This window comes from Elephas maximus, chromosome 7, assembly GCF_024166365.1.
Source record: "Elephas maximus indicus isolate mEleMax1 chromosome 7, mEleMax1 primary haplotype, whole genome shotgun sequence".
NCBI classification, from domain to species: domain Eukaryota; kingdom Metazoa; phylum Chordata; class Mammalia; order Proboscidea; family Elephantidae; genus Elephas; species Elephas maximus.
The window spans coordinates 109,376,798-109,448,886 of record NC_064825.1 but is presented as its reverse complement, the minus strand read 5'-3'; the positions used below and the strand labels follow the sequence as shown (position 1 = coordinate 109,448,886).

General features: G+C 36.7%; 3 protein-coding genes across 3 annotated transcripts; all 3 read left to right on the top strand.

Annotated features, from left to right (window-relative positions):
* The first annotated feature begins 16,431 nt into the window (after window positions 1-16,431).
* On the top strand, window positions 16,432-17,379 carry LOC126080312 (olfactory receptor 8K3-like). The gene has a single exon (XM_049891564.1). It carries the CDS (start codon window positions 16,432-16,434, stop codon window positions 17,377-17,379), a length of 948 nt encoding a protein of 315 aa, XP_049747521.1.
* A 26,765-nt stretch (window positions 17,380-44,144) lies between these two features.
* Window positions 44,145-45,098, top strand: LOC126080311 (olfactory receptor 8K3-like). The gene has a single exon (XM_049891563.1). The coding sequence runs from the start codon at window positions 44,145-44,147 to the stop codon at window positions 45,096-45,098; it is 954 nt and encodes a 317-aa protein (XP_049747520.1).
* A 5,929-nt stretch (window positions 45,099-51,027) lies between these two features.
* LOC126080310 (olfactory receptor 8K3-like) lies at window positions 51,028-51,981 on the top strand. The gene has a single exon (XM_049891562.1). The coding sequence runs from the start codon at window positions 51,028-51,030 to the stop codon at window positions 51,979-51,981; it is 954 nt and encodes a 317-aa protein (XP_049747519.1).
* Window positions 51,982-72,089: the final 20,108 nt, after the last annotated feature.

Below are 72,089 nucleotides of genomic sequence, written 5' to 3'. Positions count from 1 at the left end.
GGATAAGCTGAGTGGTAGTGGGAAAAGGTGCTAGGTACAAGAGTGTAGTTAGTGATTCTGGTGTTTATTTCAACTATTAGAATAAACTTTGCAGTGTCAGTACTTGTGTTTGTGTATGTGTGTGTTTGTGTAAGCCCTTGCCTTCTGTTTTGGCCTTCATGGTTTCTGAGGGGGAGGGGTATTAGATTTGGCCAGGTTGCAGTGAGTCCCAGGGTAGTGTAATGATTTGAATTACTCACTACAGACCAATATCCCTCAAGAACATAGTTGCAAAACTCTCCAACTAAATTCTAGCCAATAGAATTCAACAACATATCAAAAAATTATTCACCATGACAAAGTGGGATTCGTATTAGGTATGCAGGGATGGTTCAACCTTAGAAAAACAATCAACGTAATCCAACACATACAGAACACAAACAGTAAGAACCAAATGACCTTATCAATTGATGCAGAAAATACATTTGAATAAGTCCTACATCCATTCATGATAAAAGCTCTCAGCAAAATAGGAACAGAAGGGAAATTCTTCAAAATAATAAAGGACATTTATGCAAAAAAAAAAAAAATTTATATGCAAAGCCAACAACCAACATCATCCTAAATGAAGAGAGTCTGAAACCATTCCCTTTGAGAACAGGAACCAGACAAGGATGCATTTTATCACCATGCTTATTCAACATTGTGCTGGAGGTCCTAGCCAGAGCAATTAGGCAAGAAAAAGAAATAGAGGCCATCCAAACTGGTAAGGATGAATTAAAAGTAACTCAATTTGTAGCTGATATGATTTTATACACAGAAAAAACCCCAAGAATCCACAAAAATACTACTGGAACTAATAGAGGATTTCAGCAAGGCATCAAGATATGAGATAAACATACAAAAATCAGTTAGATTCCTGACACCAACAAAGAGGACTTTTTGAAGAGGAAGTCACCAAATCAATACCATTTACAATAGCCTGCAAGAAGATAAAATATTTTAGGAATAAATCTAACCATAGATGTAAAAGACCTATACAAAGAAAACTACAAGACACTATTGCAAGAAACAAAAAGAGATACACAGACGTGGAAAAACATACTTTGGTCACAGATAGGAAGACTCGACATTGTGAAATTATCAATTCTACCCAAAGTGATCTACAGATAAAATGTAATCCCAATTCAAATTCCAAAGCATTTTTTTAAAGAGATGGAGAAACAAATCACCTAATTCATATGGAAAAGGAAGAGGTCCCAAATAAGTAAAGCACTACTGGAGAAGAAGAGTGAAGTGGGAGGACTTATGCTAAGTGGTATTAAAACCTGTTATACCGCCACTATAGTCAAAGCAGCTTAGGACTGGTACAACAGATACATAGACCAGTGGAACAGAATTGAGAAACAAGATGTAAGTTTATTTACCTATGAGTAGCCAATATTTCACAAGGGCCCAAAGTCCAATAAATGGGGAAAAGACAGTCTCTTTAAAAAATGGTGCTGGCATAACTGGATATCCATCTGCAAAAAAATAAAACAAGATCAATACCTCACACCATGCACAAAAACTAACTTGAAATGAACCAAAGATCTAAATATAAAATCTAAATTGTTAAAGATTATGGAAGAAAAAATAGGGACAATGATAGCGGTCCTAATGCATGTATAAACAGTATAAAAAACATTACTATAAAAGCACAAAACCAGAAGAGAAATTAGAAAGCTGGGAGAACCTAAAAACGAAACACTTATGTTCAACCAAAGGCTTCATTAGAAGAGTAAAAAGATTACCTACAAACTGGGAAAGAAATTTTGGAGTATGACATATATGAACAGGGTCTAAACTCTAAAACCTAGAAGATACTGCAAAACTTCAACTACAAAAAAGCAAAAAACCCAATTTAAAAAAAGGGCAAAAGATATGAACAGGCATTTCACCAAAGAAAATATTCAGGTGGCTAACAGATAGAGGAGAAAATGCTCACAAGGATCAGACATTACATAAATGCAAATCAACACTACAATGAGATACCTTCTCACCTCAACAACGCTAGTATTAAAAAAAAAAAAAAATCAATGTTGGAGAGCTTGTGGAGAAACTGGAACATTACACACAGCTGGTGGGAATGTAAAATGGTAGAACCACTTTGGAAATCGATTTGGCACTTCCTTAAAAATCTAGAAATAGAAGTATCATACAATCCAGGATTTCAACTCTTTAAAATATATCCTGGAAAAATAAGAGCCAACGGAAAAATAGATAGGTTCACTGTAGCACTGTTCACTTTAGAAAAACATGGAAACAATCTATGTGCTCATCAAAGTATGAATGGATAAACAAATTATTTTATATTCACACAATGAAATGCTACACAACAATAAAGAACAATTATGAATCTTCAAAACATCGAATAACATGGATGAATCTGGAAGGCATTATGCTGAGTGAAACTAGTCAGTAGTAAAAGGACAAATATTGTATGAGACTACTTTTATAAAACTCAAGAAATGGTTTAAATACAGAAGAAAACATTCTTAGGTGGTTACAAGGGTGGGGAAGAAAGGACAGGTAAATTCGCTAACTAAATAGTAGACAAGAATTATCTTAGGTGAAGGAAGGGACAACACACAATACAGGAGAAGTCAGCACAAATGGACTAAACGAAAAGCTAAGATGTTTCCTGAACACAACCAAACACATCAAGGGACAGAATAGCAGGAGTGGCGGTCTGAGGACCATGGTTTCAGGGGACATCTAAGTCAACTGGCATAACAAAGATTATTAAGAAAATGTTCTAAATCCCACTTTGGTAAGTGGCATCTGGCATCTTAAAAACTTGCAAGCAGCCATCTAAGATGCATCAATTGGTCCCAATCCACCTGGAACAAAGGAGAATGAAGACACCAATGACACAAGGAAAGTATAAATTGGGCCACATAAACCACAGACTCCATGACCCCGAGACCAGAGGAACTAGATGGAGCCCACCTACCACCAATGACTGCCCAGACATGGAACACAGAAGAGAGTTCCTGATGGAGCAGGAGAAAAATGAGGTGTAGAACTCAAATTCATGAAAAAAGACTAGACTTAATGGCCTGACTGAGAGTAGAGGAGCCCCAGAAGACATGGCCCCCAGACTCTCTGTTAACCCAGAACTAAAACTATTCCGGAAGCCAACTCTTCAGACAAAGATTAGAGTGGGCTATAAACATAAAATAATACTTGTGAAAAATGTGTTTCTCAGTTCATGTAGATACCTGAGACTAAATGGGCAACTCCTGTTGAAGGTAAGATGAGGAGACAGAAAGGGATAAGAGCTGGTGGAATGGACACAGGAAATCCAGGGTGGAAAAAGGGAGTGTGCATTCACATTATATTTATAGCAACTAGGGTCACATAGCAATAAGTGTAAAAGTTTTGTATGAGGAAATAACTTTACCTTAATCTTTCACCTAAAGCTTAATAAAAAAAAAAAAAAAGTGAAAATATAGAAAAAACAAAGAAACGGTATATCAGAGTATAAAATTTACAAATTTTATTCTGTATGACAAGGTTATGGAAATGGGGGCATATTGAGTGGTCTGTCCTAAAGGTAAAGTATTTTAATCCAGACTCCTGGGTGGGACAGACTGAGAGCTAACTGAGACTAAATGAATGGATGAATCTAAAAGAAATAATCACTGGTGAATACAAATTGGTTAGACAATTGACAGACACACTAGATATGTTCTTAAGTTTTCAAGGGCTTCAGACAGAATTAACACATAGCTTGGTATCTCCTCAGGGAGAGCCGTAAACGCTGAGAGAAAGCTGTAAGTTGCTCCCACTGTGCCATGCTAAGAATCACATGGGGTGTAAAACAGATTCAATACAGGTAAAAGGTAAAAATTTATATGCAATACCATGTTTTACCAATTTTGAGAGTGTTTTAATGGTTTTTTTCAAGGCCCCATTTTTTTATTCAATTCTGTCTGTTTTCCATCATTATTCCTAATATGTTCTCTATGAGATAAATGTGGATTTCATGTATTCACTTTTATCATTAATGCTATGAAATTTAATTTCTGCATTCATTTGCTAATAGTTGACACAGAGACTGCTCCACTCATAGTGTTCAGGAATAGATATATGCCAGATAGATAGATAGATGATAGATAGATGGATAGATAGATAGACAGACATACAGATAGACAGATAGATAGACAGGTAGATAGACAGGTAGATGATAGATAGATAGATAGATAGATAGATAGATAGATAGATAGATAGATAGATAGATAGATAGATAGATAGATAGACAGATAGATAGATAGATAGATATAGATAGATAGATGATAGAGAAGGAGATAGATGATAGGTAGGTAGACAGATGATAGGTAGGTAGATAGATAGATAGATAGATAGATAGATAGATAGATAGATAGATAGATAGATAGATAGATAGATGATATAGATAGATGATAGAGAGAGAGATAGATGATAGATAGATGATAGGTAGGTAGATAGATAGATAGATAGATAGATAGATAGATAGATAGATAGATAGATAGATAGATAGATAGATAGATAGATAGATAGATAGATATACACATATACATACATAGGAAGCAGTGATCACAAAGATTTAAACCAACAGTTCTATTATCTTAACCTGTAGACCTATTGTATTTTTAAAATATCTGTGGTATATTCAGACGCCGTTTTTTAAAACTATACTTAAATTGATATGTGTTATCTCCTGGCAAATAGGAGTTTCATTGTTTAATGGAAAATGCATCATGCTGAGGCAGATTTTAATAACTTCCATTAATTTATTTATATGTCATCATCACTATGTTTTGCTTTTCTCCTATGCTATGGTGTCATACAGTGATATTTTAAATTGTTGGTATTTCATAAAAAGTAGAGGATTTTTTTTTTTTTTTTTTTTTTTACAGTGGAGTGTTTATGAGATCAAGGTTTCACCATTGTTCAGATTTCCTCATACATCTTGGGTTTCTCTACAAGAAAAAAGTATGTATCTGATTGTTACAAAAAACTTAGCTGCGTCAGTTATAATACAAATGTCCAATTAGAGGAGAAAATATTTTAAGTAGACCAACAAAGTAATCTAAAGAATGGCACTTTTGGGCACTTTAGTCACAGAACTGATGTTACAGAATGTGGGGCTGGAGTCAGTTACAAGGATATTGTTATAATGAACCTATTCATCACAAAAATGGTGACAAAGAACTTAAGTCCCATTCTAGAAGAATTTACCTATAAATATCTTGAAGATCAAAACAATTAACAAGAACAAAAAAAAATCATTTTAAGTAACTACTGTCAATACCCAGAAAAAGATGATGATGATAGACAAATACATGATAGATAGATAAATGCACAGATAGAAGATAGATAGATAGATAGATAGATAGATAGATAGATAGTAGACAGATAGATGAGAGACAGACAGACAGACAGACAGGTAGGTAAGTAGGTACATAGACAAATAACACCAAGGAAATACTACCATTATTTTCATGCATCATAGACACATTCAAGCATTTAATTCTCATTTATGCTTCCTAACAATGCTGCCATAAAGTGTTGGAAATATGATTTTTCAGGTGGGGATAAACAGATTCATATAACATATGTTATTTCCCCAAAGTACCATTTTGTATACACTACGAATGGAGGTATAGCAGAGGCTATATCTATATAAAAATAGCTCTAGGGGTGTTTTCATATATAAAGACAAATAAACCTCCTTGTGATCAATTATTTGCCTATCTTTCTATCTATAAAAAATATATATGAAATTATATATCTGTCTTGGTCATCTAGTACTGCTATAACAGAAATACCACAGATGAATGGCTTTAACAAAGTTTATTCTCTCACAGTCCTATAGGCTAGAAATCCTTATTCGGGGTGCCGGCTCCAGGGCAACTCTTTCTCTCTCTGTCAGATCTGGAGCAAGGTCCTTGTTGTCAGCCCTCCCTTGGTCTGGGAGCGTCTCAGCTCAGGAACCTCAGGTCCAAAGACGCACTCTGCTCCTGGGGCTGCTTTCGTGTTGGTATGAGGTACCCATATCTCTCTGCTTGCTTCTCTCTTCTATATATTAAAAGAGATTGGCTTAGACACTGTCTAATCTTACAGATCTCATCAATATAACTGTTGCTAATCAATTTTATTATTTTTTTCTTTAATCCAACTTATTACATCATAGTGACAAGATTTACAACACAGGGAAATCACATCAGATGATAAAAAAACTAGACAATCATACGATACTGGGAATCATGACCTAGCCAAGTTGACAGATATATTTAGGGGACACCATTCAATTCATGACAATATCTATCCAAAATCTATCTAGTATGTTGACTGTTCCATCAATATGGCTGGGGAAGAGCTGATTCCTCAAAGCAGAGTCAACCTTAAGCACATGGATGGAGTCAAGCTATTGAGACCTTTATTTGCTGATGCGGCATGACTGAAAAAGAGAAGAAACAGCTGCAAGCGTCCATTAATAATACCCGGAAAACCCAGTGCCATCGAGTAGATTCCGACTCAAGTACCTGGAATTTATAAAGTATGAACCTAGGAAAATTGAAAATCATCAAAAATGAAATGGAATGCATAAACATTGATATCCTAGTCATTAGTGAGCTGAATTGTACTGGTACTGGTCATTTTGAACCAGACCATCATATGGTCTACTATGCTGGGAATGACAACTTGAAGAGCAATGGCACTGCATTCATCTCCAAACAGAACATTTCCAGATCTCTCCTGCAGTACAAAACTGTCAGTGAGAGGATACTATCCATCCGCCTTCAAGAAAGACCAGTTATATGACTATTATTCAGATTTTCAAAGCAACCTCTAAGGTCACAGCTGAAGAAATTGAAGATTTTTACCAACTTCTGCAGTCTGAAACTGAGGGAAAATGCAGTTAGGGTGCAATGATAATTCCTGGTGATTGGAATGCAAAAGTTGAAAATAAAGAAGGAACAATATTTGGAAGTATGGCCTTGGTGATAGAAACGATGCCAGAGATTACATGATAGAATTTTGCAAGACCAATGACTTCTTCATTGCAAATAACTTTTTGCACCAACACAAGCAGCAATTATACACATGGACCTCACCAGATGGAATATACAGGAACCAAATCTACTATGTCTGTGGAAAGAGATGATGGAAAAGCTCAATATCATCAGTCAAGACAAGGCCAAAGTATGAGCTTGAGTAGATCCCACCTGAATTTGGAGACCACTGCAAGAATAGATTTGACACCTTGAACACTAATAACCAAAGGCCAGATGAGTTATGGAATGACACCAATGGCATCACACAATAAAAAAAAAAAAGGTCATGAAAAAAGACAGGAGAGAAAGAAAAGACATAAAGTATGTCAGATGAGACTCTGAAATTTGCTCTTGAATGTTGAGTAGCTGAAGCAAAAAGAAGGAATATGAAGAAAAAGCTGAAAAGAAGACTTCTTAGGGCAGCTCAAGAAGACAAAGTATTTTGATAAGATGTGCAAAAACCGGAGATAGAAATCCAAAAGGAAAGAACACGCTCAGCGTTTCTCAGGCTGAAAGAACTGAAGAAAAAATACAATCCTTGAGTTGCAATTCTGAAGGATTCTAAGGGAAATATATGAAATGACCAAGAAGCATGAAAGGAGCACACACAGTTAGTACACCAAAATAATTGGCTGTTGTTCAACCATTTCAGGAGGTAACGTATGATCAGGAACTGATGGTACTGAAGGAAGGAGTCCAAGCTACACTGAAGGCACTGGCTAAAACAAGGCTCTGGGAATTAACAAAATACGAATTCAGATGTTTCAACAAACAGGTGCAGGACTGGAAGTGCTCACTCATCTATGCCAGGAAATTTGGAAGACAGCTACTTGTCCAAACAACTGGAAGAGATCATTATTTATGACTCTTCCCAAGAAAGGTGATCAAATCAAAAGTGGAAATTATTGAACAATATCATTAATATCACATGCAAGTAAAATTTTACTGACAATCATTCAAAAGCGGTTGCAGCAGTGTATTTACAGGGAACTGCCAGAAATTCAAGCCAGATTTAGAAGAGGACATGGAACCAGGGCTATCATGGCTGATGTCAGGTGGATTCTGGCTGAAAGCAGAGAATACCACAAAGATGTTTACCTGTGTTTTATTGTCTGTGCTAGAGCATTTGACTGTGTGGATCCCACCAAATTATGGATAACATTGTGGAGAACGGGAATTCCAGAATGTTTAGTTGTGCTCATGAGGAATCTGTGCATGGATCAAGAGGCACTAGTTTGAACAGAACAATGGAATACTGCATGGTTTAATGTCAGGAAAGGTGTGTCAGAGGTATATCATTTCACCATACCTATTCTATCTGTATGTTGAACAAATAATCTGAGAAGTTGGACTATATGAAAAAGAATAGGGCATCAGGATTGGAGGAAGACTCACTAACATCCTGTGTTATGCACATAACAAAACCTTTCTTCCTGAAAGGAAGAGGACTTGAAGCACTTACTAATGAAGATAAAAGACCACACCCTTCAGTACAGATTACACCTCGACATAAAGAAAACAAAAATCCTCACAACTGAACCAATAAGCAACATTTTGACAAATGGAGAAAAGATTGAGATTATCAAGGATTTCATTTTACTTGGATCCACAATCAACAGCCATGGAAACAACAGACAAGAAATCAAAAGATGCATTGCACTGGGCAAAATGACTGCAAAACGCCTCTTTAAAGTGTTGAAAAGCATGGCTGTCACCTTGAGGACTAATGTCTGTCTGACCCAAGTCATAGTGTTTTCAACTGTCCATGTGAGCACTGGGGAATGAATAAGGAAGATTGAAGAAGAATTGATGCCTTGGTATTATGGTTTTGGAGAAGGATATTGAATATGTCATGGACTGCCAGAAAAATGAGCAAATCTGTCTTGGAAGAAGAAAAACGAGAATGCTCCTTAGAAGCAAGAATAGAGACACTATGCCTCACATACTTTGGACATGTTATCAGGAGGGATCAGTCCCTGAAAGAGGGCATCAAACTTGTTAAAGCACAGGGTCAGTGGAAAAGAAGAAGCGAATCAACGTGACGGATTGGCAAGGTGGCTGCAACAATGGGCTCAAGTATAACAACGATTGTAATGATGCCGCAGGACTGGGCAGTGTTTTGTTCTTTAAAACAAAGGGTCACTGTGAGTAGGAACCAACTCGATGGCTCCTAACAAACACAACAAGAGAGTAGGGGGTCGGCGAATAAAATGAAGATCATCAATGAGATGGACGGACACAGTGGCTCCAAGGATGGGCTCAAGGACAACAAGGATTGTGAGAATAGTGCAGGACCGGGCAGTGTTTCATTCTGTTGTACAAAGGCTCACTCTGAATCGGAACTGACACAATGGGCACCTAACCACCACTAAGAACTATATAAACACGGAAATTTCTCAGACTTGTAGAGGGCACTCATGATCAACATACAGCTACCATCACGCATGCTATGAACCATTGAATACATTCTCAGGAAGATCAGGAACACAACATGTAAATCTACCCTTCCCAAATCTATCAGACATTTTAGTGGATGTTCTAGAAAACAGGATAAGGCAATAAAAAATAAATCAATAGAAAGCATTCAGATTGGAAAAGAAGAGGTGAAACTTTTTATTGATAGATGACATGATTTTTTTACTATAAAATCTAATAGAGTCTACAATAGAGTTATAGTATTAAAAAGTTAACTTAGCATTTCTTGGTGAATTTGCTTTCAGATTAGTGGCCGATCTAAAAAAAAAAAAAAAAGGCAGTCTGAATTTAAAGTGGGTTTGCATTTACTATATAGATACATTTGGGGATTTCATAGATATAACACTGGTAATGGATTGAATTGTGTCCCCCCAAAATATGTTTCGACTTGGCTAGGCCAGGATTCCCAGTAGAGTGTCCTTGTCCAACATTTTGTGATCTGATGTGATTTTTCTATGTGTTGTAAATCCTAACCTCTATGATGTTAACGAGACAGGATTAGAGCTAGCTATGCTAATGAGAAAGACTCAATCAACAGGATTAGGATGTATTTTGAGTGAATCTCTTTAGACATACAAAAAAGTGAAAGGAGCAGAAAGGAGCAGGATCTCATGCCACTGAGAAGGAATCTCTGCTAATGAAGCACATCCTTTGGACCCGGGGTCCAGGAGCTGAGAAGTTCTTAGATCAGGGGAAAGTCGATGACAAGGACATTCCTCCAGAGCCATCAGAGAAAGAAAAACTTCCCCTGGAGCTGGCATCCTGAATTCGAGTTTCTAGCTTCCTAAACTGTGAGATGACTCAGAATCCACTTGAAGCCAAAAGGTAAATGGTGAGAGAATAAACTTCTGTTTGTTAAAGCCATCCACTTGTGGCATTTCTGTTATACCAGCACAGACATCTAAGACAAACACGAAAAGCAAAATCCATAAAAAGCTTGTCCACATCCTATTTTAAAACTTCCGCTTCTAAAAGATACTTGTGTAAAAACAAGTTATATTTTGGGAGAAAATATTTTCTAATTATATATCTAATAAATGAGTTATTTCTATAATATATACCCACACCCAAAATCCAGTGCCATCAAGTCAATTTGCTTCCTTTTCTTTTTTTTTTTTTTTTTCATTTTTGAGAACTCTATATACAGAGTTCTCAAAACTGAAAAAGAAGGAAATGGTCTACAAAAATGGTCATAAAAATAAACAATAACTTATCCAAAGAAAATACGCAGCTTTCAATTTTAAGCATGTAAAAATGCTCAGCGTCATTCTTAATTAATAAATTTCAAGTTAAAACAATAATGATGTACCTCTTTACATCTATTAGACTATCAGGTAGTTGATAAATATGTGGAGGAACTGGAACATTCATGAACTGCTACTGAACAATTAAAATGGCATAAATACTTTAAAAAATAATTTAAACATTAGGGTCCACAAAGCCTAATCATAGTTTTGAAATGAAATTTAGCCATTCTATTCATATCTATCTAACCAAGGGACACGACACCACTTTTCCTTATAAAGACATGGGTACAAAAGTCCCTAGCAACTTTATTTGTAATAGTCAAAAAGTAGAATCAATCCAATTGTTCATCTACTTGAGAATGAATAAACAAATTGTGGTCTATCCAAGAAAATGAATGCCACTCAACCGTAAAATCTACTGAATTATTGTTACATGCAAATATACCCATGAAAAGTACAAACCAATACATTGGACTTTGTCAAAATGAAAACTACTCACCCTTAGACATTTATCCCAGAGAAATTTAGCCTATGGTCGTACAATAACCCTTACACAAATTAGTAGACAAGTGGTAACTTTGGTGAAGTGAAAGACAGTACACAAACAAGCAAAAATCCTAAGCAGACTGATGATGGCACTTGACCATGAAATGAGAAGCAAGGGTAACATTTCTGTTCCTGTGGTCAAAAACAAAACTAGCAAACAAACAAACAAAAAACCCTGAACAATAACAAAAACAGCAACAATAGCAACAGCAAATTGGAAATGATACCTCACATATGCGCAATGCATTGCTTTCATTCTATTTAAGACTGTTAAATAATACAATAAGAAAGTGCATAAGCACTTCTGCATTTTGTCATCCATTTGAAAAGGCCACTGTAGAAACGGGGAATACTGACAGTTTGTTTTATAGATACAATATTTTAACCCAGATCCCTGTGTGGTAAAAATGGAAAGTTAGCAAAGAGTAAAGTGTAAGAGCGTATGAAATAGATAAATACAGACATGTATACACACTATATAATTGAAAACTTGCTCACTGGTAAATACAAATTGTCCTGGACAATTAAAGACAACACCTAGATATTTTGTTAAGCTTTTAAGTGGTTCAGGAACAATCAACAAATTGCTTGGCATCTCCTCAGGGAGAATCTCCATGGGTGAAAAAAAATTCCATAAATTCGTCTCACTCTCCATGTTAAGAAACAATCAGGGAGTCAAGGGAAAGACTTCATTACAGGTAAAAAGAAAGACTATTTCTATATTTTAGTAATATCCAGAATGCTTCAGTGATACCTACAGGGTTCCACCTTTATGCAATGGCAAAGTCATTGTGAAATTTTAGGATTTCGGAGTCAGTTCTGTGTGCATTCTACATTTTAATTGTGCCTGAGACTAGGATCTCTCTCCCTTTTTCTGTCTTTTTTTTTTCAAATATTCACACTTTGTTTCAGAAATTAAATGCTCAAAAGCATCTATGAAACATTCTCATTATATGGCTAAATAACATTACTTTATATAAATAATTATATGAATAAAAAAGAAACAAAGAGAGGAAAAAAAAAAAAAGTCCTGTATTCAATTTTGCCTCCTAGCTACCCCATGTGTGTCAGAGAGCTGTGGTCCATTGGTTTTTCAGTGGCTGTGACTTTTTAGAAGTAGATCTTTCTTTCTTCCAAGGTGCATCTGAGTGGACTCGATTCCCCAAACTTTCAGTTTGTAGCTGAGTGCTTAACTGTTTGCGCCACCCAGGTAGGCTAACTATGTGAATAAAAGAGCTCAAATATGAAAGCGTAGGAAGCATACATAGTATTAAAAAAGTACTGCAGCAGAATCATGAAGCTGTTCAGGTGTTCAGCCTCCAATGTCGATGTCTTTCAAAATCCTTAGTCATTTTTTTTTATAGTGGCTCTAGGCTGTTCTTATGTCCCTCTCAAGTGCAATTTAAATATTTAATGCATATTTAAATAACTGTATAAATGTGCATTTTTGCTAAACTCTCGATGAGGAAACAAATAAATCCCCATCCCCCACCCCTTGTTGAGATAGGAAAAGCAACTTCTGGAGTTTAGGAAACTTTTAAGTAGCCGGATTGATGATGATAGTATAATTTATACCAAAAATACATAGCTTTATGAAATGAGGATGAGATATCCAACAAAGACAGTATACTATGGAAAATAGCTTGGCGCCCTCCATGGAACTCCAGAGCTGTGAGAGGAAGTCCGCTTTCTTTTCCTAGCCTTCTATGAAAAACAGTACTTACTAGTATAAGTCCTTTTTTTCTTCAGCCTTTCATCATTGCAACCAAACAAGATTTACATTGCTTTTATTGTATTAATTGAAGATAGTTGATTTCCCTACTGATACCCAACTCAGTACTTCTTAAAAAAAAAAAAAAATTGTTTTAAGTGAAAGTTTGCATCCAAATTAATTTTTCAATCAAAGATTCTTAAAAAAATGTGTCAGCACTCTTCTCATTTCCTTCCTGGCTTCCCTTTTTCCATTAGTCAGGTTTTCCTGTCCTCCTTGTCTTCTTGTTCTTGCTCTTTTGGCGACAGTATTTGATTGTTTTAAGAGGCACGTTCTTCACAGATTTTATTGTTTAATTTAACAGTCCCGACTGTTATTGGGCTGAAAGGTGGCCACTCAAACCAAAACCAAACCCACTGCCGTCGAATCGATTCCGACTCATAGCTACCCTATAGGTCAGAGTAGAACTGCCCCACAGAGTTTCCAAGGAGTGCCTGGAGGATTTGAACTGTCGACCTCTTGGTTGGCAGCTGTAGCACTTAACCACTACGCCACTAGGGTATCCTGGTGGCCACTGGGAGCGTGTATAGTTTCACATAGAATATTGTCTTAAGACAATTGTCTCAGGGGTTTCTCCAGCCTCTTTCAAACCAGTAAATTTGTTTTTTTTTTTGAATTTGGATTTTTTTTGGTATATATATTTTTTTCTCATTCTGCCCCAGACTTTCTATTGTGATCCTGGTCAGGTTTGTCTGTAGTCGTAGGCAGGCACCATCTAGTTCTTCTGGTCTCAGGTTAGAAAAGGCTGTGGTTTGTGTGGACCATACCTCCTTTGGATTAGTTGATTCCTTATGTCTTTGATTGTCTTCATTCTCCTTTGTTCTAGGTGGGAAGAGGCTAATAGTTTCTTTTCTGATATAAGCAATGTGTGTTTATAGGGTCACAACCTTTTAAGCAATGTTTTATATGAGATAGTGTATTTCCCCAGTACCCATTTTATTATTTAATATGATGCTATTGTTTTTTTCTGCTGCTTGATTATTCCTGACTCAGAAGCTGCTGGAACTGTTATTTTCATGTAAGTAGTATGTGCAAACCATTCATTATTTTACCTTAAAGTGCCATCTTCATTCTTCTCTGGCTTTTTTTTTTTTTGATCTGTGGTTTATTATGGATACATATATACATTTTAATATAAATATAGTTATATGCATTTTGTACTATATAATAGTTTAAACTGCAGAATTTCTTTATCCAAATGGAAATTTTTAACGAAATTTTTTAAAAATAATATCAATGACATGGACCTCACTTTCTCCCAATTTGTTCAAATTTCCTCGCACTATCTTAGATTCTTCCATGAGCAAATATATCTGATTTATTACAAACAACTTTGTATATTAGTTATAATGAAAATACTCCTAGGTTAGGGCATATTTTAAGTAAACTTATATTAAAACACACTGCTGTTAAAGTGATCCTGACTGAACAGTGACCCCCTAGGTTTTCCAAGGCTGTAAATAACATGGAAGCAGACTGCCACATCTTTCTCCCATGGAGCCACTGATGGTTAACTGCTGACCTTTAGGTTGGCAGTTCATCAACTTATATTAAAGTGTATTAAATAACCCTAGAGGATGTATAATCCAGAATATTGGCACACTGATGATCCCATTTTAGTCATGAAGTTGTGGATGGGAGAGGGAAGGCCAAGACTCAGTTACATGGATAAATAGCTACTCATCATCATAACCCTGACGTAGAAGCTAGGTCACACTAGAAGAATTTAGTATACATAAGTCCTTTCATGTAACTTACTGTCATCATTTTAAAAATAAGAACAACACTATATACTTGCTTTTGAGACTTATGTCCTGATACCTTAAATGCATTGAAATATTTAATCCTTGTTTATTTTTCCAACAACCCTGAAGGGAAGTGGTCATTTTGCATTTGTGAATAAAGAAATTCAGGTATCTTATTCTATAATCCACAAAACCAGAACCAAACCCATTGCCATCAAGTCGATTCCAACTCCTAGCGACCATATAAAATAAATAAATAAATAAACCCATAGCTGTCGAGTTGATTCTGATTCATAGCAACCATATAGGACAGAGTAAAACTGCTCCACAGAGTTTCCAAGAAGTACCTGGTAGATTTGAGCTGCCGAGCTTTTGGTTAGCAGTCCTAGCACTTAACCACTGAGCGCCAGGGCTTCTATAACCCAGAAGTGGAGGTATAACAGAGACTATTTTTTTTATATCTACATGGGTTTTGCACCTGGAATATATATCCCCATATAAAGACAGGTAATCCCCACCATGATCGATTAGATTTTCCTTGTTAATCATGTGTTCAATACCTGTCAAGTGTGTTGTTTCAGTCTGTACCACCCGTGGCACAAGGGCTTTTATAGGACTCTGTTTTAAAGTAAGGCATATTAAATGTTTCCCACATTTCGTGCATTTGAACTTTCAAGTTTTTAAATGAAATTAACATATTTATTAAAATTTTGTAAATGTCATGATGTAATTGTCATTACATAAATGAAAAAAGAAAGTTTAGTAATCATTCATATACCTATCACTTAAATTTTCTAACTTATTTTTATTTTTCTTCATATATCCATATGCATAAAAATCAATAAATGAATAAAACGACACCCATTGCCATCAAGTGGATTCCAACTCATAGAGACACTATAGGACAGGATAGAAGTGCCCCACATGTTTTGTAAGGAGAGGCTGGTAGATTCAAAAAGCCAATTTTTTGGCTATCAGCCAAGCTCTTAACCACTGCTCCACCAGGAACCCCATCTATGTACATGTATATGTGTGTGTGTAAGTATTGTGTATATGTGCATGTATGTGTATCTGTACATTTGCATCTACATGTGCATGTACATCTAGACCTACATCTTTATCTGTGTCTGTTTCTACCTCTGTATCAGGGTTTCTCATCTTCCGCCTTAGTGATATTTTAGACTGGAAATTTTTTCATTGTGGGGAGTTACTCTGTATTTTTTTTTTTAGTAACATCCCAGGCTTCCATTAGATACCAGTAGTGCCCTTCTCCTAGTTGTGACATCCAAAATGTCTCAGGCATTCACGAGTGTTCTTTGGGAAGCAAATTTTCCCTAACTGATAACAAAATAGATTTTTCTCTCTTTCTCTCTTTCCCTCTGTGCTTTTCTCAGTCTTCATGTACCTATGTTTTATTTGTGGGAGGTGGGTTTAATTTCAAATAACTATATTGGGTAATTTGGATTTATCTTAGTCATTTAGCATATTACCTTAGTATGCTGAAAACCTACCAGATGATGCTACATAAAACTTGTTCACTATGCTGATGTCTCTATCCACAACAGGTTTCCTGACAGACCTAGATGGGCAAACACAATCTAACAGCGCTTAATGAATTTGTTCTGTTGGGAATCACAGACCACCCAGAGCTGCAGGCTCCGTTGTTCGGGCTATTCCTCATCATCTACATGATCTCAGTGGTGGGCAACTTGGGCATCATCATCCTCACCATGATGGACTCCAGGCTACAAACTCCCATGTACTTTTTTCTCAGACACCTGGCTATCACTGATCTTGGTTACTCAACAACTGTGGGACCAAAAATGCTGGCAAATTTTGTTGTGGATGAAAATACAATCTCCTATTACTTTTGTGCTACACAACTAGCATTCTTTATTTTGTTCATAAATGTTGAACTTTTCATTTTGTCAGCAATGTCCTACGACCGCTATGTGGCCATCTGTAACCCTCTGCTCTACATAGTCACCGTGTCACGAAGGGAGTGTTCAGTGCTGGTGGCAATCCTCTATCTTTATTGTGCATTTGTTTCTCTTCTTATCACCATAAAGATTTTTAGTTTATCCTTCTGTGGCTACAATGTCATCAGGCATTTCTACTGTGACCCGAACCCTTTGTTATCTTTGCTCTGCTCAAACACACATGAAATTCAATTGATCATTCCCATCTTAGCATCTATTGATGTGATTACATCCCTTTTCATAGTGCTTATTTCCTACCTGCTTGTTTTTGTAGCCATTTTCAGGATGAACTCAGCTGTGGGCAGGCACAAGGCCTTCTCCACCTGTGGATCCCACCTGACAGCAGTGATAGTGTTCTATGGGACTTTAATCTTTATGTACATGCAGCCCAAGTCCAGTCATTCCTTTGATGGTGATAAAGTAGCTTCCATATTTTATACCCTGGTTATCCCCATGTTGAATCCCTTGATTTATAGCTTGAGGAACAAAGACGTAAAATATGCCCTACATAAGACACGGAAAAAAATATGGAACATCTTTTCTACAGTTTGATGTGTCATACGGTTCCTATAAATTACATGATGGGCTTCAGACCTTGTCTGTTTGCCTCCATAGGGTATAGCATGCACAAATATATTCCACATATATTTATAAATATCTTATGTGCCAGTCACTCTTCTAAATGCATTGATCAACAAAAGAGTAAAAACCTTTGCCTTCCTTGAACTGAAGGGATGGACCACAAATATAACAATTAAGTAAATTTTATAGTAAAGAAGAATGTGCTGGGGCCCTGCTGGCACAGTGATTAATGTGCTTGGCTGCTAACTGAAAGGTCAGTGGTTCAAACCCACCAGCCAATACCTGGGAGAAATATGTGGCAGTTGGTATCCATAGATTTACAGCCTTGGAAACCCTATGGGGCAATTCTAATCTGTCCTATAGAGTCACTATGAGTCAGGATCTCCTGAACAACAGTGCATTTGGGTTTTTTGAGAATGTGATAAAAAATAAAATCCTTTGCCATTGAGTTGATTCTGACTGATAGCGACCCTATAAGACAGAGTAGAACTGGTCCATAGATTTTCCAAGGAGTGGCTGGTGGACTTGGACTGCTGACCTTTTGGTTAGCAGCTAAGCTCTAACCCAATGAACCACAATGGCTCCAGGAGAGTATGTTGGGAACCATGAAATCAGGCAAGGAGTATGGATATGCTGAGTGGGAGTGGGAAAAAGTACCAGGTACAAAACTGGAGTTAGAGTGTCTCTGCTTTTCCCAACTATTAAAATAAAGTTTACAGTGTCAGTATTTGTGTTTGTGTATGTGTGTATCATAGTTTCTGTGGGGATATTAGATTCTTCCAGGTTTTAATGATTCTCAGTGTATTGTGATGATTTGAGTTACTCAGTGATGTCAATTTGCTCAAATGTCTCTATTCCAGACTTTAGGGTTACGTTCTTTTCTTATTAAGGCCTTTACTTTCCCATGTTAATCTGTTAACTTAGCTTACTCTTCAGCACTTCAAAGATTCGGCTCCGCATCTGACTTTATTTTAATCAGTGCATTTTTGCTGAGATAAGTACACACACCAATTAAGAAACGTTTCTTGAGGTCACCTATATTTGTTCCCAGGTTTGGAATCCTTTCCCCACTTGTCGTTCTTATTTAATAATTTCCTTTTATTGTTTCAAAAATTGTTATCTTTTATTATGTGTATGAAAAGCTCTTAAAAAACATTTGTTCGATTATTTCTTTGTGTATTTCCTTGAGTAACAGGATATGCTATGATGAGTTAAATTTGTTGCCTGTCTTTCATTGTTTTGGCTTTCCTAACATTTGCTCAGTATTTATCATGCACTATATTTCCATTAACTTTTTTTCCCTACTTGTGAGAGGCAAAATGTGATAATCCTATTATTTGCACCAAGATGTATTTCTAGTTGATGTGAGGTATGTTATGTGGCAAGGATGCAGTTTTCTTGCCTTATGGACATAGTTGCTCCATGTTATTCCTCAAGTTTTACCAGGTATTTTTCTTTATTATTATTTTTTCTTTGTAAAATTTCTAGGAGTTTACTGAAGCTACGAGAGTCTAAATTGTTGTCATGGCTCACTATCATGAAATAAAATCCCTCATGTAGCCAATGAAATTCAAATAAAAATAGTCCATTGGGATATAAGAGAAGGTGCATGTTATATTGTCATATGAGCATCAATATTTTTGAAAGGTTGAAGCAGCTAGAAGGAGAAGATGACAATGATAAGACAGAGTTCCCCAGGCTGGGGAAAATTCTACTGCCTGGAGCAGCTTGCTTGGCACCCCTCCCCCCCACCCCCTTAGCTTTACATTAGAATTCTGGTTTCTTTTCTTGATATTTCCCATAGCTTTACATTAAAATCTTGGTTTCCCTCTTTTCAATTGCTGCCCAAACTAGAGACAATTGGCAGATCTGGTTTAGATGCCATATTAACATGCAGAGTAACTTTTTAAGCATCATACATAGTAAATTCCCCATCTCTGGGTGGAGTTTAACCACCATATTCTAAAGACACTTTACACGAAGTTTATTTAAACCACATTGCACCGAAGTAGTTTGATTAATAATGTTGCTTTTGTAACTTGTAAGAGCTTCCTACTTACAAAACCCTTAAAAGTAACCTTTTGCCTCACTCTCACTGAGCAGTCTTGGCAACATCAGCCCCAACAGTTTCTTCCCTTGAACAATGAAATAAAGTTGTCTTTCTATTCTCCCACTTGAGTCTCTGGTTTATTGGATGAGACAAGTCAGTCCAAGTGGAACCAGGGATTTCCACAGCAACAATGAGCACAACCAGGCAATAATACCTTATACTTGTTGACTGGTTGTGTCATTGCCATTCTTCAATGTTTAGTTAATTTAGTTTTCACAACAGCTCTGTGAGGCAGATTCTATTAATATTTATGTAATTCAGATGAAAAAATGAAGGTACAAAGGGGGTAAATAAATTACCCAAGTTCAACTCACAAAGATTAAATAAATAAATAGTCCAAGTTCCCAGTAGTCTTAAGCATTAGAATCAAGTTCCAGGCATGGTCTAGCTCCAGGTTCCAGGTTCCAGGTTCATAGCAGCTAGCCTAAAATATTTCTTTATGCAAATTTTCTGCTTTAATGATGTCATCCCTGAGATGACAGAGAATATCCGATTAAAAGAAGAGAAATAGCAGTGGGGTTCATAAAATAGTGAATACCTAGGACAATGTCTGGAAGATAAAATAAGTTCAACACAGACAATGAATTAATATATTGACACAGCAATCTAATTGATTCATTTGAATGCATTATTTGTTCAAACTAATGGAAAACCATCACAATGTGGATGCAGGACATAGTCTGGGCAGGCTTATAATAAATGTTCAGAGGGGGATATAAGGAATTATCATAATGTATTAAGATACAGGAGCCTTGGTGACACAGTGGTTAGAGCTCAGGTGCTAAATAAAGGTCAGCAGTTCAAACTCACCAGCACCCCTTTTGAAACCCTAGGGGACAGTTCTAGTCTGTCCTGTGCAGGTAGGAGTTGGAATTGACTGCGTGGCATACGTTTAGTTTTTTGGTTTAGAAAGGAAGATGTTAAAAATCAATAAACAAGGAAGTTCCCATTTTAAGAAATGATTTTTGGACTTTTGCCTTGAGAAGTTCAGCCACTTTTTAAAAACAAAGATACTATTGATGTTACTTCTTTAAAAAAGGAGGTCCGTGAGAAGATTTATTCCCCATCATCTTCTTCTTCCTGGACTTTGTTGCTGTGTGAACTTCAACTTTGGGGGAAATTAATTTAAGAACAATGGATTACCAAATATATTAACTTTGATTTTGCTGAGCTACCGAACCAATGAGAGACTTCAGGCCCCATTACTGGACACTTTTTTTTCTTTTTCTTTTCCGGTTCCTTTTTTAAACTAAATTAAAACCTACTATTTGAGTGATTCATTTATTTATTGAGTGTTTCATTACATGTTGGGAAAAAGAATTTCTAGATGATACAATGAAGAGAGATAGAAGCACTACATGCAATTGTGAAGGTTGGGCACCGTGGAGTTCCATGTATAATTTGTCATTTATATACTCTAAGACTTGAAAGAACCATCCTTAAATGTGCAACATATTGGGTATTGCCATGATTAATGTAAACTTCCAAGAGCTTCCCACCACAGTAATCATACCTACCAAAAGGAAAACACACAACTCATTGATACCCATCAACTCAAAGAAAATATATTTGTTTAATCCACTCAAACAATTTTTCATTGAAGGAGCTCCTGAAAATAAGAGAAACAGAGAAAGAGGGAGAGACAGTGAATGATAAGAAAATACTAAGGAGCTTGATATACACATAAATATTATTACAGTTATAATAAGAAATAATCTATGATTCATTAAAATATTTAATAATTCCCAATAATCTTAATGCTTGTTGTTTTACAGTGCCAGGAGTTGATACTGATCACAGAAACCCCATGAACAACAGAACAAATGTGGGCCTGGTTCTGCTCTACCTCACAATCATTGCTATGTTTGAGCCCATTGTTGCAGACACTGTGTCAATCCATCTCACTGAGCTTCTTTCTATTTTTAACTGACCCTCTACTATACCAACCATGATGTCCTTCTCCCAGGACTGAACCCACACACCAAGTGTTAAATAGTACCTGCATATGATTTCTCTTTTAGAAAAAGTTACCCCCAAGCAGATGGGGCTGAGGGAATTGACAAATTGGAACTACATATATTGCTGGATTCCCTAGAGAAAGATAAACTGGTGGAGAGGTGAACACAAATGTTGAGGTAGGGAAGCCTCAGAAGTCAAGTTACAGGAAGAGTGATATTTTAATTTCCAGTATATGTGAATGGCATATTCTAGAACTGTGAAGGGCATGCCCTTTACTACAACATGAAATGTTTCTTCCAGTTTCCATTGTGTCATATTCTAGCAGAAGTTTTTCTTAAAATTATAGCCAGTCTTACCTATATACAATGGCAACTAACAACGATAACAAACCTGTATAGTCTCCTTGATGAGAAGAATAAAAATATTTAGTATGCAATTACATTAGTTAAATACCACCAAACATGCACAATACATGAAATAACAGTGAAGTACAAGATCAGATGTACCTGTCTATTTACATAATTATTAGCTCAAAATATTAGTTTACTACTTGGACCAACAGAAATTAGTCATCCCTAGAGTAGGCAAAATAAATATTCAACATTTATTCTGTCACAGAAAATGTTTTCATTTTTAAAACTCACTTTTTCATGGAACTTACCTATGGACATCACAACCCATTGATTCTATGGAATTTGTGAACTTATATACAATAATTGATACAGAAATAAAATATAAGAACTTTTTACAAGGCTTTATTTTCTAAAAAAAAATCATTAAATTTTCATGATCTTTCTAACCATAGAGACATTTAATACTTACCTGCTCAGGTAAGCATGGGTTCTACATCTTTTAAAGTGCTTCATACATGGATATAGCTTTTATTTCACATCTAGAAAGTCAGACAAATTGACTTTATTTCTTGTTACTTTTATTTTTTAAATCCTTTTTTTGAGATATAAATAACACAGCATAAAATTTTCTCATGTGTCTTGAATTTTTTTCTTCCATTCTTTCAGCTTGAGAAATGTCGAACATGTCATTCCTTTTTAGTTTGTAACTCTAGGTCTTAGCACATTTCATTATAATACTTTAAATTATCTTCTTGAGCCTCCCTTTGAAATCTTCTGTTCACCTCTTTGATTGTATTATTTCTTTTGTTTGCTTTAGCTACTGTACCTTCAAGAACAAATGTCAGAGTATCTTCTGACATGCATTTGGTTTTGTCTTTCTTGTCTTTTAACGATCTTTTGATTTCTTCAGGTGTGATGTACTTGATGACATCTAAACTTGACTAATCTGCAGCCATTAGTGTTCAATGTGTCAAATCAATTCTTGGGTTGATCTCTAAATTTTTGGTAGGATATATTTAAGGTCATATTTTGTTTTTCGTGGACTTGCTCTAGATCTCTTCAGCTTCAACTTGTACTTGCATATGAGCAATTGACTGTCAGTTCTGTGGTTGGCCCCTGATTTGTTCTAACTGATGATATTGAGCCTCTCCTCCATTGCGAAAATAGATTTGATGCCTTGAACACTAATTACCAAAGTCCAAACAAGTTGTGGAATGACACCAAGGACATCATAAATAAAGCAAGGGGTCACTAAAAAGACAGGAGAGAAAGAAAAGATGAAAATGCATGTCAGTTGAGACTCTGAGACTTCCTCTTGAAAGTCAAACAGCTAAAGTGAAAGGAATAAATGATGAAGCAAAAGAGCTGACCAGAAGACTTCCAAGGGCAACTAAGAAGACAAAATAAATTATTATTATGACAAGTGCAAAAACCTGAGCTGGAAGTACAAAAGGGAAGGACACGCTCAGCATTTCTCAAGCTGAAAGAAGTGAAGAAGAAATACAAGCCTTGAGTTGCAATACTGAAGGATTCTACAGGGAAAATATTAAATGACTAGAAAGCATCAAAAGAAGATGAAAGGAACACACAGAGTCAGCATACCAAAAGATCTGGCCGATGTTCAACTATTTTGGGAGGTAACACATAATCAGGAGCCAAAGGCACTGAAGGAATAAGTCCAAGCTGCACTGCAGGCACAGGCAAAAAACAAGGCTCTGGGAATTGAAAAAATACCAATGGAGATATTTCAACAAATGGATGCAGCACTGGAGGTGCTCACTCTTCTAGTCCAAGAAGTTTGAAAAACAGTTACCTGGCAAGCCAATTGGAAAAAAAAAAAAGAGAGAGAGATCCTTATTTATGCCTATTCCTAAGAAACGTGATCCAACCAAAAGCAGATATTATCGCACGATATCATTAATATCACATGCAAGTAAAAGTTTGCTAAAGATAATTCAAAAACAGCCACAGCAGGGTATCAACAGGGAACTGCCAGAAATTCTAGTCAGGTTTAGAAGAGGATGCGGAACCAGGGATATTGCTGATGTCAGATGGATCCTGGCTGAAAACAGAGAATACCAGAAAAATGTTTACCTGGGTTTTATTGACTACGCTAGAGCATTTGACTGTGTGGAGTATACCAAAATATGGATAACACTGTGGAGAACAGGAATTCTAGAGCACCTAATTGTGCTCATGAGGAATCTATGCATGGACCAAGAGGCAGTAGTTCGAACAGAACAATGGAATACTGCATGGTTTAAAATCAGGAAAGGTGTGTCAGGGTTATATCCCTTCACCATATCTATTCAATCTGTATGCTGAACAAATAATTCAAGAAGCTGAACTGTATGAAAAAGAACAGGGCAACAGGATTAGAGAAAGAGTCATTAACAACCTGCAATATGTAGATGACAAAACCTTGCTTGCTGAAAGTGAGGAGGCCTTGAAGCACTTACTGATGAAGGTCAAAGACCACAGCCTTCAGTATAGATTACATCTCAACATAAAGAAAACAAAAATCCTCACAACTGGGCCAATAAACAAAATCATGATAAATGGAGAAAAGATTAAAATTATTAAGGATTTAACTTTACTTGGATCCACAATTAACAGCCATGGAAAGAGCAGTCAAGAAATCAAAAGATGCATTGTGCTGGGCAAATTGGCTGCAAAGACCTTGTAAAAGTGTTGAAAAGCAAGGATGTCACCTTGAGGATTAAGGTCTATTTGATGCAAGTCATCTTGTTTTCAATTGCCTCATAAGCATGGGAAAGCTGGACAATGAATAAGGGAGATCAAAGAATTGATGCCTTTGCATTGTAGTTTTGAAAAAAAATATTGACTATATCATGGACTGCCAAAAGAACGAACAAATCTGTCTTGGAAGAAGTATAACCAGAATGCTCTTCCAAAGCAAGGATGGAGACACTATGTCTCACATACTTTGGACTTGTTATCAGAAGCATTCAGTCCCTGGAGAAGATATCATGCTTGGTAAAGTACGGGGTCAATGGAAAAGAGCAAGACCCTCATGAGATGTATTGACACAGTGGCTGCACCAATGGGCTCAGTATAATAACAATTGTAAGGATGGCTCGGGACAGGGCAGTTTTTTGCTCTGTGGTACACAGGGTTGCTATGAGTCAAACCAAGTCGAAGGCACAAAACAACAACAAGAAGAAAGTAGGGGGTCAGCAAATAAAATGAAGACCATCAACAAGATGGACTGACACAGTGGCTCCAAGGATGGGCTCAAGCATAACAACGATTGTGAGAATAGTACAGGCCCAGGCAGTGTTTCATTTTGTTGTACATAGGGCCACTGTAAATTGGAACCGACTCCGTGGGCACCTCACCACAGCTAACAGCAATATTAACATGGAAATTCCTCAGACTAATAGAGGGCCCTCATGGTCAACCTACAGCTACCATCACACATGGTATGAAACATTGAATAAATTCTCAGGAAGATCAGGAACACAATATGTAAATCTACCCTTCCCAAATCTCTATCAGATGTTTTAGTGGATGTTCTAGAAAACAGGATAAGGCAATAAAAAATGAATAAATAGGAAACATTCAGATTGGAAAGGGGGACGTAAAATTCTTTTTATTGATTAAAAAAATAATAAATAAATAGAAGCATTCAGATTGGAAAGGAAGAGGTAAAATTCTTTTTATTGATAGATGGCATGGTTTTTTATGTATAAAATTTAATAGAGCCTACAATAGAGTTATAGTATTAAAAAGTTAACTTAGCATTTCTTTTTGAATTTGGTTTCAGGTTAGTGGTGAATTAAAAAAAAAAAAAAAAGCCTGTCTGAATTTAAAGTGAGTTTACCTTTGCTATATCGATACATTTGGGGATTTCATAGATATAACACTGGTAATAGATTGAATTGTGTTCCCCCAAAATATGTTTCAACTTGGCTAGGCCAGGATTCCCAGTATAGGTTTCTTGTCCAACATTTTTTAATCTGATGTGATTATTCCATGTGTTTTAAATCTTAGCCTCTCTGATGTTAATGAGGCAGGATTAGAAGCAGTTATGTTAATGAGAAAGGACTCATTCTACAGGATTAGAATGTATTTGGAGTGAATCTCTTTGAGATAGAAGAGTGAAAGGAGAAGAAATGAGTAGGATCTCATGCCACCAAGAAAGAATCACCAGTAATGGAGCACTTCCTTTGGGCCTGGGGTCCAGGAGCTGAGAAGTTCCTAGATCAGGAGAAAGTTGATGACAAGGACCTTCCCCCAGAGCCAACAGAGAAAGAAAACCTTCCCCTGGATCTGGCACCCTGAATTTGAATTTCTAGCTTTCTAAAGTGTGAGATGACTCAGAATCTACTCTACGCCAAAGTGTAAATAATGAGAGAATAAACTTCTGTTTCTTAAAGGAATCTACTTGTGATATTTCTGCTACACCAGCACAGACATCTAAGACACATGTGCAAAGCAAATTGCAGAAAAAGTTTGACCACAGCAAATGTTAAAACTTCTGCTTCTCAAAAGACACTTGTATAAAAACAAGTCATATTTTGGGAGAAAACATTTTCCAATAATATATCTAATAAATGAGTAGTTTCCGTAACATGCACAAAGTTCACCAAACTGAAAAAAAGAAAAAAAAGGAAAGAAACAGTCTACAAAAAAAGGTCAAAAAATAAACAATAATTTATCCAAAGAAAATATGCAGCTGGCAAATAAGCATATAAAAAAGCTCAACATCATTCTTAATTAAGGAACTTAAGTGAAAAAATTAATGAGTGACCTCTTTACAGCTATTAAAATATCAGGTAGTTGGAGAAACCAGAACATTCATAAACTGCTAGTGGAAAATGAAAAGGGTATAAATACTTGAAAAAAATAATTTGTTTTAAAGATTAGGTCTCAGAAGGCTAACCACAGGTTTGCCATGAAATTTAGCAATTCTATTCATGTATATCTAACCAGAGACATGATAGTATTGTTTCCTTATAAAGACATGTGTACAAATTTTGATAGCAAATTATCTGTAATAACCAAAAACTAGAATCAAACCAACAGTTCATCTACTTGATAATGAATAGATAAATTGTGGTCTATCCAAGAAAATGAATACCACTCAACAATAAAATCTACTGAATTACCATTACATGCAAATACATTGATGAAAAGTACAAATCAATAAATTGGACTTCGTCAAAATTAAAACTACTCACACTTAGACGTTTATCCCCGAGAAATGAAAGCTAGGGCCATACAAGAACACTTACACAAATTAGTAGACATGTGGTAACTTTGGTGAAGTGTAAGACAGTATACAATACTGGGGATGTTCTCGCCATTTGACCTGGGCAAAGTCATAGAAGCTCCACAGACATCCATATGCCCTGAGAGACTGAACTACTATGCTGAGGGCAGGAAACCATGATCTCAGGGGACATCCAGCTCAATTGGTGTAACAGTCTATAAAAAGAATGTTCTACATTCAACTGTGGTGAGTAGAGACTAGGGTCTTAAAAGCATTTGTGGTCGTCTAAGATACTTTTACTGAATCCATCCTGACTGGAGCAAAAGGAGAATGAAGAAGACCAAAGACACAAAGAAAAGATTAGTCCAAGGGACTAATGGACCACAGTTAATACAAACTCCACCAGACTGAGCTGAGAAATACTAGAAAGTGCCCGGTTCATACCACCAACTACTCTGACAGGCATCACAGTAGAGGGTCTCAGAGAGAGTGGGAGAAAAATGTAGAACGAAATTCAAATTCACACACACAAAAATACCAGGCTTGCTGGTCTGACAGAGACTGGGGAAACCCCCTGAGTATGGCCCCTGGACACCCTTTTAACTTAGCACTGAAGTCAATACAGAGGTTTGTTGTTTAGCCAAAGATTCAACAGGTCTCCAAGGCCAGAATTGCCCACTTGAGGGACATAATTCATAGCTCAATCATGTATTTGAGACTAATAGGCACACTGGCCCAAAAGCAAGGACAAGAAGGCAGGAAGGGATGGGAAAACTGGACGAATGGAAACAGAGAACCTAGGGTAAAGAAAGGAAAAGTGTTGACACTTCACAGTATTATCTGTCATCCAAAGTCACAAAACAATTTGAGTATTCACCATTTAATAAGAAACTAATTTGTTCTGTAAACTTTCACCTGAATCACAATTAAACAAAGAAAGAAAAAAAAAATGTTCACAGAAACATTATTTCTAAAAGGTAAAAACTGGTAAAAACCCAAAATGTCCTTCTACGGGTAAATTGTTTAGCAAATTGTAATAAATCCACACATGAGATAATACTAAGCAGTAAAAGAAACAAATTATCTATGCATACAACAGCAAGGAGAAACCTCAACAGAGTCATGTAAAGTGAAAGAAGTCCATCTCAAAAGGTTGTTATCTGCCATTGAGTTGACCACAACTTATGGTGACCTTATGGGAAACGGACCAAAACATTGCCCGGCCCTTTGCTATCTTCACAATCCTTGGTGTGTTTGAGTCCATTGTTGTAGCCACTATGTTAATCCATCTCATGGAGGGCTTCCCTCATTCCAATTGGTTCTCTGTTTCACCAATTTTGATGTCTGATTTCAGAAACTGGTCTTTCCTGATGACATGCACAAAGCAAGAATGTCAGACAATGCTCTGCTGGAGACAACAAAATACCTATCAGTAAAGAATTTTTATTTTATTTGGTGCCTTCAAGCCAATTGAGACTTATAGTGACTTATAAGACAGAGTTGCAATGCCCCAAAAGTTGCCTAGGCTGTATTCTTTACGGGTGTAGATGGTCAGGTCTTTTCTTCCCATAATGGCTTATGGGATTAAACTGCCAACTTTCATTTAGTAAAAAAAAAAATATATATATATATATATAAAACAAGGAAAAAAAAAAGCATAAATGAATACATTATGAATATTTAAAATGGCAAAATGCCCCAATAAGATATACCATGATAGATGTATATTCATAATAAAACATTACACATAAAATATCACACTTTACAAGGTGTGAAAGTTAAGGTTGTGTGTCAACTTGGCTGGACCATGATTCTTAGTAATACAACAGTCCTATGATGTTATCATCATCTCCATGATGGGAACTACTGTGAATAGCCAGTCTGTTGATGTGTGTGGCCTGCATGGAATATAAGTAGACATTCTAGCAAGGTTTGTTGGGTTTTTGTCACTTTGTGTCGTGCAGCAGACTCTTGTTCCTCTGACCTCTGGTTCTTGGGAATTGACTGAGCAGCTTGCCTGTAGTCTTGCCTGTCGATCTTGGGATTCTTCAATCTTCAGCTGCTGAGCAAGACCCCTGCTGTCTGACCTGCAGATGTTGGGTCAGCCAGCCCCTGCAGCTGCATAAATCAGGAGAAGCCTCTAACCTGATTCATGGACTTGTGACTCCCAGCCTATACAGCCATTCCCTTGGTATTAAAAAAAAAAAAAAAAAAAATTTTTTTTTTTTTTTTTTTATATATGCCTTTTTAAGCTTACTGGTTTTGCTTCTCTAGAGAACTCAGCCCGAGACACAAGGGTATATTGACATGGTAGAGTATATGTGAAGCACAGCCAGATATGTATGAAGGTGAAAAAGATGTTTTGGGATAAAAATTTTACAGAATGGAAAAACATAAAATGTTGAAATGTAATAAAGGAAAATAAAACAAACAAATAAAATCCTAAGCAGGCTGATGATCGTGATTGACCATGAAATGAGAAGCAAGGGTAACATTTCTGTTTCTGAGGTCAAAAACAAAACCAACCAACAAACAAAAAAAAACACAATAGTGGTAACAGCAACAATTACAAGAGCAAACTATGAAGTGATACCTCACACACGCACAATGCATTACTTTTGTTCCATTTAAGTCTTTTAAATAATGCAATAAGAAAGCGTTTAAGCTCACCTTCATTCTGTCGTCCATTTAAAGGGGGTATTGATAGTTCTGTTTTATAGATCCCAGAAAAACCAGTGCCTTGGAGATACAGTATTTTAATCCAGATCCCTGTGTGGTAAAAATGGAAAGTTACTAAAGAGTAAAAGGTAAGTCTGTATGAAAAAGATAAATTCAGACATGTATACATACAATATGACTGAAAATTTGCTTACTGATGAATAAAACTTGTCCTGGATGATTAACAAACAACTCATAGATATTTTAAGCTTTCAAATGGTTCAGGAATAATCAACTAATTGCTTGTCATCTCCACAGGGAGCATTTCCATGGGTGAAAAAAAAATCCATAAAGTCACCTCACTCTGCCATGTTAATCACATGGGGGAGTGAAGACGGAGACTTCGTTACAAGTAAAAAGATAGACTGTTTCTATGTTTTAGCAATGTCTAGAATGTTTCAGTGACACTTGCGAGGTCCCACTGCTATTCAATGACAAATTCATTGCAAAATATTAGTATTTCTGAGTCAGTTCTGTATGTATTCTACATTTCAATAGTGCCTGAGACTAGAATCTCTCTACATTTTTCCGTCATTTTATTTTAAATACTCACACTTTGTTTCAGAGGCTAAATGCTCATAAGCATCTATGAAATATTATCATTAAATGGCTAAATAATACTTTACATTATATAAATAATTATATGAATAAAAAAGAAACAAAGAGGAAAAAAAAAAGTCCTGGAGTCAATTTTGCCTCACAATTACCCCCAGTGTATCAGAGAATAGTGCTCCATAGGTTTTGCAACAGTTGTGACATTTCAGAAGTAGATCTTCCTTTCTCCCAAGGCATCTCCGAGTGGACTTGATCCGCAAACTTTCAGTTTATGGCTGAGTGCTTAAGTGTTTGCTCAACTCAGGTGGTCCACATATGGGAATAATAGAGCTCAAATATGAAAGTAAAGGAAGCATATGCAGTGTTAAAAATTACCATAGCAGAATTATGAAGCTGCAGGTATTCAGTCTCCGATGTTGATGTCCTTCAAAATCCTTAGTTATATAGTGGCTCTAGGCTCTTCTATGTCCCTCTCAAATGTAATTTAATATTTAATGTATATTTAAATATTTAAATAACTGTGCAAATGTGCATTTTTGCTAATCTCTTGATGAGGAAATGAATACATTTCCATCTCACACCTTTTGTTGAGATATGAAAAGCAATTTTTAGAGTTTAGGAAACCTCTAAGTAGCCAGTTTGATGATGGTAGTATATACCATATTCTTCAATTTCCAGTGGAATCTACCAGAAGATACAATTTTCTCAAAGAATATAGTTTTATATAATGAGAATTAGATACTCAACAAAGATAGTAAGCTATGGAAAATAACTTCGTGCTCTCCATGGAACTCCAGAGCTATTGAGAGGAAGTCCTCTTACCTTCCCTTACCTTACAGGAAAAGCAATACTTACCAATATAAGGACTTTTTTCACTTCAGCCTTTCGTCATTGTAACTAAACAAGATTTATATTGGTTTTATTGCATTAACTGAAGAGAGCTGATTTCCTAATTGTATTATCTACTGATACTCAATTCAGTTATTCTTAAAAAAAAAAAAAAGAAAGAAAACATTTTATTGTGTTTTAGGTGAAAGTTTACATAGCAAATGAATTTTCCAATCAAAGATTCTTACACAACGTGTGCCAGCACTCTCCTAATTTCCTCCCCGGCTTCCCTGTTTGCATTTGTCAGGCTTCTCTGTACCTCCCCACCTTCTTGCCCTTTTGGTCTCCTATAGTTGATTGTCCTAAGTGGCACCTCCTTCACAGATGTTGTCTTTTAATTTAACAGCCCTGTCTGTTATTGAGCTGAAAGCGGGCCTCCAGGAGCGTCTATAGCTTCATGTTAGAATCTATCTTAAGGCAATAGTCTCAGGGGTTTCTCCAGCCTCTTTCAAACCCCTATATCTGGTCTTTTGTTGTTGTTGTTGTTCAAACTGAATTTTTTTCTATATTTTTGCCCATCCTGCCCCAAGCCTTCTATTGTAATTCTGGTCAGAGGGGTAAGTAGTGGCAGCCAGGTACCATTTAGTTGTCTGTTGTCAGGTTAGAGAAGGTTGCGATTCAAGTGGCCCATTAGTTCTTTGGACTAATTGCTTCCTTAAGTCTTCAGTTTTCTTCATTCTCCTTTGTCTAGTCCGGAAAAGACCAATAGTTGCTTTCTGACATAGGCATGCTGTTGGTGTAGATCAAAACTTTTTCGGTAATGTTTTATATGAGATAGTATATTTCCCATTTTATTACTGAATATGATACTGTTGTATTTTTCGATTTGCTTGATTATTCTGGAATCAGAGGCTGCTGGTACTGCTATTTTCATGTAAGTTGTACCATTTCAAACCATTCATTCTTCTACCTTAAACTGCCATCCTCATCTTTCTCTGGCATTTTTTTTTTTTAATCTGTGGTTTATTAGGAACATGTATATGCATTTTAATTTAAATATACTTATGTTTATGTGCATTATGTACTGTATAATAGTTTAGAGTAGAGGATTTCATTAACCGGATGGAATTTTTTAATGAAAGTTCATTTTAAAATCAGTGACAGTGACTTCACTTTCTCTCAATTTCCTGCCACTATTGTAAATTTTTTCGTGAGAAAATATATTTAATTTGCTAGAAATGACTTTTTATATGTTAGTTATAATGAAAGGACTCCTAGATTAGGACATATTTTAAGTAAATTTATATTAAAACACACTTACTACCTTTAAGGTGATCCTGACCCATCAGTGACCCCAAAGGCTTTCCAAGGCTGTAAGTCTCTATGGAAGCAGACGGCCACATCTTTCTACTGCAGAGCAGCTCGTGGTTTCCAACTGCCAACTTTAGGATAGCAGTCAATTAACATATATTAAAATGTTTTAAGTGAGGTAGAAGATATATGATCCAGAAGACTGGCACACTGATGGCCCAATTTTAGTCAGGGAGTTGAGGATGGGGGAAGGAAGGGCTGGGTCAGTTACATGGATAACACACTACTCAACCTACTCATCTTCATAGCCTGGCATAGAAGCTAGGTCACACTACAAGGATTTACATATGAATATGTGAAGAAAACGCCTTTCAGACAACTTACTGTCATCATTTTAAAAACAGCAAGGACAGTATATATTTCATATTGAGAGTTATGTCCTGATACCTTAAACACATTGAAACATGTAATCCTCATTTAGTTTTCAACAATCCTGAAAGGAAGTGGTCATTTTACAGGTGTGGATAAAGAGATTAAGGTAGGAGGGTATAACAGAGGCTGTATCTGCATGTGTCTACCACCTTGGAGATTCCCCTGTATAAAGATGAAAAATCCCCACCAGGATCTATTAGATTTTCCCTGGCAAGACATGTGTTTGATTCTTGTCAAGTATGTTGTTTCAGTCTGCACCATCTGTGGCACAAGGGCTTTTATTGGACTATGTTTTGAAATGAGGCATATTAAATGGTTCCACACATTCTGGGAATTTGCAGTTTAAAATTTCTACAATCAACATATGTATTATAATTTTGTAAATGCCATTATGTGATTGTCATTAAAGACATAACAAAGAGAAAGTTTAGTAACCATTCATATACCTAACACCTAACATTTTTAATATTTTTTAAATTTTTGCTTCATATATTTATCTGTATATTAAAAAAAAAAAAAAAAAAACCCAGCCCATTGCCATCAATTCGATCCTGACTCATAAATAGAGACCCTTTAAAACAGAGGAGAACTTCCCCTTCGGGTCTCTAAGGAGCGGCTGGTAGATCCAAACAGCTGACTTTTTGGTTAGCAGCCAAGCCCTTAACCACTGCTCTGCCAGGGATCCCATCTATGTGTGTGTATGTGTGTACGTGTATGTGTATGAATGTGAGCGTGTGCATGAGCAGGTGTGCATATACGTGTACATATACACCTACATGTACACACATGCCTATGAGAACATGTACACATACATGTACACCTGTACCTACACCTGTACCTTTATCTGGGCCTACATGCACATCTGCATTTACATCTGCATCTATATCTATATCAGGGTTTCTGATCCCCTCCCAGGGACAGTTTGGACTGGAAATTTCCTTATTGTTGGGAGTTACCCTGTATATAATAAAATATTTAGCAGCATCCCAGGCTTCCATTACATACAAGTAGTGCCCTTCTCCTAGTTGTGACATCCAAAATGTCTCATACATTGACAACTGTTCTTTGGGGAGCAAATTTTCCCCCACTGATAACAAGGTAGACTTCCCTTTCTCTCCCCATGGTTCCTCTCTCTCTTCATGGACTTATGCTTTATTGGTGGGAGGTGGGTTTACTTTCAAATATCTCTACTGGAAAGTTTGGATTTATCTTATTCATTTAGCGTATTGCCTTTGTATACTAAAAATCCACCAGAGGATACTACATAAACCCTATTGACGATGCTGATGTCTCTATCCACAATAGGTTTCCTGATAGACCTAGATGGACAAACACATCTAACAGTGCTGAATGAGTTCATTCTGACGGGAATCACAGACCGCCCTGAGCTGCAGGCTCCATTGTTCGGGCTGTTCCTCATCATCTACATGGTCTCAGTGGTGGGCAACTTGGGCATCATCATCCTCACCAAGACAGACTCCAAGCTACAAACTCCCATGTACTTTTTTCTCAGACACCTGGCTATCACTGATCTTGGTTATTCAACAACTGTGGGACCCAAAATGTTGGTAAATTTTGTTGTAGATGAAAATACAATCTCCTGTTCTTTTTGTGCTATAAAGTTAGCTCTCTTTCTCTTGTTCATCATTAGTGAATTATTCATTCTGTCAGCAATGTCTTATGACTGCTATGTGGCCATCTGTCACCCTCTGCTCTACACAGTCATCATATCACAAAAGGTTTGTCGGGTGTTGGTGGCAATCCTCTATCTTTATAGTGCATTTATTTCTCTTCTTATCACCATAAAGATTTTTAATTTATTCTTCTGTGGCTTCAATGTCATCAGTCTTTTCTACTGTGACTGTCTCCCCTTAGTATCTTTGCTCCGCTCAAACACACATGAAATTGAATTGATCATTCTCATCGCAGCATCTATTGATTCAATTTCATCCCTTCTAATAGTTCTTGTTTCTTATCTGCTTGTTTTTGTAGCCATTCTCAGGATAAACTCAGCTGAGGACAGGCACAAGGCCTTCTCCACCTGTGGATCCCACCTGACCGTGGTGGTCGTGTTCTATGGGACTTTAATCTTTATATACGTGCATCCTGAGTCCAGTCATTCCTATGAAAATGATAAAGTGGCTTCCATATTTTACACCCTGGTTATTCCAATGTTGAATCCCTTGATATATAGCTTGAGGAACAAAGATATAAAACATGCCATTCATAGAACATGGAATAAAATAAGGAATATCTTTTCTACCACTTAACACATCATATGGTTCTTATAAATTATATCGTGGGCTTCAAACCTTGTCCGTGTGTCTCTGTAGGGTATAGTGAGCAAAAATACATTCCACTCATATTAATAAATTTACTTCTATGTGCCAGTCACTCTTCTAAATGCACTGATGAACAAAAGAGGAAACTAAAGAGTAAAAACGTTTGTCTTCCTTGTAGGAAAGAGATGGTTCACAAGCTTAATAACTACGTAAATGTTATAATGCAGAATAACATGTTGGCACCCTGGTGGTGCAGTGGCTAAACTACTCTGCTGCTAACTGAAAGATCACCGGTTCAAACCCACTAGCCACCCCATGGGAGAGAGGTGCAGCAGTCATCTTCCTCAAAGATTTACAGCTTTGGAATCCCTATGCATAGTTCTACTTTGTCTTATAGGGTTGCTGGGAGTTGGAATCTACTCAACAGCAGTGCATTTGGTTTTTTTTTTTTTTTTGAGAATGTGCTAGAAAACAAAACCTTTTGTCATTGAGTCAATTAGAGTCATAGAAAATTTAATGGACAGGGTAGAACTGTTCCATAGGTTTTCCAAGAAGTAGCTGATGGATTTGAAATGCTGACCTTTTGGTTAGCAGCCAAGTTCGTAACCAGTGCACCATCAGACCTCCAGGAGAATGTGCTGGGAACCATGAAGTCAAGGAAAGAGAGTGGATATGCTGAGTGGAAGTGGGAAAAGGCAGTAGTTACAAAAGTGGAGCTACAATGACTCTGGTGTTTTTTCTTCTATTAAAATAAGCTTTGCAGGGTCAGTTCTGTCATTTGTGTATGTGTGTTTGTGTAAGCACTTGCCTTGTGTTTCAGTCTTCATAGTTTCTGAGCGGAGTATTAGATTTGGGCCAGGTTGCAAGGAGTCGCAGGGTAGTGTGATGATTTGAAGTACTCATTTATCTAAATTTGCTCAAATGTCCCCATTCTGAACTTTGGAGTTCCATTCTTTTCTTATTAATGCATTTAATTTCACGTATCAGTCTGTTAACTCAACATGCCTTGCAATTTAGCAATCTACGAGTTCAGCTGTCTATCTGACTTTGTTATAATCAACCCATTTTGCCTAGATCTGAGGGTGGGGAAGGAATCCCAAAGCTGGGAGCAACTCTGGATAACCTCAAGAAGTTTATCTTAATGATTGTATATTCTGATCTACGCACCAATTAAGATAAATTTCTTGATGTCATCCAGAATTGCTCCCAGGTTTGGAATTCCTTCCTCACTAGTTGTTCTTATTTAATAATTATCTTTTGTTTGTTTTTGTTTCATGGGTTGTTATCTTTTCTTATCTGTATGAAAAACTTTTTAAAATATTCATTCAATTATTTTTTGTGTAGTTCCTTGAGTAAAAGGATATTCTGTTTCATAGGTTTGACTTCCCTAAACTTTGGCCAATATTTATTATGCTGTATATTTTCATTGACTTTTGTTCACCCTACTTATGAGAGGCAAAGTGAGGTAATCCCATATTTTATACTGTGCTGTATATCTAATTAAAGGAAGGTCTGTTATGTGGCAAGGATGCAGCTGTCTTGCCTTATGCACATAGCTGTTCCAGGCTGCTTCTTAAAATTTTTCATGTATTTTTTTTTCCAACATTTCTAGAGTTTTATTGAAGCTCCTAGAATCTAAATTATTTTCGTCATTCAAGATCGTGAAAGAAGATCCCCTGAATACCAATGAAATTTCAATAAAATAGTTCATTGGAATACAAGAAAAAGACGCATGTTAGATTGTTATGTGAGCATAAATATTTTTGAAAGTTTGAAGCATTTAGAAGGTGAAGATGGTCATGGTAAGACAGAGCTCCCCAGGCTGGGGAAGATCCCATTTCCTTGAGCAGCTTGCTTGACACAGCACTAGCTTCACATTAGTATCCAGGTTCCTTTGCTTGGCTGCTGCAAAGCTTCACATTAAAATCATGGTTCCCCTCTCCTTAACTGCTTCTCAGAACTAGAGGAAATTGGCAAAAACAAGTTTAGACACCATGTTGACATTCAGGACAACCTTTCAGTCCTCATATATCGTAATACTGTGGCTCTGGCTGTAGTTTAACCACCATATTCTGAAGATGTGATGCAGGAAGTTACATGTAAACCTTATAGCAGCTGTGCAATGTGGATAATAATGTTGCTGATGTAACTTGCATGAGAGTCCAATTGTAAACCCCTTATAAGTAATGTTTCCCCTCGGCCTGTCTGAGTAGTCTTGGCAGAAGCAGCCCCAACTGTTTCCCATCCTTGCACAGAGAAATAAAGACACCTTTCTATTCTCCCACTCTTCCACTTTGGTCTATGGTTTATTTGCTGAGATGAGCTGCGCCGAGCAGAGCCTGAAGTTTCCAGCCGGCAGCATTTCTGGTGAGCCAGCCAGTAGTCATCTTCCCAGTTCCAGAGGCGGATAGGACAAAAGACCACCCCAACATCTGGTGCCACCAGGAGATTTCTCCTAGAGACCTTCCAGAAGCCCTGGTAAATGATTCGCCTGGGACTCAACAATGACTTCTTGGGAGATACGAAATGCACCGGGATTATATGGTAAGTGTCTACATAAAACCTTAGAAGAGGCCCGAGAAGGAGGAGGAATTAACCATTAAGGGCAATAAAGGCTCTAGATATTTGGAGTTATTTGGTAAATAAGAGGATAATTCCTAGGTAAGGCCTTTAGATTCCCAAGAAGGGGCAGGAATTGATCCTTGAAGGTGTAAAAGGCTCTAGGTATCAGTTATTAGGTTGGTAAAACTTACTAGGTTGTGTGAGTGTGTAATGTGTGTGTAGGAAGCATTTAGACGGTTCTCAGACACAGACTCTGAGAGTCTTGAAAATGCTCACATCCTGAATATGATTTTTATTAGACAAAGCACCCAGGATATACAGAGAAAACTCCAAAAAGTTGAGGAAGATGTTGAGATGGGAATCTTGTGTTTTTGAGCTTGCCTACCAAGTATATTCCTTATCAGGATCAGGAAGAGGCAAACAGAAAAATCACCGATCAGAAGCGACAGGTTGCATTCCGGGACACCACCTTGTTGGGAAATGACTGGTTTCCTGGCAGCTCAAGAAGAGGAGGGACCCTGAAGAGTTCGGGAGTTGGGAGGCCCTGAACCCCATTAAGCCGAGACCAGACCACCTAGTACAAAGAGAGTGGGCATTGGAAGAGAGAAGCCGTAAGTTCTTACCCAGAGGAAAGAAAGAACATGGGGTGCCCAGTGGCCCATGATGCCAATGTGTAAAGCCTCTAATTGAGGAGGACTGTGAGAAAGTCTCCCACCTGAGCCACTGGTTCTAATGAAGGTGTGTGTGTCGGGCGGGGGAAGAACTGTACAGTTTCCAGTGGATATCAGAGCAGCCTACTCTGTCCTGAGCCTGAAAAAGACAGCCTGACAAAACAAACTGTGTCAGTCTGGGAGTTTCAGGTAAGGGGAGAACCATCCCTTCCTCCAGCCTATAACCTGCTCTATACAAGGAAAGTCATTAACACATTCTTTTCTCTATATGCCTGACTGTCCCATCCTCTTGCTGAGAAGAAACTTGTGCAAACCGCAAACACAAATTTCTTTTGATAAAGAGATCATGCAGATGCAGGTACCATCAAAGAATAGACAGTGAGGGCAGATGGCCCCTACCACACAGTCACCCATCACTTACAGCATGGAAGGACACTGCCAGGGATCAGCAGGGCCAGACATCAAGCATGAAGTGGTCCTGTGGTTATGGGTATGGGCCACAATGTGCCAGCACATGCCAAAAATGTGAAAGAACCAGAATTTCCAGTTTATTGGATATTGCCATGATTACCATAAACATCCAAGAGCTTCCCGCCAAAGTAATCATGCAGATCAAAAGGATCAATACACAATTCAGGAATATCCATCAACCCAAAGGGGGAAAAAAATTGCCTAATCTACCTATATAGGTTTTCATTGAAGGGGCTCCTGAAAATAAGACAGACAGAGAAAAAGAGAGAGAGTGTTAAGAAATACTGAGGAGCTTGAGTATACAAGTTAAATATTATTGAAATTAGAATAAGACCTAACCTGTGATTCATTAAAATATTTAATAATTCCCAATAATCTTAACACTTGTTTTTGTGAGGTGTCATCGTGTGGGTTCTAATCACAGAAATCCCATGAACAACAGAAGAAAAGAGTGCCTTGTCTTGCACCACCTCATAATCTTTGCTATGTTTGAGCCCATTGTGGCAGACACTGTGTCAATCCATCTCATTGAGGGACTTCCTATTTTTCCCGACCCTTGATGTCCTCCTCCAGGGATCGGCCCCTCCAACCATGTGTCAAATAGTACCTGCATATAATTTCTCTATTAGAGAAAGTTACCACCAAGCAGAGGGAGCTGAGGGAATTGACAAATTTCTAATACCTACATTGCTGGATTCCCTAGAGAAAGAGTAAACCAGTGGAGAGCTGAACGGAACTGTTTTGAGGTAGGGAAGACTCAGAAGTCAAGGTACAGGAGAAGTGATACTCGAGTTCCCAGCATATGTGACTGACACTTTCCTAGAACTGGGAGGGACATGCCCTTCACTACAACATGTGGTGTTTCTCCCAATTTCCACAGTGTCATATTCTAGCAGAAGTTCACCTTGTATTCATACCCAGTCTTACCTATATACAACAGCACCTAACAACACTAACAAACCTGTATAGTCTCCTTGATGAGAAGAATAAAAGTATTTAGTATGATAAATTACTTAAAACTCAGCAAACGTGCAATATATGAAATAAAAGCAAAGTATAAGATCAGATATTTCTCTATTTACATACTTCTTAGCCTAAAATGCTAGTTTATTACTTGAAGCAATAGAAATTAGTCCATCCTAGATTAGGTAGGGAAAATAAAAATTGGACACACTCTCTCATAGAAAATGCTGATATTTTTAAAATCATTCTTTCATTGAACTTTCCTTTGTCTGTCTTAACCAATTCATTGTATGGAAATTTTGAACTTATTTCAAAATGACTGACACAGAAACGTAAGGTTTTTTTCAAGGTTTTATTTTTTACAAAGTCAGTAAATTTTCATGATTTTGTTAGTGATAAAAACATTTAATATCTGCTAGAGTAAATACGGATTTTGTATCTTTTAAAGTGCTTTATAAGTAGATATATCTCTTATTTCATATCTAGAAAGTCAGGTAAATTGGCTTTTTTTCTTGTTACTTTTATTTATTAAAACCTTTATTAAGATGTGAATAAAATACCATATTATTCACTCACATGTCTTGAATTTTTTCTTCAGTTCTTTCAGCTCAAAAAATGTCAAGCGAATTCTTCCCTTTTGTTTTTTTAACTCCAGATCTTTGCCCATTTCATTATAATACTTTACTTTGTCTTCTCGAGCTGCCCTTTGGAGATCTTCAGTTCAGTTTTTAACTTCATTATTTTTTCCTTTCTCGTTAGCTACTCTATGTTCAAGAACAAGTTTCAGAGTCTCTTCTGATACCCATTTTGGTTTTCTCTTTCTTTCCTTTTTAATGACCTTTTGCATTCCTCATCTATGATGCTTGACTTCATTCCAAACTTATCTAATCTTTGGTCATTAGTCTTCAATGTGTGAAATTTATCCTTGAGATGATCTCTAAACTCAGGTGGAATATACTCAAGGTTGTATTGTGGCTCTCTTGGACTTGCTCTAAGTTTTTTCAGCTTCAATTTGTACTCGCGTATGAGCGATCAATGGTCTGTTCTGCTGTTGGCCCCTGGCTTGGTTCTGACTGATGATATTGTTTCAACAGGTGCAGGCAATTTGATTCCTGTCTATTCCATTTGGCAAGGCTCACTTGTGTGCTCTCTGTGTCTGTTCTTGAAAAAAGCTATTTGTGATGAAGAATTTGTTGGTCTTGCAATATTCCAACATGTAATCTCTGGCATTATTTCTTTCACCAAGGCCACATTTTCCAGGTACAAATACTTCTTTTTTTCTGACTTTCACATTATAATCCACTCTTAATGATTAATGCATCTTGATTGCAATTTTGATGTATTTCACACTTCAGAAGTTAGTAAAGTCTTCATTTTCCTCATTTTTGGCATTAGTGCTCGGTGAGGAAACTTGAGTACTAGTAGTACTAACTTATGTTCTTTGGAGGCTTTTAGAGATCATCCTATCACTGACAGCATTGCGCTTCATGACAGGTATCTTGAAATGCTCTTTTTGAGGATGAGTGTGATGTCATTCCTCTTCTATTCTTCATCCTGGTGCCATATATCATGTAACTGTCCAATTCGAAATGTACAAGACCAGTCCATTTCAGCTCACTAATGCCTAGGAGACTGATCTTCATGTATTTCATTGTTACAACTTTCACTTTCCTGAGATTCAGACTCCGTATATTCCATGTTCCAATTATTAATGGATGTATGCAGCTGTTTCTTCTCATGTTGAGTCATGCCCATAAAATAGAATATGTTCATCTAATAAAATAAAATGAGAGAAGACTTAAAAAGAAAACTTGCAATAATAGGAGGTGTCGAAGTGACTAATATCTGTTCCCAAGGTAAAAAAAAAAAAAAATAGTGAAAATATAGGAAATTAAACACAAAGGGTGCATTATATTTATGAAATGTACTAATTTAATTCCATTTTAGAACATTAAGCAAATGGGGGAATATTGAGTATGGCCTGACCTAAAGGTAAAATATTTTACTCTAGATCCTTGGATGGGCAAATTGAAACTTAACTGAGAATAAATGAATAAATATATCTAAAAGAGATTTACTTCCTGGTGAATACAATTTGTTTAGAAAATTAACAAATATCCTACATTTTTCATTAAGCTTTCAGGTGCTTCAGATGTAATTAACACATTGCCTGGTACCTCCCCAGGGAGATGCTCAAAGACTGAGAGAAAAGTATATATTGTTTCCTCTACGCCATGTTGCATTCTTTTTCTACGATGCTTGATGTCATTGCAAACTTGGCTAATCTTCAGTCATTAGTGTTCAATGTGTCAAATCTATTCTTGAGATGACCTCTAAACTCAGGTGGAATATGCTCAAAGTGTCAAAACAGATTCATTACAGGTAAAAGGTAGAATATGTTTATAAATTAGCATGTTTTACTAGCACCTAGAATATTTTAGTCACAGTTTCACAGCCTCATTGTTATTTGATAGCAAAGCCACAGAAAAATATTAATAATTTTATTTCAATTCAGTCTGCTTTCCACCATTATTCTTGATATGTTTTATATGAGATAAAAATGCACTTCATTTATTCACTTTTGTAATTTAATGGTATGAAATTTAATGTCTGAATTTGTTGACTAATAATTTACTCAGAGACTGCACTACTCATAGTGTTCAGGAATAGATACATGCCAGATAGAAAATAGATATGTAGACAGATACATAGATGGATAGATTGATAGATAGAGAGATAAGAGTTAGAGAGGTAGAGAGATAGATGGAGGGGTTGATACACAGATATTCATATGAAGCAGTAATGATCACAGAGTTTTGAACCTATTATTTTGGTATACTGACCTGCAGGGCTATTCTTTTATTTTTAAAACCTCTGTGGTATATTCAGATGCACTTTTTTAAAGATTATACTTAAATTTATCCATGATATATCATGCCACATGGGAGTTCCAATGTTTAACAGAGCATGTTTCATGTTCAAAAAGTTTTTGCATAACTTCCGGTAATTCCCATAGATGTCATCATCGATAAATGTTTTTCTTCTCCTATGCTACTGTATCATATTGTGATTTTCTAAACTTTCTTTTTCATGAAAGTAGAGGATACTTTTTTTACAAGTGGGAGTTTGTGGCATCAAGGTTTCACTATTCAGGTTTCCTCATATGTCTTAGGTTTCTCCATGAGAAAAAATATATACACCTGATTTCTTAAAAAAACTTAGAACATGTCAGTTACAATACAAATGCCCAACTAGAAATGGAAGTATTTTAATTAGACCAGAAAAGAAAGTAATCTAAAGAATGACACTTTTAGACACTTTAGTCATAGAATAGGTGTTATGGAATATAGGGCTGGGGTCACTTACAAGGATAACATTTTAATGAACCTATTCATCCTGAAAATGGTGACAAAGATCTTAAGTCACAGTCCAGAACAATATACCTATAAATATCTTAAAGATCAAAACAATTAACAACAAAAAATAATAATTCCAAGTTATTACTGTCAACAACAAGAAACAACAGATGATGATGATGATAGATGATAGATATACAGACAGAAACACAAATAGGTAGACAAATAGTGTAGACACACTATTTTAGAATTATTTTCAAGTATCGTAGACACATTGAAGCCTTTAACTCTCATTTATCCTTCCTAACAACCCTGCAAAAAAGAGACAGAATCTGATTTTTCAGATGGGGATAAAAAGATTCACATAACTTATGTTATTTGTCCAAAGCACCACACAGTATGCATTACAAATGGAGGTATAGCAGAGGTTGCATCAATGTACACATATCTCTAGGCATGTTTTCTTGTATAAAGACAAATAATTTCCACTGTGATCAATTATGTATCTATTGAAAACCTGTCTAGTATGTTGATTGTTCCATTCTGGACCATCTATATATATATGAGTTTTCATAAGGTAGTATTTTGAAGGACAGGGTTCAAAATGTATCTGTGTATTTTTTAGGTATGTGAAAAAGATAAAAGTTTTAAGAAGAATATAATAAATATCTATGTACCTAACACCTAAAAATTTAACATATTATTCATTTTTGTTTCATCTATCTACCAATGTATCCATCAATCTATACTTATATGGGTGTGTAAAATTTGTGTCAGTTGGATATGTATTCAAATATCCTAAAATAGAATGTTTGGATTTATACTATTCCTTCTGGTTTTGTATACAAAAACCTACCAGACGATATTGCATAAAATCTATTGATGATGCTGATGTCTCCATTCAGAACAAGTTACCCGATAAACCAAGATGGACAAACATAATCTAACAGCGCTGAATGAATTCATTCTGACTGGAATCACAGACCGCCCAGAGCTGCAGGCTCCATTGTTTGGACTGCTCCTCATCATCTACATGATTTCAGTGGTGGGCAACTTGGGCATCATCATCCTTACCAAGATAGGCTCCAGGCTACAAACTCCCATGTACTTTTTTCTCAGACACCTGGCTATCACTGATCTTGGTTATTCCACAGCCGTGGGACCCAAAATGCTGGCAAATTTTGGTGTGGATGAAAATAAAATCTCGTATTATTTTTGTGCTATACAGCAAGTTTTCTTTATGGTATTCATAACTACTGAATTGTTTATTCTGTCAGCAATGTCTTACGACCGCTATGTGGCTATCTGTAACCCTTTGTGCTACACCGTCATCATGTCACGAGGGTTGTGTTCTGTGCTGGTGGCAATCCCTTATCTCTACAGCACATTTGTTTCTCTCCTGGTCACAATAAAGATTTTTAATTTATCCTTCTGTGGCCATAATGTCATCAGGCATTTCTACTGTGACATTCTCCCCTTGTTATCTTTGCTGTGCTCAGACACGCATGAGATCAAATTGGTCATTTTCATCTTATCTGTTTTTGGTTTGATTTCATCCCTTCTAATAGTTCTTGATTCTTATATACTCATAATTGTATCCATTCTCAGACTGAAGTCAGCTGAGGGCAGGCACAAGGCCTTCTCCACCTGTGGATCCCACCTGACTGTGGTGGTAGTGTTCTATGGGACTTTAATCTTTATGTATCTGCAGCCCAAGTCCAGTCATTCCTTTGACACTGATAAAGTGGCTTCCATATTTTACACCCTGGTGATTCCCATGTTGAATCCCGTGATCTACAGTCTGAGAAATAGAGATGTAAAATATGCCTTACATAGGGCTTTAGGACGAATATGCAATATATTTTCTCAAAGTTCATTCTAACATATGATTCATATAATTTACATTTGGGCTTTAAACTTCTTTCTGTGTGCCTCCAGAGGGAATAGCAAGCACAAAATGCACAGAAAAGTTCAACATATATTTCTATATTGCCTTCTACCAGACACTCTACTAAGAGCTGTAAGCAGATTAATAAATGAAACAGTACAAAGCATTGCCTTCTTTGAGCAGGAGTGATGCAATATGAGTACAATAATTAAGAAAGTTGGTAGTTTTTTAAAAAAGAAAATTGAATATCTTCAGTGGGATAGTGAAACTGTAACAGATACAGGAAGATTTCCAAGTACCCGGTGTTTTCCTCACCTACTAGAAAAAAAAAAAAAAAGGAGAAAGTGTGTATGTGCTTGTGCCCGCGTGCGCACTTCCACAAACTTTCTGTTTTATTGCTGACACTCAGCCCTGGGTAGCTAATTCTGATTAAAAGAAGGCTCAGTGTGGTGGGTTGATTTAAAGCACTCAGTCATTTAAATTTGCTCAAATGTCCACTTTCTAAACCCTGCCTTTACTTTCATATTTGAGCCCTTAGAGTCTGTTTACTTTGTTATTATTTTTATTATTACTATATTGTAATATTAGTATAAACAGTAAAAAAAAAAAAACTTATATTCAACGAGATCAGCTCGGTATCTGGTTTTGTCTAAGTTAGCCCATTTTATCTGTATCAGTGGGTATACCTGTTAAGGTAAATTTATGAGCTCAGCCACAGAAGTTCCCAGGTTTTTTCATTTTTCCTGTCCCAAATTAATATTGCTTCCTATTTCCATGCTTTTGTCTCAAAGATTGTTATCCTTATGTCTCCAGAAAAGAACAATTACTCTTGTTTAGAAGTCATTTTCTAATTTTTTATGTGCCCTTGCATAAGAGGTCTATTGTGTGATGAGTTAAGTTTGTTGCCTTGTTTTTGTTTGGCTGGATTTTCTTAACCTTGATGAACATGAGTGTGAACTTTAGTTCGATCAGTATCTGTTGTTTGAATTCATCATTTCAATTACTCTGCTTGGAAGAAGCGTAAGGAGATAACCCATGGCTTGGGCTATGCTGTGTTTCTAGTGAGTGAGGTGTAATGTGTAGCATTTTATATATTTGCCATGATTTCTGGACATAGTTGCTCCATATTCCCTCCTAATTTTTCTGTATATTTTTTATTCTTACTCATTAATATTCAAAAAAATTTGTAATGAGAAAAAAATAAATTTTAGACATGTATTTATTTTTTTTCTGCTAAGGTTTTTTTTTTTTTTTTGTCTTTAAAAAATAATCCAATCTGGATTTGAGGTTGGGATCCTTCGAGGTAGGTTATGATATATTTCCAAGTATGTAGAGACTATAAAACACATGGGAAAAATATCATTTGTAAAGACAGGGTATCAAAATGGAAATTTAAGACACACCCTGTTCACAACCATTCCAAGTGGCTGGACTGGGAAATTCTGATAAGCTTTTAGTGAAAAAGAATTAACCAATTGTACACAAACCCTTCTACAAAACTGAAGAAGGGTATTTTGCATTTCCTTTTTTTTTTTATATGAGGATAGCTTTACTCTGATATTAAAGGCGGACAAAGGCATTAAAAGAAAACAACAGAGCACATTTGTGAAAAATCTAAAGTAAAAATTAAGAAATTGAGTCTGGCAATATGTAAAGACAATAGTACACCAAATAGGCATGCTTCAGAAATGCATGGATAGTTTTGCATTAAAAAATCAGTTATTGGCATTCTCCGTAATTACAAATAAAAATGCCAAGAAAGTCATACAATAGATGTAGAGAAGCATTTTAAAAGTACCAATAATTGTGATAAAACCTTAACCAATCTAGTATTACAATGAAGCTTCCTCAACCTGATAGAGGGCACCCGTGAACAACCTACAGCTACCATCACACATGGTATGAAAGACTGAAAACATTCCCAGTAAGACCAGGATCAAAACAAGTAAATCTACTCTCACCTAATCAATTCCACATTTAGCGGCTGTTCTAGGCCACACAATAAGGCAATAAAGAATTAAATAAATAAATAGAAAGCATCCAGATTGGAAAAGAAGGAGGAAAACTTTAATTATTGATAGATGACATGTTTTTTTATGTAAAAAATCTAATAGACCCTACAATACAGTCATAGAACTAAAAAATTAACCTAGCATTTATTTGTGAATTTATTCTCAGCTTATAAGTTTATTTTAAAAAAAGAAACAGCTTTTTTGGATTTTAAGTAGGCTTTCATTGATTTTATAGATACATTTGGAGATTTCGTAGCTATAACACCAAAAACGAAATTCATAAAAAGTTTGACAACAGGAAATATTAAACTTCTGCTCTTCAAAAGACACTTGTATAAAAACAGGTCATATTCTGGGAGATAATATTTTCAAATAGTATATCTCATAAATGGTCTGTGTCCATAATATATATGTCCCTCCCCTCACCACCACCCCCCCCATTGCTATGGAGTAGATTCTGACTCATAACAACCCTATAGGAAAGATTAGAACTGTCTCACACGGTTTTTAAGGATTGAGTGGTGGATTCGAACTGCCAAACTTTTGGTTAGCCATCCAGCTCTTTAACCACTGTCCCACCAGGGCTACATAATACATACAGAGAAAGGCCTCAAAACTCAATAATAATAATAATAATAAAAGAAAAAGAAAAGAAACAGTCCATAAAAAATGATCATAAAAATGAACATTCACTTATTTTTGAGACATATTCAGCTGGCAAATAAACACGTTAAAAATGTTCAGTTCATTATCCATCAGTGAATTTCAGGTTAAACCCTGGTGAGATAACTATACATCTGTTGTTATCTCACCAGGGTTTAACCTGAAATTCACTGATGACTCGATGGCACTGGGGTGGGTTATTAGAATATCAGGTGTTTGGTAAGTTTGTGGGGAAAACAGAACATTCATAAACTGTTAGTGGAATATTAAATTGATAAAAATACTTAAAAAAAATAATTTGTTTTAAGTACCAGGGTCTTAAAAGGCTGAACATTGTTTTACCCTAAAATTTAACCAATTTTCTCATATCTACCCAAGTGAAATGAGAGCTTTTATCCTTATAAATACATGTATAGAAATGTCTATGACAAGTTTGTTTGTAATACTCAAAAACTAGAATCAACCCAAATGTTCTTCTAGTTGAGAATGGATGAATAAATTGTGGTATTCCCAAGCAAGTTAACACCACTCAGTAATAAAAACTACTGAATTATTGGTACATGCAAATACATGGATGAAAAGCACAAATTGATACATCAGGCTTTGTCAAAATTAAAACGACCCACATGGAGACATTTATCCCACACATGTGAAAACTTATGTTTGTACAAAAATCCTTACACAAATGTTCAAAGAAATAATTTTTATAATAGCTAAAAACTAGTAACAACCCATAATGTCCTTCTATGGGTAATGGGTAATTAAACTGTCCTAAACTGTCCTAAATCCATACCTAAAGCCATAAAAAAAAAAAAAAAGCCATACTCACCAGTAAAAAAGAACAAAGTATTGATACACGTAACAGTGTGGATGGGCCTCGATAGAATCCTGTGAAGTGAAAACAGTCAATCACAAGACGTTGTTGTTGTTACCTGTCACTGAGTTACCTCAACTCAGTGTGACGTTATGTAAAAAAGAACAGAACAGAACATTGCCTGGCCCTGTCCTATCCTCGCAATCATCAGTATGTTAAAGTTCATTTTTGCAGCCACTGCGTCAATTCATCTCATGGAGAGGTTCCTTCCTTCTTATTGGCCCTCTATTTCACCAAACATGAGGTTCTTACCCAGAAACTGGTCTTTCCTGATAACATGCCTGAAGCAAGAAACTCAGACAGTGTTCTGTTGGAGGCAACAAAATATGTACCATTCAGGAATTTTTTTGTTTTCTTAGGTGTCATTCAGTCAATTGAAAATCACAGCGATGCACAGGACAGAGTAGCAATGTCCCATAGGGTTGCTGAGGCTGTAATCTTTATGGGTACAGATGGCCAGGTCTTCTCTCCCCAAGAAGGCTAGTAGGTTCAAACAGCTAACTTTCCACTTAGCAGTGAGTTTTGTATATATATATGTATATATATATATATACATGTATATAACCAAAATCCAATAATGTCGAGTTGACTTTGACTCATGATGATCCTATACGACAAAGTAGAACTGCCCACAGGGTTTCCAAGGAACACCTGGTGGGCTTGAACCACCGATCTTTTGGTTAACAGCTGGACTCTTAACCACTACGCCACATACATACCATTATATAGGAGAAATAATAAGAAAAAAAAAAGGGTCACAAAGGGATACATTAGAAATATTTACAATGACAAATGCAGCAAAAATATTCATAGCACGGTAAATATATATTCATAATGAAACATTCCACACAAATATCACACTTTATGAGGGTGCGTTGATATGGCAGAACATTATATCAAGCATAAAAGAACATTTATTAAGGTGAGAAATAAGTTCTGGAAAGAGGATTGGACAAAATGAAAAAACATAAAATACTGAAATATAGTGATGGAAAATAAAACAAACAAGCAAAAAACATAAACACATGATGGCAATTGACTATGAAATGAGAAACAAGGGTAACATTTCTGTTCCTGAGGTCAAAAAGGAAAACAACAAAAAAAAGAAACCTTGAAAATAGCTATAACAGCAACAAAAACAAAAATAACAGTGAACTAGGAAGTGCTATCTCACATATGCACAATGCATTACTTTTATTCCTTTTAAGTCTTTGAAATAATGCAGTAGGAAGGTGTTTAAGCACAACTTCATTTTGTCATCCATTAGTAGAGGCCCCTGTAGAAATGGGAATATTGACAGTTCTGTTTTACAGATACAGTCTTTTAATCCAGATCCCCATGTGGTAAAAATGGAATGCTAACAAAGTAAAATGCAAGACTATATGAAATAGATAAACAGAGACATGCATACATACTATATCAATACAATTTTGGTCACTGGTGAATACAAAATGTCCTGGACAATTAAGAAACAACCCCCAGGTATTTTGTTAAGCTTTCAAATGCTTCAGGAACAATCAACAAATTGCTTGGCATGTCCTCAGGGAGAATCTCCAAGGTTGGAAAAAAAATCCATAAATTCTTCTCACTCTGCCATGTTAAGAAACACTTGGGGAGTCAAGCCAGATGATTCATTACAGGTAAAAAGATTGTTTCCATATTTTACCAAGAAGTGAAATGTTTCAGTGACACTTGCAAGGTCCCACCTGTATTCAATGGCAAAGTCATTGCAAAATATTAAGATTTCTGAGTCAGTTTTGTGTGCATTCCACTTTTCAGTAGTGCCTGAGACTAGGATCTCTGTGTATTTTTTTTCGCATTATTATTTTTTTTCAAATATTATATTCACACTTTGTTTCAGAGGCTAAATGCTCATAAGTACCTTTGAAACATTATGATTAAATAATATTTTTCCTTTAAATAAGTAATTATGTGAATATGTGTCTATATCTCTATGTTTATATCAGGGTTTCTCAACTTCTGCCACAGTGACAGTTTGGATCAGAAATTTTCTTATTATGTGTAGTTACCCGGCATATAGCAGAATGTTAATAACATCCCAGGTTTCCATTAGGTACGAGTAGTACCCTTCTCCTAGTTGTGACATCCAAAATGTCCCAGTCATTGTAAAATGTTCTTTGGGGATCAAATTTTACCCACTCGATAACAAGTTAGATTTCTCTTTCTTTCCCTCTTTCCTCCTCTCTCTATATTCATGGAGGAGGGATTTCAAATAACTGTATTGGAGGGTTCAGATTTATGTTTTCATTTATCATATTGCCTTTGTATACTAAAGATCTATCAGATGATGCTACATAAACCCTATTGACTATGCTGATGTCTCTATCCACAATAGGTTTCCTGATAGACCTAGATGGACAAACACAATCTAACAGTGCTGAATGAATTCTTTCTGACGGGAATCACAGACAGCCCAGAGCTGCAGGCACCATTGTTCGGGCTGTTCCTCATTATCTACATGATCTCAGTGGTGGGCAACTTGGGCATCATCATCCTCACGAAGATGGACTCCAGGCTAGAAACTCCCATGTATTTTTTTCTAAGACACCTGGCTATCACTGATCTTGGTTATTCAACTGCCGTGGGACCAAAAATGTTGGCAAATTTTGTTGTGGATGAAAATACCATCTCCTGTTATTTTTGTGCTACACAGCTAGTTTTCGTTATCATGTTCATAATTAGTGAATTTTTTATTCTGTCAGCAATGTCCTACGACCGCTATGTGGCCGTCTGTAACCCTTTGTGCTACACAGTCATCATGTCACAAAGGACGTGTTTGGTGCTTGTTGCAATCCCCTATCTCTACAGCACATTTGTTTCTCTCCTGGTCACCATAAAGATTTTTAATTTATCCTTCTGTGGCCACAATGTCATCAGGCATTTCTACTGTGACGTTCTCCCCTTGTTATCTTTGCTCTGCTCAGACACAGAGGAAATCAAATTGGTCATTCTCATCTTATCTGTTTTTGATCTGATTTCATCCCTCCTAATAGTTCTTGTTTCTTACCTATTCATAATTGTATCCATTATCAAACTGAGCTCAGCTGAGGGCAGGCACAAGGCCTTCTCCACCTGTGGATCCCACCTGACTGTGGTGGTAGTGTTCTATGGGACTTTAATCTTTATGTATCTGCAGCCCAAGTCCAGTCAGTCCTTTGACACTGATAAAGTGGCTTCCATATTTTACACCCTGGTAATCCCCATGTTGAATCCCTTGATCTACAGTTTGAGGAATAAAAATGTAAAATATGCCTTATGTAGGACTTTAGAACAATTATGCAATATATTTTCTCGACATTCACTATAACTTATGATTTATATAAATTACATTTTGTGCTTTAAACTTTTTTCTGTGTGCCTCCAGAGGGGCTAGGAAGCACAAAATCACAGAAAACATATATTTCTGTACTGCCTTCTGCCAGTCATTCTACTAAGGCTGTAAGTAGATTAATAAATGAAACAGTACAAAGCTTTCCCTTCCTTGAGCAGGAGCGATGCATTATAAGCATAATAATTAAGAAATTTTATAGCATACTAGAACGTCTCGAGGGTGTTACTTCTTTTTTTAATAAGAACATCGAATATGTTGAGTGGGACAGTGAAACTAATAGATACAGGAAGATTTCCAAATACCTGGTGTTTTCCTTATCTAGTAGAAAAAATATATATAGAAAGTGTGTGTGTGTGTGTGTGTATGCATGCTCACACACACCTCCTATTTTATTTCTTACACGCTGCCCTGTGTAGCTAATTCTGATTAAAAAAAGGCTCACTGGGGTGGGTTGGTTCGAGTACTCAGTTACGTGAATTTGCCCAAATGACCACTTTCTAAACCTTAAAATCCCCTTCTTTCATCATCAGTGCCTTTACTTTCATATTTGAGCCCTTAGAGTCCATATACTTTATTATTTTTATTATTACTATATTGTAATATTGGTATAAACAAAATAAAACTGTATTTGACAGGATCAGCTGAGTATCTGGTTTTGTCTAAATTAGCCAATTTTGCCTGTATATGTGGGTATATAAGTTAAGACAGATTTATTGAGGTCAGTCACAGAAGTTTCCAGGTTTTTTCATTTTGTCTCTCCCAGACAGATATTGCTTCCTAAATCCATGCTTTTGTCTCATAGATTGTTATCCTTATCTCTCTAGAAAACAATAATTACTCTTGTTTGGAAGTCATTTTCTAATTGTTTCTGTACCCTTGCATAAGAAGTCTATTGTATGATGAGTTATGTTTGTTGCCTTGGTTTTGTTTGGCTGGATTTTCTTCAATTTGAATAATATGAGCATGTGTTTTGATCAGAGTCTATTGTTTGAACTCATCATTTTGATTATCCTGCTTGGAAGAAGCATAAGGAGATAACCCATGGTTCGGACTATGCTGTGTTTCTAGTGGGTGAGTTGTGATATGTAGCATTTTCTATATTTGCCATGATTTCTAGACATAGTTGCTCCATGTTCCCTCCTAATTTTCCATTTCTATTTCCTTATTCTTTTAATATTCAAAACATTTTAATGAGAAAAAAATTAAATTTCAGGTGCGCTAAGCTTGTCTTTAAAAAAGTTTTCAACCTGGGTTTTAGGATAAGACCCTGCAAGGTGGGTTATGATATTTTTTCCATATATGTAGAGACTAGAAAACATGTGAGAAAAATATAATTTATAAAGAGAATATCAAAATGGAAATTTAAAACCTACCGCACCTTATCATTTCAAGTGGCTTGATTTGGAAACTTTTTAAGTATTTAGGGAAAAAAGAATTAGCCAATTCTGCACAAACTCTTTTACAGAACTGACGAGAAGTGTATATTTACATTTCCTCTATGAGGACAGGTTAAACCGATATCAAAGGCAGACAGAGACATTAAAAGAAAAGAAAACAACAGAGCACATATGTGAAAAATATAAAAAAATTGAGTCTGGCAATACGTGAAGACAATAGTACACTTAATTTGGTGTGCCCTAGGAATGCATGGATAGTTTCCCATTAAAAAAATCAATTAACAACATTCATCATAATAACAAATAAAATGGCAAACAATGCCATATAAATAGATGTAGAGAAATGTTTTAAAAGTCTCAATAAATGTGATAAAACTTTGACCAAATTAGTATTAAAATAGAGCTTTCTCAACCTGAAAGCGGACATCCATGAACAGCCCGCAGTTACCACACACATGGTGTGAAAGATTAAATACATTCAGTAAGACCAGGAAAAAAAAAAACAAGTAAATCCACTCTTACCAAATCTATTCCACATTTCAGAGGATGTTCGAGCCACCCCGATCTTTAATAACTTTTCCACCATATCCCCATAATATATACAGACATAGGGCTCAAAACTCAAAAATAATAATATCAATAATAAAGTAAAAAAGAAAAACAGCCCAGAAAAATGATCATAAAAACGAACATTCGTTTATTCATAGGACATATTCTGGTGGCAAATAAACACATTAAAAATGTTCAGTTCATCACTCATCAATGAGCTTCAAGTTAAAACATTGATGACATAACTCTACATCTGTTAGAATATCAGGTGTTTAGTAGTTATGTGAGGGAAATGGAACATTCATAAACTGCTAGTGGAAAATTAAAATCGTGAAAATACTTACAAAAAGAATTTATTTTAAGCATCAAGGTCTTATAAAGCTGAACATAGTTTTACCCTAAAATTTAACCAATTTACTCATAAGTGAAATGACAGCATTTAGCCCCATAAATACGTGTGTACAAATGTCCATAACAAGGTTATCTGTAATACTCAAAAACTAGAATCAATCCAAATGTTCATCTACTTGAGAATGGACGAATAAATTGTGGTATTTCCAACAAGTTAATACCACTCTGTCATAAAAAACTACTGAATTATTGGTACTTGCAAATACATGGATGAAAAATACAAATGGATGCATGGGACTTGGTCAGAATGAAAACAACCCACACTTACACATTTACCCCACAGAAATGAAAACTTATGTTCATACAAAAATCCTTACACAAATGTTAAAAGAAACATTACTTATAATAGGTAAAGCCAGTAACAACCCAAAATATCCTTCTATGGGTGAATGGGTAATTAAACTGTACTAAAAAAAAAATTTTTTTTTTTTTAGTTTAAATCCATATATGAAGTAATACTCAGCAGTAAAAAAAGAACAAATTATTGATGCACTCAACAACGTGAATGGACCTCATTAGAACTGAGTGAAGTGAAAAGTCAATCACCAAAGGTGGCTGTTGTTGTTACCTGCCATTGAGTGATTCCAACTCATGGCCACGTTCTGTAAAACAGAAGAAAACATTGCCTGGCCCTGTCCTAGCCTCACAGTCATCAGTATGTCCGAGTACCTTGGTGTAGCCACTGTGTCAATCCAGCTTATCGAGGGCTTCCCCCATTCTCGTTGGCCCTCTCGTTCCCCAAATATCATGTCCTCCTCCAGAAACTTGTTTACCTGAAGCAGTAAAGTCAGACAATGTTCTGTTGGAGGCAATAAAATATGTACCATTCAAGAATTTTTGTTTTGTTAGATGTCATTCGGTCAGTTGAAAATCATAGCAATGTATAGGACAGAGTAGAAATGTCCCATAGAGTTGCTTAGGCTGTAATCTTCATGGGTGCAGATGGCCAGGTCTTTTCTCCCTGGAGAGGCTAGTGGGTTCAAACAGCCAACATTTCAGATAGCAATGAGTTTTATAAATAAATATATATATATAAGTGGGTTGTTTTTTGGGTACGTAAAACCAAATAAAATCCAAAGCTGTCCAGTTGAATCTGACTCATAATGACCCTATAGGACAAAGTAGAACTGCCCCACAGGGTTTCCAAGAAGCACCTGGTGGATTTGAACTGCTGATCTTTTGGCTAAAAGCCAGACTCTTAACCACTAAGCCACATACATAACATAATATAGGAGAAATTAGCAAAAAAAAAAAAGTCACAAATGGATACATTATAAATATTTACAATGACAAAATGCAGCAAAAATATTTATTGCACAGTAAGTATATATTCATAATGAAACATTATGCAGACTATCACCCTTTACGATCGTATCTTGATATGGTAGAACATTATATCAATCACAGCAGAACATGCATTAAGGTGAGAAAAAAGTTTTCGAATGAGGATTGGATAGAATGAAAAAACATAAAATATAGAAATGTAATGATGGAAAATAAAACAAAGAAGAAAAAACATAAACACGTGTTGGCAATTGACTAGGAAATGAGAAGCAAGTGTAACGTTTCTGTTTATGAGGTCAAAAAGGAAAAAAAAAACCTTGAAAATAGCAGTAACAGCAACAATAACAAAAATAACAGGAAATGAGGAAGTGATACCTCCCACATGCACATTGCATTACTTTTATTTCATTTAAATCTTTTAAATAATGCAGTAAGAAAGTGCTTAAGCACAACTTCATTTTGTCAGCCATTTGAAGAGACCACTGTAGAAATGGGGAATATTGACAGTTCTGTTTTACAGATAGAGAATATTAATGCAGATCCCCATGTGGTAAAAATAAACGTTAACAAAGAGTAAAATGCCAGACCATATGAAATAGATAAACATAGACACACGTACACACTATATGAATAAAAATGTGGTCACTGATGAATGCACAATATCCTGGACAGTTAACCAATCACCTAGAAGTATTTTGTTAAGCTTTCATATGCTTCAGGAACAGTCCCTAAATTGCCTATCATCTCCTCAGGGAGAAGCTCCAAGGGTAAAAAAAAATCCATAAATTCTTCTTACTCTGCCATGTTTGGAAACACTTGGGGGGAGTCAAGACAGAGGCTTCATTACAGGTAAAAATACAGACTTTTTCCATTTTTTCCAATACCTGAAATGTTTCAGTGACACTTGCAGGGTTCCACCTTTATTCAACGGCAAAATCACTGCAAAATATTAGGATTTCTGAGTCAGTTCTGTGTGCAATCTACTTTTCAAGAGTGCCTGAGAGTAGGATCTCTCTCCCCTTTTTTTTTATATCATTATTATTTTTTTCAAACAGTCACTGTCTGTTTCAGTGCCTAAATGCTCATAAACATATTTGAAGCCTCATCATCATATATAAATGGTATTTTTACTTTATATAAGTAACTATATGAATAAAAAAGTAACAGACAAAAAAAAAAAAAAAGTCCTGGAGCCAATTTGACCTCAAAGCTACCCCATGTGCATCAGAGAACTGTGGTCCATAGTTTTTCAACGGCTGTGAACTTTCAGAAGTAGATCTTTCTTTTTTCCAAGGCGCCTCTGACTGGATTCGATCTCCCAACCTTTCACTTTGTAGCTGAGTGTGTAACTGTTTGTGCCACCCAGGTGGCCTAATTATGTGAATAATAGAGCTCATATATGAAAGTAAAGGAAGCATATGCAGTATTAAAAATACTGTAGCAGTATTATGAAGCTACAGTATTCAGTCTCCAATGTTGATGTCCTTTCAAATCCTTAATTATAAGCTGGCTCTAGTCTCTTCGTATATCCCTCTTAAGTGTAATTTAATATACAATTCATATTTTAATAACTGTATAAATGTATATTTTTGCTAACCCCTTAATGAGAAAATAAATTTCCATCTCACAACTCATGCTGAGATGTGAAAAGCAATTTTTAAGAGTTTGCAAAACTTGTAAGTACCCAGTTTTATGATGACTGAATTATATATACCATATTCTTCAATTCCCAGTAGAATCTGGCAGAAATAATATATAATTTTCTCAAGGAAGATAGCTTTATAAAAGGAGAATGAGATACTCAACAAAGATAGTAAACTATGGAAAATAACTTGGTGCTCTCCATGGAACTCCAAAGCTATTGAAAAGAAGTCCTCTTCTCTTCCCTTACCGCACATGAAAAGCAGTACTTAGAAATACAAATTCAGCCTTTCATCATTGCAACTAAACAAGATTTACTTTGCTTTTATTGCATTCATTGATGATACTTGATCTCCTAATTGTAATATCTACTGATACCCAATTCCGAACTTCTTTAAAAAAAAAAAGGGGGGGTGGAGCCAAGATGGTGGACTAGGCAGACGCTACCTCGGATCCCTCTTACAACAAAGACACGGAAAAACAAGTGAATCGATCACATACATAACAATCTACGAACCCTGAACAACAAACACAGATTTAGAGACGGAGAACGAACTAATACAGGGAAGCAGCGATTGTTTCCAGAGCCTGGAGCCAGCGTACCAGTCAGGTACGGCACAAGCACAGAGAGCTGCTCCACCCCCCTGAACTAACCCCAGGAGGGGGACCAGCCGGTTCGCAGGCGGCGTGGGACGTAGCCGGTAGAAGAAGTCCCCGGGAGGCAGTGACAGGTCTTGGAACGGGAAGAGCTGCGTCCCAGCCAGGGAACCATCCCGCCAGGATTTGGACTGGACGCAGGAACGGCATAAACAAGGAGAGCTGCTCCACCCCCTGAACTAACCCTGGGAGGGGGCCCACTAGGGTCGCGCGGGCGGCGTGGGATGCAGCCGGTAGGAGAAGTCCCCGGGAGGCAGCGACTGGTATTGGAGCAGGGAGAACAGCGTCCCAGCCGGGACTCTTGGTCATGGCAGAAGCACGGGGAGCTGCTCCACCCACCTGAACTAACCCCTGGAGGCGGCCCAACTGGTTTTCAGAGGCGGCACGGCCACGCGGCTGGAGGGACAAGAAGTCCCCGGGAGGCAGCGACTGATTTTGGAGTCGAGAGTGCACCGTCCCAGTGGGGGAGCCTTGACGCTGGGCGTGGGGCTGGAAGCAGAGGATCTGACCATGACTCCAGCGGGCCAGACCCCCTGGGGGCAATCTCCACACAGCCAGCACACACAGGCAATGCGCCCTGTGGGAATCTCAGATATAATAGTCATTCGAAGCAAGACAAGCAACTCTGGCTATATTCTGAGGTGCTACCTTCCTATCTCTCTGTTCCCTCCCCCACCCTCCCCAGGCGGCTTCATTAACATCCGAAAAGCCTGAGCCAGAGGGAGAACTGTGATAGGGATCTGACTGCATTTTTTTTTTAGCCGATTTTCTGGAAAAACTAGTTTCCCAGAGATGGCTCGGAGACAGCAATCCATATCAAACCACTTAAAGAAGCAGACCATGACAGCTTCTACAACCCCCCAAACAGAAGAATCAAAATCTTTCCCAAATGAAGATACAATCCTGGAATTATCAGATACAGAATATAAAAAACTAATTTACAGAATGCTTAAAGATATCACAAATGAAATTAGGATAACTGCAGAAAAAGCCAAGGAACACACCGATAAAACTGTTGAAGAACTCAAAAAGATTATTCAAGAACATACCGGAAAAATTAATAAGTTGCAAGAATCCATAGAGAGACAACATGTAGAAATCCAAAAGATGAACAATAGAATTACAGAATTAGACAACGCAATAGGAAGTCAGAGGAGCAGACTCGAGCAATTAGAATGCAGACTGGGACATCTGGAGGACCAGGGAATCAACACCAAGATAGCTGAAAAAAAATCAGATAAAAGAATTAAAAAAAATGAAGAAACCCTAAGAATCATGTGGGACTCAATCAAGAAGGATAACGTGCGAGTGATTGGAGTCCCAGAACAGGGAGGGAGGACAGAAAACACAGAGAAAATAGTTGAAGATCTCCTGACAGAAAACTTCCCTGACATCATGAAAGACAAAAGGATATCTATCCAAGATGCTCATCGAACCCCATTTAAGATTGATCCAAAAAGAAAAACACCAAGACATATTGTCATCAAACTCACCAAAACCAAAGATAAACAGAAAATTTTAAAAGCAGCCAGGGAGAAAAGAAAGGTTTCCTTCAAGGGAGAATCAATAAGTTCAGACTACTCAGCAGAAACCATGCAGGCAAGAAGGGAATGGGACGACATATACAGAACACTGAGGGAGAAAAACTGCCAGCCAAGGATCATATATCCAGCAAAACTCTCTCTGAAATATGAAGGCGAAATTAAGATATTTACAGACAAACACAAGTTTAGAGAATATGCAAAAACCAAACCAAAGCTACAAGAAATACTAAAGGATATTGTTTGGTCAGAGAACCAATAATATCAGATATCAGCACAACACAAGATCACAAAACAGAACGTCCTGATATCAACTCAAATACGGAAATCACAAAAACAAACAAATTAAGATTAATTAAAAAAAAACTACACATAACAGGGAATCATGGAAGTTAATAGGTAAAAGATCACAATAATCGAAAAGAGGGACTAAATACAGGAGGCATTGAACTGCCATATGGAGAGTGATACAAGGCGATATAGAACAATACAAGTTAGGTTTTTACTTAGAAAAATAGGGGTAAATAATAAGGTAACCACAAAAAGATATAACAACTCTATAACTCAAGATAAAAGCCAAGAAAAACGTAACGACTCAACTAACATAAAGTCAAACACTATGAAAATGAGGATCTCACAATTTACTAAGAAAAACATCTCAGCACAAAAAAGTATGTGGAAAAAAGAAATTGTCCACAACAAACATAAAAAGGCATCAAAATGACAGCACTAAAAACTTATTTATCTATAATTACCCTGAATGTAAATGGACTAAATGCACCAATGAAGAGACAGAGAGTCACAGACTGGATAAAGAAACACGGTCCATCTATATGCTGCCTACAAGAGACACACCTTAGACTGAGAGACACAAACTAAAACTCAAAGGATGGAAAAAAGTATATCAAGCAAACAATAAGCAAAAAAGAAGAGGAGTAGCAATATTAATTTCTGACAAAATACACTTTAGACTTAAATCCACCACAAAGGATAAAGAAGGACACTATATGATGATAAAAGGGACAATTAATCAGGAAGACATAACCATATTAAATATTTATGCACCCAATGACAGGGCTGCAAGATACATAAATCAAATTTTAACAGAATTGAAAAGTGAGATAGATACCTCCACAATTATAGTAGGAGACTTCAACACACCACTTTCGGAGAAGGACAGGACATCCAGTAAGAAGCTCAACAGAGACACGGAAGATCGAATTACAACAATCAACCAACTTGACCTCATTGACTTATACAGAACTCTCCACCCAACTGCTGCAAAATATACTTTTTTTTCTAGCGCACATGGAACATTCTCTAGAATAGACCACATATTAGGTCATAAAACAAACCTTTGCAGAGTCCAAAACATCGAAATATTACAAAGCATCTTCTCTGACCACAAGGCAATAAAACTAGAGATCAATAACAGAAAAACTAGGGAAAAGAAATCAAATACTTGGAAACTGAACAATACCCTCCTGAAAAAAGACTGGGTTATAGAAGACATCAAGGAGGGAATAAGGAAATTCATAGAAAGCAACGAGAATGAAAATACTTCCTATCAAAACCTCTGGGACACAGCAAAAGCAGTGCTCAGAGGCCAATTTATATCGATAAATGCACACATACAAAAGGAAGAAAGAGCCAAAATCAGAGAACTGTCCCTACAACTTGAACAAATAGAAACTGAGCAACAAAACCATCCATCAGGCTCCAGAAGAAAACAAATAATACAAATTAGAGCTGAACTAAATGAATTAGAGAACAGAAAAACAATTGAAAGAATTAACAAAGCTAAAAGCTGGTTCTTTGAAAAAATTAACAAAATTGATAAACCATTGGCTAGACTGACTAAAGAAATACAGGAAAGGAAACAAATAACCCGAATAAGAAACGAGAAGGACCACATCACAACAGAACCAAATGAAATTAAAAGAATCATTTCACATTATTATCAAAAATTGTACTCTAACAAATCTGCAAACCTAGAAGAAATGGATGAATTCCTGGAAAAACACTACCTACCTAAACTAACACATTCAGAAGTAGAACAACTAAATAGACCCATAACAAAAAAAGAGATTGAAACGGTAATCAAAAAACTCCCAACAAAAAAAAGCCCTGGCCCGGACGGCTTCACTGCAGAGTTCTACCAAACTTTCAGAGAAGACTTAACACCAATACTTCTGAAGGTATTCCAAAGCATAGAAAATGACGGAATACTAACCAACTCATTCTATGAAGCCACCGTCTCCCTGATACCAAAACCAGGTAAAGACATTACAAAAAAAGAAAATTTTAGACCTATATCCCTCATGAACATAGATGCAAAAATCCTCAACAAAATTCTAGCCAATAGAATCCAACAACACATCAAAAAAATAATTCACCATGATCAAGTGGGATTTATACCAGGTATGCAAGGCTGGTTTAATATCAGAAAAACCATTAATGTAATCCACCACATAAATAAAACAAAAGATAAAAACCACATGATCTTATCAATTGATGCAGAAAAGGCATTTGACAAAGTCCAACACCCATTTATGATAAAAACTCTTACCAAAATAGGAATTGAAGGAAAATTCCTCAACATAATAAAGGGCTTCTATGCAAAGTCAACAGCCAATATCACTCTAAATGGAGAGAACCTGAAAGCATTTCCCTTGAGAACGGGAACCAGACAAGGATGCCCTTTATCACCGCTCTTATTCAACAGCGTGCTGGAAGTCCTAGCCAGGGCAATTAGGCTAGACAAAGAAATAAAGGGTATCCGAATTGGCAAGGAAGAAGTAAAGTTATCACTATTTGCAGATGACATGATTATATAAACAGATAACCCTAAGGAATCCTGCAGAAAACTACTGAAACTAATAGAAGAGTTTGGCAGAGTCTCAGGTTATAAAATAAACACACAAAAATCACTTGGATTCCTCTACATCAACAAAAAGAACACCGAAGAGGAAATCACCAAATCAATACCATTCACAGTAGCCCCCAAGAAGATAAGATACTTAGGAATAAATCTTACCAAGGATGTAAAAGACCTATACAAAGAAAACTACAAAGCTCTACTACAAGAAATTCAAAAGGACATACTTAAGTGGAAAAACATACCCTGCTCATGGATAGGAAGACTTAACATAGTAAAAATGTCTATTCTACCAAAAGCTATCTATACATTTAACGCACTTCCGATCCAAATTCCAATGTCATATTTTAAGGGGATAGAGAAACAAATCACCAGTTTCATATGGAAGGGAAAGAAGCCCCGGATAAGCAAAGCATTACTGAAAAAGAAGAAGAAAGTGGGAAGACTCACTTTACCTGACTTCAGAACCTATTATACAGCCACAGTAGTCAAAACAGCCTGGTACTGGTACAACAACAGGCACATAGACCAATGGAACAGAATTGAGAACCCCGACATAGATCCATCCACGTATGAGCAGCTGATATTTGACAAAGGACCAGTGTCAATTAATTGGGGAAAAGATAGCCTTTTTAACAAACGGTGCTGGCATAACTGGATATCCATTTGCAAAAAAATGAAACAGGACCCATACCTCACACCATGCACAAAAACTAACTCCAAGTGCATCAAAGACCTAAAGATAAAGACTAAAACGATAAAGATCATGGAAGAAAAAATTGGGACAACCCTAGGAGCCCTAATACAAGGTGTAAACAGAATACAAAATATTACTGAAAATGATGAAGAGAAACCCGATAACTGGGAGCTCCTAAAAATCAAACACCTATGATCATCTAAAGACTTCTCCAAAAGAGTAAAAAGACCACCTACAGATTGGGAAAGAATTTTCAGCTATGACATCTCCGACCAGCGCCTGATCTCTAAAATCTACATGATTCTGTCAAAACTCAACCACAAAAAGACAAACAACGCAGTCAAGAAGTGGGCAAAGCATATGAACACACATTTCACTAAAGAAGATATTCAGGCAGCCAACAGATACATGAGAAAATGCTCTCGATCATTAGCCATTAGAGAAATGCAAATTAAAACTCCGATGAGATTTCATCTCACACCAGTAAGACTGGCATTAATCCAAAAAACACAAAATAATAAATGTTGGAGAGGCTGCAGAGAGATTGGAACTCTCATACACTGCTGGTGGGAATGTAAAATGGTACAACCACTTTGGAAATCTATCTGGCGTTATCTTAAACAGTTAGAAATAGAACTACCATACAACCCAGAAATCCCACACCTTGGAATATACCCTAGAGAAACAAGAGCCTTCACACAAACAGATATATGCACACCCATGTTTATTGCAGCTCTGTTTACAATAACAAAAAGTTGGAAGCAACCAAGGTGTCCATCAATGGATGAATGGGTAAATAAATTGTGGTATATTCACAAAATGGAATACTACACATCGATAAAGAACAGTGACGAATCTCTGAAACATTTCATAACATGGAGGAACCTGGAAGGCATTATGCTGAGCGAAATGAGTCAGAGGCAAAAGGACAAATATTGTATAAGACCACTATTATAAAATCTTGAGAAATAGTAAACCTGAGAAGAACACATACTTTTGTGGTTACGAGGGGGGGGGGGGAGGGTGGGAGAGGGTTTTTTTGTTGATTAATCAGTAGATAAGAACTGCTTTAGGTGAAGGGAAAGACAACACTCAATACATGGAAGGTCAGCTCAATTGGACTGGACCAAAAGCAGTTTCCGGGATAAAATGAATGCTTCAAAGGTCAGCGGAGCAGGGGCAGGGGTCTGGGGAACATGGTTTGAGGGGACTTCTAAGTCAATTGGCAAAATAATTCTATTATGAAATCATTCTGCATCCCACTTTGAAATGTGGCGTCTGGGGTCTTAAATGCTAACAAGCGGCCATCTAAGATGCAGCAATTGGTCTCAACCCACCTGGAGCAAAGGAAAATGAAGAACACCAAGGCCACAGGACAACTAAGAGCCCAAGAGACAGAAAGGGCCACATGAACCAGAGACCTACATCATCCTGAGAGCCGAAGAACTAGTTGGTGCCCGGCCACAATCGATGACTGCCCTGACAGGAAGCACAGCAGAGGACCCCTGAGGGAGCAGGAGATCAGTGGGATGCAGATCCCAAATTCTCATAAAAAGACCAAACTTAACGGTCTGACTGAGACTAGAGGAATCCCGGCAGCCATGCTCCCCAGACCTTCTGTTGGCACAGGACAGGAACCATCCCCGAAGACAACTCATCAGACATGAAAGGGACTGGTCAGCGGGTGGGAGAGAGACGCTGATGAAGAGTGAGCTAATTATATCAGGTGGACACTTGAGAGTGTGTTGGCAACTCTTGTCTGGAGGGGGGATGGGAGGATAGAGAGAGAGGGAAGCCGGCAAAATTGTCAAGAAAGGAGAGACTGAAAGGGCTGACTCATTAGGGGGAGAGCAAGTGGGAGTAGGGAGTGAGATGTATGTAAACTTATATGTGACAGACTGATTGGATTTGTAAACGTTCACTTGAAGCTTAATAAAAGTTATAAAAAAAAAAAGTTCTTGTGTTTTAGGTGAAAGTTTACATAGCAAATTAATTTTCCAATAAAAACTTCATACACAAAATGTGTCAGCACTCTCCTTGTTTCCTTCCTGGCTTCTCTGTGTCCATTAGTCAGGTTTCCCTCTCCCTCCCTGCCTTCTTGCCCTTTGGGTCTCCTATAGTTGGTAGTTGTAAGGGGCACATTCTTCACAAATTTTATTGTTTAATTTAATAGCCCCGTCTGTTATTTGTGCTCAAAGGTGGCCACGGGCGGTGTCTATAGTTTCACATTAGAAAATTGTCTTAGGACAATTGTAGCAGGGGTTTCTCCAGGCTCTTTCAAACCAGTAAATCTGGTCTCTTTTTTTTTTTTTTTTTGAATTTTGTGGTACACTTTTTCCCCATTCTGCCCCAGACCTTGTATTGTGATCCTCCTCAGAGTGGTCTGAAGTCATAGCCAGACACCATCTAGTTCTTCTGGTCTCAGGTTAGAGGAAGCTGTGGTTCATGTGGGCCATATGTCCTTTGGAATAATTGCCTCCTTAAGTCTTTTTTTTTTGTTTTTTCATTCTCCTTTGTTCTAGGTGGAAAGAGGCCAATAGTTTCTTTTCTGACATAAGCAATGTGTGTGTTTAGCGTCACAACCATCTAAGTAATATTTTATATGAGATAGTGTATTTCTCCTGTTACCATTTTATTATTTAATATGATATAATTGTATTTTTCTATTGCTTGATTATTTCTAACTCAGAGGCTGCCAGTCCTGCTATTTTCATTGTAAGTAATATCATTTCAAACCATTAATTCTTTTACCTTAAACTGCCATCCTCATCCTTCTCAGGCATTTTTTTTAAAACTCTGTCATATATTAGGGATATGTATTATTCATTTTAATTTAAATATGTTTGTATGAATTATGTACTATATAATAGTTTAAGCCAGATTATTTCTTTATCCAAATGGAATTTTTTAATGAAATTTCATTATATAAAATCAATGACATGGACCTCCCTTTCTCCCAATTTGTTCAAGTTTCCTCTCACTATCTTAGATACTTTGATGACAAAATATATCGGATTTGTTACAAACAACTTAGTGTATGTTAGTTATGAAGAAACTTCTCCCAGGGCAGGATGTATTTTAAGTAAATTTATATTCAAACGCACGGCTGTTAAGGTGATTCTGACTCAAAAGTGACCCCAAAGGTTTTCCAAGGCTGTAAATAACTATGGAAGCAGACTGCCACATCTTTCTCCCAGGGAGCCACTGGTGGTTTCGAACTGCAGAGCTTTAGGTAAGCAGTCCATCAGCTTATATTAAAATGTATTAAGTAAAGTAGAAGATGTATAATTCAGGAGCTTGGCACACTGATGGTCCAATTTTAGTCACGGAGTTGAAGATGGGGGAGAGAATAGCTGGGGTCAGTTACATGGATAACACGCTACTCAACCTACTCATCATCATAACCCTGACGTAGAAGCTAGGTCAACTAGAACAATTTGTGTATACATATGTAAAGAAAAGTCCTTTCACGTAAAATATTGTCATCATTTTAAAAACAACAACACTATATCCTTGATTTTTGAGACTTATATCGCGATACCTTAAATGCATTGAAACATTTAATCCTCATTTACTTTTCCAACAATCCTCAAGGAAAGTGTTCATTTTGCAGATGTGAATAAAGAAATTAAGGTATCTTATTCTATAACCCACAAATGGAGATATAAGCCTTCCACCTGGAATATTTCCCCGTATAAAGACAGGTGATGCCCACCATGATCGATTAGATTTTCCTTGTTAATCTTGTGTTCAATACCTGCCAAGTGTATTGTTTCAGTCTTTACCACCTGTGGCACAAGGACTTTTATAGGACTCTGTTTTGAAGTAAGGCATATTAAATGTTTCCATGTATTTTGAGAATTTGCAGTTTAAATTTTTTATAATGAAATTGGCATTTGTAGTACAAGTTCACAAATGTCATCCTATAAATGAAAAAAAGGGAAAGTTTAGTTATCACCCATATCCCTACCACTTAAAATTTTTAACTTTTTTTATTTTTGCTTCATATATTTATTTGCATTCAAAAAAAAAAAAAAACTGTTGCCATCAAGTTGATTCTGACACATAGAGACACTAGAGGACAGAAGAGAACTGCCCCATAGGTTTTTCAAGGAGAGGCTGGTAGATTTAAAGAGCCGATTTTTGGCTTATCAGCCAAGCTCTTATCCACTGCTCCACCAGGAATCCCAGCTATGTACATGTATATGTATGTGTATTTTTATATGTATATGTATATGTGCGTGTATATGTACGTGTGTATATATTGTGTATATGTACATGCATATGTGCATGTATATATACACATATATGTACATCTATATGTGCACATACACATACACGTACATCTTTATCTGTGTCTGTGTCTGTCTCTATCTCTATGTTTACTACAGGGTTTCTCAACTTCTGCCATAGTGACATTTTGGACTGGAAATTTTCTTATTGTGTGGCGTTACCCTGTATATAGTAGAACGTTTAGTAATACCCCAGGCTTCCATTAGTTACGAGTAGTACACTTCTCCTAGTTGTGACATCCAAAATGTGCCAGACATTGACAAATGTTCTTTGGGGAGCAAATTTTACCAAACTGATAACAAGTTAGATATTTCTTTCTTTCCCTCTTTCCTTCTCTCTCTCTCTCTATCTTCATGTATCTATGCTTTATTTGTGAGGCGTAGGTTTAATTTCAAATAACTATATTGGAAAGTTTGGATTTATCTTAATCATTCAGCATATTGCCTTACTATACTAAAAATCTACCAGATGGTGCTACATAAAACCTATTGACTACGCTGCTGTCTCTATCCAGAATAGGTTTCCTGACAGACCAAGATGCACAAACACAATCTAACAGTGCTGAATGAGTTCATTCTGATGGGAATCACAGACCGCCCTGAGCTGCAGGCGCCATTGTTCGGGCTGTTCCTCATCATCTACCTGATCTCAGTGGTGGGCAACTTGGGCATCATCATCCTCACCAAGATGGACTCCAAGCTACAGACACCCATGTACTTTTTTCTCAGTCACCTGGCTATCACTGATCTTGGTTATTCAACAGCTGTGGGACCCAAAATGCTAGTCAGTTTTGTTGTAGATGAAAATAAAATCTCCTATTATTTTTGTGCTACACAGCTAGCTTTCATTATTTTGTTTGTAAATGGTGAACTTTTCATTCTGTCTGCAATGTCCTATGACCATTATGTAGCTATCTGTAACCCTCTGCTCTACTCAGTCATCATGTCACAAAGGGTATGCCGTGTGCTGGTGGCAATCCTCTATCTTTATTGTGCATTTGTTTCTCTTATTATCACCATAAAGATTTTTAATTTATCCATCTGTGGCCACAATGTCATCAGTAATTTCTACTGTGACACTAATCCCTTGTTATCTTTGCTCTGCTCAGACATACATGAAATTCAATTGATCATTCTCATCTTAGCATCTATTGATTTGATTACATCCATTTTAATAGTTCTTGTTTCTTACCTGCTCGTTTTTGTAGCCATTCTCAGGATGTGCTCAAGTGTGAGCAGGCACAAGGCCTTCTCCACCTGTGGATCCCACCTGACGGTAGTGATAGTGTTCTATGGGACTTTAGTCTTTACGTACATGCAGCCCAACTCCAGTCATTCTTTTGATGCTGATGAAGTGGCTTCCATATTTTACAGCCTGGTTATCCCCATGTTAAATCCCTTGATTTATAGCTTGAGGAACAAAGATGTAAAATATGCCCTACATAGAACATGGAAAAAATATGCAACGTCTTTTCTATAGTTTGATTTGTTATATGGTTCCTATGAAATATATGATGGGTTTCAAACCTTGTCTGTGTGCCGCCGTAGGGTTTAGCAAGCACAAATATATTCCACATATATTTATAAATATCTTATGTGTCAGTCACTCTTCTAAATGCATTGATGAACAAAACAGTATAAACCTTTGCCTTCCTTGAAGTTAAGAGATGGGTTACAAATATAATAATTAGGTGAATTTTATCATAGAGAAAAATGTGTTGGGGCCCTGGTGGTAGAGTGATTAAAGTGTTGGCTGCTGAATGAAAGGTCAATTCAAACCCACCAGTCAATCCATGAGAGAAATAATTAGCTTTTACAAAGATTTACAGCCTTGGAAACCCTATGGGGCAGTACTACTCTGTCCTAAATGGTCACTATGAGTCGGAATCTCCTGAAAAACAGTTCTTTGGGGTTTTTTGAGAATATGCTAAAAAACAAAATCCTTTGCCATTGAGTTGATTCTGATTGATAGCAATTCTACAGGACAGAGTAGAACTGCTTCACAGATTTTCCAAGGAGAGGCTGGTGGAATTGAACTGCTGACCTTTTGGTTAGCAGCCAAGCTCTGGCCTAGTGCACTACCATGGCTTCAGGAGAATGTGTTGGGAACCACGAAATCAGCAGAGTGGATAAGCTGAGTGGTAGTGGGAAAAGGTGCTAGGTACAAAAGTGCAGATAATGATTCTGGTGTTTATTTCAACTATTAGAATAAACTTTGCAGTGTCAGTGCTTGTGTTTGTGTATGTGTGTGTTTGTGTAAGCCCTCGCCTTCTGTTTTGGCCTTCATGGTTTCTGAGGGGAGGGGTATTATATTTGGCCAGGTTGCAATGAGTCCCAGGGTAGTGTAATGATTTTAATTACTCACTACAGACCAATATCCCTCAAGAACATAGTTGCAAAACTCTTCAACTAAATTCTAGCCAATAGAATTCAACAACATATCAAAAAATTATTCACCATGACAAAGTGGGATTCATATTAGGTATGCAGAAATGGTTCAACCTTAGAAAAACAATCAATGTAATCCAACACATAAAGAACACAGACAGTAAGAACCAAATGACCTTATCAATTGATGCAGAAATTACATTTGAATAAGTCCTACACCCATTCATGATAAAAGCTCTTAGCAAAATAGGAACAGAAAGGAAATTCTTCAAAATAATAAAGGACATTTATGCAAAAAAAAAAAAAAAAATTTTATATGCAAAGCCAACAACCAACATCATCCTAAATGGAGAGAGTCTGAAACCATTCCCTCTGAGAACAGGAACCAGACAAGGATGCATTCTATCACCATGCTTATTCAACATTGTGCTGGAGGTCCTAGCCAGAGCAATTAGGAAAGAAAAAGAAATAGAGGCCATCCAAACTGGTAAGGATGAATTAAAAGTAACTCGATTTGTAGATGATATGATTTTATACACAGAAAAAAAAACCAAGAATCCACTCTAAATGGAGAGAACCTGAAAGCATTTCCCTTGAGAACGGGAACCAGACAAGGATGCCCTTTATCACCGCTCTTATTCAACAGCGTGCTGGAAGTCCTAGCCAGGGCAATTAGGCTAGACAAAGAAATAAAGGGCATCTGGATTGGCAAGGAGGAAGTAAAATGATCTCTATTTGCAGATGACATGATCTTATACACAGAAACCCCTAAGGAATCCTCCAGAAAACTACTGAAACTAATAGAAGAGTTTGGCAGAGTCTCAGGTTATAAGATAAACATATAAAAATCTCTTGGATTCCTCTACATAAATAAAAAGAACATCGAAGAGGAAATCACCAAATCAATACCATTCACAGTAGCCCCCAAGAAGATAAAATACTTAGGAATAAATCTTAACAAGGATGTAAAAGACCTATACAAAGAAAACTGCAAAGATCTACTACAAGAAATTAAAAAGGACATACTCAAGTGGAAAAACATACCTTGCTCATGGATAGGAAGACTTAACATAGTAAAAGTATCTATTCTACCAAAAGCCATCTATACATTTAACGCACTTCCGATCCAAATTCCAATGTCATTTTTTAAGGTGATAGAGAAACAAAATACTAACTTCATACGGAAGGGAAAGAAGCCTCGGGTAAGCAAAGCATTACTGAAAAAGAAGAAGAAAGTGGGAGGCCTCACTCTACCTGATTTCAGAACCTCTTATACAGCTACAGTAGTCAAAACAGCCTGGTACTGGTACAGCAACAGGCACATAGACCAATGGAACAGAATTGAGAACCCAGATATAAATCCATCCATGTATGAGCAGCTGATATTTGACAAAGGACCAGTGTCAGTTAATTGGGGAAAAGGTAGTCTTTTTAACAAATGGTGCTGGAGTAACTGGATATTCATTTGCAAAAGAATGAAACAGGACCCATACCTCACACCATGCACAAAAACTAACTCCAAGTGCATCAAAGACCTAAACATAAAGACTAAAACGATAAAGATCATGGAAGAAAAAATAGGGACAACCCTAGGAGCCCTAATACAAGGCATAAACAGAATACAAAACATTACCAAAAATGATGAAGAGAAACCAGATAACTGGGAGCTCCTAAAAATCAAACACCTATGCTCATCTAAAGACTTCACCGAAAGAGTAAAAAGACCACCTACAGACTGGGAAAGAATTTTCAGCTATGACATCCCCCACCAGCACCTGATCTATAAAATCTATATGATTCTGGCAAAACTCAACCACAAAAAGACAAACAACCCAGTCAAGAAGTGGGCAAAGGATATGAACACACACTTCACTAAAGAAGATATTCAGGCAGCTAACAGATACATGAGAAAATGCTCTCGATCATTAGCCATTAGAGAAATGCAAATTAAAACTAAGATCAGATTCCATCTCACTCCAACAAGGCTGGCATTAATCCAAAAAACACAAAATAATAAATGTTGGAGAGGCTGCGGAGAGATTGGAACTCATACACTGCTGGTGGGAATGTAAAATGGTACAACCACTTTGGAAATCTATCTGGTGTTATCTTAAACAGTTAGAAATAGAGCTACCATACAACCCAGAATTCCCACACCTCGGAATATACCCTAGAGAAACAAGAGCCTTCACACAGATATATGCACACCCATGTTTATTGCAGCACTGTTTACAATAGCAAAAAGTTGGAAGCAACCAAGGTGTCCATCAACAGATGAATGGGTAAATAAATTGTGGTATATTCACACAGTGGAATACTACGCATCGATAAAGAACAGTGACAAATCTG

Excerpts from the sequence above, each read along its gene's own strand:
- LOC126080312 (XM_049891564.1), top strand. The coding sequence starts at position 16,432 with ATGGGCAAACACAATCTAACAGCGCTTAATGAATTTGTTCTGTTGGGA.
- LOC126080311 (XM_049891563.1), top strand. The coding sequence starts at position 44,145 with ATGGACAAACATAATCTAACAGCGCTGAATGAATTCATTCTGACTGGA.
- LOC126080310 (XM_049891562.1), top strand. The coding sequence starts at position 51,028 with ATGGACAAACACAATCTAACAGTGCTGAATGAATTCTTTCTGACGGGA.